The following is a 69,720-nucleotide window of genomic DNA, read 5'->3' on the forward strand; positions in this document are numbered from 1 at the left end:
ACTTCAAAAACTGAGTTCTGTGCTGGGCGCATGACCCACATTTCTTACAGGTGAGACACACACACCCCAGAGCCGTCATCTTGGCTTGGGGTTGCCAGTACTAAATATGGCGACTACACACAGCGACCACAACCCCTGTCAGGTGACAGCGCGCTTGCAGACGCCGGCCTCACCCACTCGGGCGCCTACTTTTAGATTGACCAATGAATTCGGGGCACGCCCTCTTTTCTCTCTCCACCAATAGCCTCCAGATGCCTCCCGTAGAATCCAATCATCGCTTCCGCCTCTTTTGAATGAAAAGCCAGCAGTCCAGTGACCAGAGCCGCAGTCGGACGTCGGAGACAGGAAGCGCGAACCGCTGGAGTCGGGCCGCGCGACCCGTAACCAGAGTCGGGAGACTCCTCGCAGCACGCGGAGGCGAACGAGAAATCAGGTGAGCGGCAGGTCCAGGCGCGGGGTCGTTGTGCGGAGACGTCGGGCCTGCGGGCGGGCGAGCGGGCGAGCGGGCGAGGGGATAACCCAAGGATTGAGGGAAGGAGGAGGAGGAGGGGGCGCGAGACAAGGCGGGGCGGGGCGGTTGGGGGGGGTGTCCGGCGAGCGCGTGGGCGGCCGTTAGGCGTTGGGGCGCATGCGCGAGGGGCGGACCGGCCGTTAGCCCCCAGGAGTGAGGGGCTAGCTTCCGGAAGGTGCAGTCATGGCTGCCCTCAGTCGGAGGCCGACTTGGAGGAGAGTCTAGAGTCTCCCTGTTGGAGGCGACCCGGAGCATTTCGGGGAGGGGGTCAGGGGGCGACGCCCGGGTCTGGGATAGCGGTGGGAGAAGCTGGAGGTTGTAGACGGTCTTCCAAGTCGAGGAGAAATTCCCTTCTCCCCAAATCTACTTTTTTGCTTTCCTTTTAGAGGGCGGCTTCGTGGGTCCAGAGATTTAGGGCAAAAAAGATGTTACAGTTGGGAACAAATTCTCTCCGGGGGCACTTGAGGTTGAAAGGGCACACACGCGAGTCTGAGTTGTTACTTTTCCTGGTGTCAGCTTTCAACTTCTTCAGCTTCTGGGGTCTCAGCTGTCCTAACCGCTCTTTTTGGGCATAACTACACCGCTAAATCTTCTCTTGATCTAATTTACTTTGAGCTTTTAGATCTTGTCTCTCCACCATTAGAAAATCCTGTCTCAGACTCTGTCTCCCCATCAAAACAAAACGGCTTTGAACTCCAAAAAACTGTCTTTTTTGTTGCTGTTGTTGTTGTTTCTTTCTTTCTTTTTTAAATACACCATCTTCTCTTGGTCACTCAGGTTTGAAGCCCAGAGTAGGTGACTCTTGCACATTTCTGTCCTAGGATCTTCTAGGGGCTGGGCCTGCCCACTAGTGTTCCACCCTCTTTTCCCCTGCTTAACAGTGCCCCCACCCCAATTGATCCTCTTTCTTTTGGTGTCAGGTTTTCCCTACTGCTGATCTCGTCATCTTCTCTGGAATAACCTTGCTCTTGAGCAAATCTTGATTCAAGTCAAAACTCAAAAACCTAATCAGCGATTCCCTATTGCTTAGCAAATTAGATGTAAATGCTCTGGGCCTGACCAGCTCTTTCAGCTTTGTCTTCTGCCTCTACTTCAAGCAGCCAGTCTTACTGTCCATTCTCAGAAAGGGTCTGGTGGTTTTTGGACTGGCCTTTCCTGGCTCTTATTCTTTCTGCTACTTGGGGACTGACTCCATCCTATCTCCCACTCCTCAGTGCTGGTGTCAGATTGCTCTTTCATGAATCAGATAAGGATAAATGCTTTAATTTTAGCCCCTAAGTTCTGCCTTGAGGCCTTGGTTCTAGTTCCATTCATTCAACCCTGGGTATTGCTTATCTGATATGTGCCAGGCCCTGTCCTAAGTGCTGGGCTGGGTAGGGGGGTGGTATGACTGGAAGGGGGCCCTTTTTTACTTGGGTCAACAGGAAATGCCTTTTTGGAGCAAAAGAGGTCTGAAGTATGGTTCTGGCCTGTTTTAGGCAGTAGGAACAGCAAGTGCAAAGGTGCTGAAGCATGTTTGAGGCACAGCAGCAAGGCTAGTGCATGAGGGCAGTGGGAGAGAAAAGGTCTGAGTGTAGAGGGAGTCAGATTGTATGGGGCCTGACAGGCTATGGTGAGGACTCTGAATTTTATTTTGAACATAGTGGGAATCTTTGGGGGTTTTGAGCAGAGAAGTGACATTATTTGACTTAGCTTTTATAGGCTTCCTGTAGCTACTGGGAAGGGGCATGAGGGGGTTATGGTGCAGGGGAGTGGGGGAGGGAAATCAGGGAGACCAATGAGAGGCTATTGGCATTATCCAGAGGAGATCATGGTGCCCAAATGCATTCAGCTGACAATGGATAAACAACTGTGGTGTTGCAGTACAAAGGAATATTGCATAGTCCTGAAAAGGAATGGCGTGATGATACATGTAATGATACATGGCTATAAGGTAGATGAACGTCGAAAACACTATGTGAGTGGAAAAAAGTCAAGGGGTCATATAGTATGATTCCATTATATGAAATATCCGAGACAGGCAAATTCATAGGAAAGAAAGATTAATGGTTGCGAGAGGGAGTTGGGAGCATAGGATGGTAGCTAAAGGATATAATCTTTCTGACATGAGGAAAGGTGCTAAAGCTGATTGTGGCAGTGATTTCACCTGTCTCTGACTATAGAAAGCCAGTGAATTATACCTTTTAAATGGTGACTTGTATATCAATATCTCGGTAAAGCCTTTCCAATCTGAAAAGTGATGGCAGCCTGAGACCTGCAAGGTAGCAGGGGTGAGAAGTGGGCAGATCAACCTGGTGGAATCTGTTGGCTAGTTGGATGGGAAGGAGAGAAGAGAGAGATGAATTCCATTTTGGAGAATGGAATTGTCTTTTCTGAGATGGAGGACACAGGCCTGCAGGGAGAAATGCAGGGTTTTGCTCTGGGCATTTTGAGTTCAACTGCAAGGGGAGAGGTGAAAGAAGCAACTAGATATTAGAGTCTGGAGTTGAGAGGAGAGATTGTCCATAGAGAGACAGGTGGTTAAGGCCCTGGGGCTGGATGGTCACACAGAATGAGTGGCAGAAGGGCTAGAAATTGGGCCTGGGACCCCCAACATCCAGCTCAAGAAGAGGGACTTCTTTAGCACTTCTACCCCCTGCACTGGAGGCTAGGCGGCAGCAAGGAGGACAAAAGACAGTATTCCTTTTTTCTATTTTTTTTCCCCTTTTTTTTTTTTTTTAAATGGCCACACTTGTGACATATGGAACTTCCTGGGCTGGGGGACCAGGGGTGGAATCAGAACTGGAGCTGCCAGCCTGTGCCACAGCCATGCCAGATCATAGCCACATCTGCAGCTAAAGCTTAGCACCAGATCCTTCACCCACTGAGCGAGGCCAGGGATAGAACCTTCATCCTCACGACACTATGTTGGGTCCTTAACCCGCCGAGCCACAAGAGGAGCTTCAAAAGACAGGATTCTCATGTTTGGGTCCCTTTTAGGCTGTACCCAGTAGGTGCTCTGTACATACTGGATTAAATGAAGCCAGGAGGTGAGCAAGCTTTGTATTAATTCCGTTTACCATCTCAGCTGTATTCTTATTGGTTGCAGGCCCAAAGGGAGGTCTTTTCATGAGAGCACTTAATTATTCCCCTGTGCAGACAACAAATAGCAGGAGCAGCTGGGCCTGAGCAGATACTGCTCTCTCACAAACTCTTGTCTCTCCAGCATCCTGGCAGCCACATCTCCAGGTCTGGGGGGTTGGGGTGTCCCACCCAATATAGTTCAGGTGAGTGAAGGAGAGGGGGACTCCTTGAGGCTTGGTGGTTTGAGGCTATTCTTCAGAATTGAGACCTTGATTCTGAGAAGGAAGCATTTGTGCAGAGACCTGAAAGCAGTGCAGCAGTGCATTCCTGGTGGTGTGGGTGGGCAACCTGAGCTGGGGTAGGGTCTTGATGAATAAATATCAGCAGCAAAACAAAGGCTGGAGGTGGGTTGAAAGGGGTGGTGTGGAAGTTCCCTTGTGGTGCAGTGGGTTAAGGATCTGGCATTGTCACTGTAGCAGCTAGGATTGCTGCTGTGGTGTGGGTTCAATCCACATGTCTGGGAACTTCCACATGCTACAGGTGAAGCTGAAAAAGGGTGGAGTGGAATGAGGGAGGTGGGTGGGGCCAGTGAGGAGGGTTGAAAGTGAAGAGGAATTGGGATTTCAGTTAGAGCATTGGGAGGCCCTTGGAGGTGACAGATGTGAGAGCCCATGTGGGTGTAGCTGGCAGGGCACTGGGAAATGTGAAGTAGCTTGGCAGAGGGTGGTGGAGATTAGCCACAACAGGCTGAAGCTGGGAGGTGCTACACAGATGGAGTGGTGGGACCTGCTGTTGGAATCGGCGGCGGGAGTGGGAGTCAGAGTCAGTGTCGGGGGTGAGCTAAGGCAGGATTGGAGGATTACGTCCAGTCTTAGCCTCACTTGGCAGGGTGGCTTTCCATGCTAGCTGTAAGACCTGACCCTAGCACCTTACCCCTCTCAGACCTGTGTTGAGGGCCTGCAGCCTCTGTGAGTTTTCCTGCATGCATTTCAGTGTTAGTTGCTTCCTCCAGCTCTTCTTCCTCTGTTCGCAGTGTCATGGCGGAACAGGATGTGGAAAATGAGCTTCTGGATTATGAAGAAGATGAAGAGCCCCAGGCTCCTCCAGAGAATGCTCCAGCTCCCCCCAAGAAAGATGTCAAGGGTTCCTATGTTTCTATCCACAGCTCTGGCTTCCGGGACTTTCTACTGAAGCCAGAGCTCCTGAGGGCCATAGTGGACTGTGGCTTCGAGCATCCATCTGAGGGTACGCCTCCCTGGTCCTCCCCGCCAAGCCGTCCTTTGACCATCCTCACTGTGGTCCCTTCCCCAATCTGGTGAGGGGCCTGTGCAGAGGGAACATCCAATTTCTCATTGCTCATGTGCTCTCTCTTCAGTCCAGCACGAATGTATTCCACAAGCCATCCTGGGCATGGACGTCCTATGCCAGGCCAAGTCAGGCATGGGCAAGACTGCAGTTTTTGTACTGGCCACCCTGCAGCAGATTGAGCCCGTCAATGGACAGGTGGGTGGATACCCTCCCTCCTAGGCCCAAGCTACTGAGGCAGCAGGAATCATGACTCCTCTTATTAAAAATTCCTGTCCCTGAGTTCTTTTTCTGTACCTTTCTTTGTCTTTTTAGGGCTGGACCTAAGGCATATGGAAGTTCCGTGTTCTACCCCAAGATTAAAGACCAGGCTAGGGATCAAATCAGATCTGTAGTACCAGCCTACACCACAGCCACAGCAAAACCACATCCGAGCTGTGTCTTCCACCTACACCACAGCTCATGGCAATGCCGAATCCTTAACCCACTGAGAGTGAGACCATGGACCGAACCTGCATCTTCATGGATATTAGATTTGTTTCTATTGAGCCATGATGGGAGCACCTCTTTGTGGACTTTTCAATTAAGTACAGTACTTAGCTGTAACAAAATCCCCCCCAAAATGATAAGCCAAGAGAAAAAAACTGAAAGGTGCCCACAATTTTACCATCCAGCAAAATGGTTGTCATTTCCGTATGTGCTTTTCTAGATTGTACACACCTATGAAGGTGGGATTGCACTGAACATGGTTGTGTTCCTGCTGTTATTGCTGATGGGCCATAGCTATCCTCTCTCGTCATGATCACTGTAGTCCACTATTTTGGGGGATAATTTAGGTGGATGCTGGTGTTCTATTCTTGACATGCTTGGTTGTGTGTGGGTGTGTGAGTCCTTGTTACTGATCTTAGAGTAGATGGTCAAGGAGAGCAGGGTTTTGAAGGAGGCCAGGGTTGGCATTGTGGGCCAGGAGGCAGGGGCAGCCTTCCCCTTGGTGGTCACAGGTCAACCAGAGGGCAGACTCAGGAAGCTGTTAGCCCAGGACATGTCATTAGCTGGGTTGGGCTAACTTCTTTTATCAAGGTATCAGTGCAGGACCTGGCATGGGGGACAGACCTGAGTAGCTGTGAGAAGGTGTAGGGAGTGAGTGGCAGGTGAAGACTGTGAGAAGATGGAGGCATTTGGACTGGGCCTTACAGTGGCCCGAAGGGTAGGGGCTATGAAGGGACAAGCACTAATGTGGACTCTGGCCAGGTAAGGACTTGAGTGCCTCTCCCCCACCTACCCCACAGGTGACAGTCCTAGTAATGTGCCACACTCGGGAGCTGGCCTTCCAGATTAGCAAGGAGTACGAGCGCTTCTCCAAGTACATGCCTAGTGTCAAGGTGAGTCCCTTCAGGCTGGGTTGGGTGTGGTGTGGTCCTCTGGAGCCTTACTGGCCTCGGCTTTGGCCCAGCCATTGTTAACCAAGCTTGGCTTCAGCGGCTGCCTTTGAGGTTTGTGGTGTTTTATGTTCCTTAAAAGCCTGATGAATTATGTATGGCCCCCAGAGGCCTGTGCCAGTCCCAGCCCTGGGGCTGCTTTTCAGTGGAGCTGGGGCCAGGCTGTCAGGCCTTCTGTCCTCGGGCATCAGGCCTGGGGTGTTGAGGGGCTGCTGAGGCCCGAGGTGGCTGGGCTGTTAGCTGAGTGGCTGTTGGCACCAAGTAGGGGTGAACTTTTGGCCACCAGATGGTTGAAAGCAACTTTCCACCTGCATAGGTGTCTGTGTTCTTTGGGGGCCTTTCTATCAAGAAGGATGAAGAAGTTTTGAAGAAGAATTGTCCCCATGTCGTGGTGGGGACGCCGGGTCGGATCCTGGCACTTGTGCGGAACAGGAGCCTAAACCTGAAGAATGTCAAACACTTCGTGTTGGATGAGTGTGACAAGATGCTGGAGCAGTTGGGTGAGTGTCCTGGCTGCGCCTTGGGGGCTGAAAAGGCCTGCCCAGCCGCTCCTTCCCCACCCTTGCAAGCATCCCCACACTCCAGAGCTAGGTGGGCCCTGACAGGACAGCCTGGAGGTTTCCCCACAGTGGGGTCATGTGGGTGGCTGGCACTCAGGTCTCCTGTAAACAATTTTGGGAAAGTTCTGGTGTTGGCAGAGTGACCTGCTGCTGCTTCTGCCCCTCAAGCTGAGTGGGACCCTGGGGCCCAAAGGAACATGTATAGGCACATGTCAACATTGTCCCCAGAGTGCTATGGTTTCACCACCTGTTGGGTTAGTTCTAGGCCCCTGCCTGCCCTCAGTGAGGCCTGACAGGGCTGTGGGAGATGGGGCTTGTGTCCTGGGAGGCAGCTGCAGCTCTCACCCCAGCGGCTGTCTCTGCCTCAGGCTCCCTTCCCTGAAGTGTGGCTCGAGGCGCGCTGGCACGGCTGCTCCGCTCTGGCAGCGTGTAAGTGGATTGCCGCTCCTCCTGCGCCTGTGCTCACCCCGAGTCCGGGCCCTCAGGCCCCGGGGACTCTCCCCTCCCGCCAGTCCTCGCTCACACCGCCCTCGTCATGGTGCCAACGTCACAGTGCCAACAACTCCCTGGCACAGGTTGGGAGGGGCCTGATCTGGTCTCGGGTGGGGTTTGTGGTCTGGTGGGCGCTCACACCCACCTGTTTCTTGCCTCCCCCTCCCCCAGACATGAGGCGGGATGTGCAGGAGATCTTCCGCCTGACACCGCACGAGAAGCAGTGCATGATGTTCAGTGCTACCCTGAGCAAGGAGATCCGGCCCGTCTGCAGGAAGTTCATGCAAGATGTGAGTAGTGGTCAGGACCTCAGCTTTGGCATTCTTTGGGTCCAAGCTCTTGGCTGCTCTGACAGCTACGCTGTCTTCATGACACAAGAATGCTGGGAGGCCAACAGAGCCCTCCTCTTCTCTTGTCAGAATGGGAGCTGAGAGCTTGGTCTATACCTGAGCCAGACCAGTCCTTAGGTCCAGCTGTTAGAGAAGTATTTACTGGGGTACAGCAGGTCCTCTGGAAGTAGAGCAGAGAGGAGTCTGCTCCTGGAAGCTTCTGGGCAGGCAGGATGCCAAGAAATAAGCCCTGCCTGCCCCTTCCTGCTCCTCTTCCCGCACAGCCCATGGAAGTGTTTGTGGACGACGAAACCAAGCTCACGCTACATGGACTGCAGCAATACTATGTCAAACTGAAGGACAGTGAGAAGAACCGCAAGCTTTTCGACCTCCTGGATGTGTTGGAGTTTAACCAGGTGACACTTCCTGCTTCCTTGGCCTGTCCCGGGGCTCTGGGCCTTTGGGAGGGATTCTGGCTCTGACTGTCACTCCCTCCCTCGCAGGTGGTGATATTTGTGAAGTCTGTGCAGCGCTGCATGGCTCTGGCCCAGCTCCTTGTGGAACAGAACTTCCCAGCCATTGCTATCCACAGGGGCATGGCCCAGGAGGAGCGGTGAGTTCCTGTCGCCTACAAAGCCACAGGCAGGCCCCTAGGAAGGGAGCAGCATCTGGGATCCTTGTATCTGATGGCCAACCCTTGTTCCTCCTGCACCCAGCCTGTCACGCTATCAGCAGTTCAAGGACTTCCAGCGGCGGATCCTGGTAGCCACCAATCTGTTTGGCCGAGGGATGGACATTGAGCGCGTCAACATTGTCTTCAATTATGACATGCCCGAGGACTCAGACACCTACCTCCACCGGGTGAGTGGCCTGACAGAGGTGTCCCCTCCCTAATGCCCCCTTCCCACAGTTGGAGTTGGATGAGGACCTCTCCCTGCTGGTTCTCACATTCCCCAGTTTGTGTCTCTGTGGCCTGACCTCCTGCTCCTGTCTTCCTGCAGGTAGCCCGTGCGGGTCGCTTTGGTACCAAAGGCCTGGCCATTACTTTCGTGTCTGATGAGAATGATGCCAAAATCCTCAATGACGTCCAGGATCGGTTTGAAGTGAATGTGGCAGAGCTTCCAGAAGAAATTGACATCTCCACGTACAGTAAGTGGCTCAGACAGGGCTGGGGGGCCATGGCGGTGGGCCCTCTCTCCCCCCCCCCACCCCCTCCTCACTGGCCTCCTTGTGTGTGTCTTACAGTTGAACAGAGCCGGTAACCACATGCCCTGATGGCCTGGAGCCACCTTGCATCCCACGTGCTGCTTCAAGTTCTCTTTCTAGGCAACAGTGGGCCTTTCTTTTTACTGTTTAAAAACTGTAGATTTGTGTAAGAATAAATTTTTATTATGGAAGCCAGGCTCCCACCGTGTCTGTGTTCTGTCACCTCACAGTATTTCATGGACACCAAGGGCCTGGTTAGCGAGCCCCTAGCCAGCAAGCAGTGCCACCTTCAATATCAGCATGATATTTAATTTTAAGTGTCAACACTGACAGGTTTATACAGATAAAAAAAAAAAAAAAAAACATTATGCAATGTCCACAACCTTCACAACAGTGATAACCCTCTGTCTTGGGGACAGGTGGGCTTCTGTACCGTGAGCCTCAGTGAGGGGCCAGGAAGGGCCTTGCCCTTCTCCCACCCCTGACCTCAGTCTTAGCTTAACTGGGAAGCTGAGTCCCAGCACCCTGACCTCTTGTTCTGTAGCAAAGACACAGGAGGGAAAGGACCAGGCTGGGCACAGGAGCCCTCAGTCTGGGCCTGGTGTACCCAGGGCAAGGGGCTGCGGCCATGGGTCAGCTTCTGCTCCTACCCTGGGTCCTGGCGGGGCTGGAGCAGAGAGGCAGCCAGAAGCAGGCCTAGTAGATCCAGCTTTTCCATCCTTGCCAGCTATTCTGGGGTTTGGCGCCACATGGCAGTTGCCACCCTCCTTTCCACGGTGCATATGGGGACCAAGGCAGGAGAGCAGAGGGAGCAGAACAGTGGGAGAGGAGAGGATGGTCTTCAGCATGTGCAAAAGCTGCTGAGGCCACAGGAGCTGCTGTCCTGGCCAGAACTATGCCTTCACATGCCGGACTGCGACGGCCTGAGTGCCTGGAGAGAAAGGAGCCCTGTGAGAGCTGAGCCCGGGCCCAGGTGCCTTTTGGTCTGCACCTCCACCCCAGGCTCAGCTCTTACCCGAGTCTGACTGTGGCTGGAGCTGGAAGCAGATGTGGTTGTGGCAAACTCTGAATACTTGTTCCTGGTGACCATGCAGGCCCACTTCCGGTACTCCTCTCTCACCTGTGGGGTACAGGTTACCTGTCGGGAGGAGAAGGGCCCCAGGACTAGGGGTCTGGCACTGCCTGTAGCCCTGTCCCATAGCTTACCTTCTTGTTGAGCAGGCAGTATAGCAGGAAGAGGAAGAAGCCCTGCAGGCAGTTGAGGATAGTGAAGATGTAGGACAGGACCCAGCTCCGTGGGTCAAAGAGTAACAGGCCGAAGACCCAGGTGCAGCCCAACACGAAGAGCTGGGCAATGGCTGTGATGGTCAGCACCCTGCGGGGAAGCAGGCAATTGCAGCGTGGGGGCCCTTCCTCACACACCCATTTCTTCTGTCAGCCCCCTTCCCTGCCCCTGCTCTCACCTGGCTTTCTTTAATTTCTTTATGTCTGGGTTGATTTCAGAAAATTTCTGAGTGAGTTTCCAGACAGTAGTCACAAAGATGACAGCATTGCACTGGGCAGGGAGCAGAGAATTCAGGTTAGGGGGCATCCTTGGAACTTGTAGGGAGAAAGCCAGTGTAGGGGGGCTCTGTGGAGCCAAGGGCCTCAGGTTTTGAGGGGGTGTAATGGAGGGTGGGGCCGAAGATGGGTCAGTTACCAAAACGATGAAGGTCACAGGTCCCTGGAAGCTCCAGTGGAAGCCATGCTTGTGGGACAACCAGCAGCTGAGTGAGAAGGGGGGGAGTCTAGTTAGCACCCAGCAAAACCAAAGTGGAGCCAGAGAGGAGCAGGGGCTCAGGGTGTCCCCCCCAAGGCCCTGGCCCTCCTGTTGTTACCCCACCACCTCCGAACTCACTAGAGGGCATTGCCATAGCCTTCCTTGTAGGTGGCTGCAAAAATGGCCGAGATAACCACGATGACCAGGGGCACGCCGTAGCCAATGAGGCAGAGCCAGCGCTTTCTCAGGCCTTGGCCTTGGAACACACGCACCACCAGGAAGTAAAGCTCCATGCCCTCGAGGCTCATCCAGCAGAAGGCAGCCAGGAACCAGTAGTGCAGCAGCCCGGCCACCAGGCTGCAGCGCAGCCCCACCTGCGAGGCGGGGGTGAGGGACAGAGGGTTGTGTGACATCGTCAGTGGGCTGGTCCGTGGCCAAAGGGCAGGCAGAGTCAGGGTGTGGCCGTGTAGGCTGTAATGCCAGCTGATGGACCCAGCAGGGGGTCCTAGCACTCAGGTGAGAGTGGGGCCCTCCACCAGGCGAGTCTCACCTGGCCTCCTTCATTCTCGATGCCCGCCAGGAAGATGGCAGAGCCCACGAAGAGGCAGATGCAGAGGTGCAGGTGCACGGTTGTGCGCGAGCCCTGAATGGGCCGCACCAGCAGGAAGGTGAGAATGCATAGCAGCAGGCAGACCAGCGACAGCGACAGGCCCACCTTAGTGATCAGGGCCAGCTTCGGGTCCTAGATGCAGAACGGGGTGGGCGGGACTTGATCAGCACCCTGAGGCCTCTTACCTCCCTCTTGGGCCACTCTATGTAGACCCACCCAGGACCTAAGTAAACCTGCTGTATGACTCTCATCCTAGATACCACCGTCCCTACACCCACGGGTGCATCAGGGGTCCTCCAGATGGGCCTCCCCACTACATACCCAGACTGCTCACCTGAGAAAGTCCCCAGGGAAGCCTCAATGGCTGCAACCTTCTTTCCCAAGGCCCACCTCTCTGACCCTATTTTTCCTCATCTCATCTCCTGCCCCTCCTACACCCAGCCACACCTATGAGTGCATCAAAACCCCACGTTTTTGTCCGTCCTGGGCCTTTGCCCTGGACCATCAGCTTCCTCTACTCTGCCCTTTCCAGCTATTCACATGGCCCAGTGTATCTATGGATCCCTCTGAGGCCACATACAGAAAGCTGTGCTCCCTCACAAGCTTTCAGCGATATTTAACAACTGGTTAGGGGTGGGCAGTCAGAGGGCCATTGGCCAGAGGAGGGCCTGCAGTGCTAGGCTACTCTATTTAGTTACTTGGTCATGTGGAGGTCTGGGGGTCCAAGGGAAGGGACTGGGAGGTGTGGTGTAGGGCTACCTGGGCTGCCCAATCATAAGTTGGACAGTACTGCCAAGAACAACCTGCCTGTCTTGCCTAACCCAACCATTCCACCAGTAGGTTTTTGCATGTGGCCCCTCGGCTGCTCACCTCCACGTTGTAGTGAGCCACGAGGATGGCAAAGCTGCTCAGGTGATTGCATTGGCAGGTGGTGCTATCATTCCCGTTGCCCAGAATCCTGCAGCCCGAGGTGGCCCAGTGTCCACCATTGCTGCCGTCATGCTTCCAGAAGGCACAGATCCGCTCCTCCCGTGGCCCGTGCTCTTTCTGCTCTTGAGTCCCAGGCTTGAATTGAACACAAAGAAGGATGCTTTTCGTTTGATGGTTGTCTACTGAGCAGTTTCTGTGTGTGCCAGGCCAGGGGACATGGGAGTGAACAGGGCAGACACAAGTCCTGCCCTTCAGGGCTGATAATAGTAGTGGGGGAGACAGATGGAAAACAATGAACCTAATAAATAAGCAAACTAGATAATATGTTAGAAGATGTGAAAGAAGCAAAGAACAAACAAAAGAAAGGAAGAGAGAAAAAGAACAAACAAAGGGGAAATGTGTAGTGTGACTACAGATGGCAACATAATATAAGCAGATCAGGAAAGGCTTAGAAGAGAAGGTGACATTTGAACAAACACTGGAAAGAAGTAAAGGACTGAATCTTGCAGGGGAAAGGTGTCCCAGGCAGAGGGCACAACAAGTGCGAAGGCCCTGAGATACATTTAAGGAAGGAGCAGAGTGGGTGGGGGAATGAAGACCAGCCACAGAGGGACCACAGTGACCTTGAGATAGGTGAGCAGTAGGGCTAATGTCCTCTCCCCACCCTAGGACTCACAAGATGGGAGAAGGCAAAGGTGACGGGGGAGTCGAGTTTATCTGTGTTTGTGTTGCTCAGAAAGACCGAGTTCACAGCGGAGAGAAGCCTGAGCTGGGCGCCGTGGACAGAATTTTCATAGCACTCTTCCAACTTAGCTTTCTTCTCCAAGTCCAGGTCCAAGGAGGAGTTGGACAGCAGTTTCTGCATGTTCGGGATCGAGAGGATCCCTACCACGGTGGGGTCTGGGGGACAGTCACACTGGTTACCTTTTGCTCTGCTTCTTCCAGGGCCCCATCATCTCTTTCAGGCTCACTAGTCCACTGTGATGCAGGAATCCCTCCCCATGGTATCTCACCCCAGCTTCTCCTCCTCTCTCCCTCAGGTGCTTGCTCTGTATCCCCGCCATTACCAGACTTCCCAGCTCCAGCTGCCACAGCCCAGTCCAGCAGCATCCGTGCATGGCTCTGGCCCACGGTGATGTTTCCACTCCCCGGCTCCTGGACCACTAGAGACAGCACTGAGGGGAGAGGGGTGGTGATCAGGGGGTTCAGGGTATGGCAGGGCCAGGAGTGGGGGTGGGGCAGGACGAGGTCTCACCTGTGCCCCCAGGGGAATAGAAGGTGAAGGAGTCATTAGAGAAGGCTTTGCCCAGTGTCCTCAGGATTTCTTCGAGGCCTGTGAGAAGGCTGGTGGCTGTCTGGTGCCTGGAAGACAGGTTCAGGGCCTCCAGATCTCCGGGGGTTTTCAGCAGGTCATCCAGTGACACGATGAGGTCCTGAGAGCGATGGGTGACAGCTGCTGGGTCATGGCACAACAAATTCACCTCCCCCTATCTTGCCCCCACTACTGGGATACACACCGGAAAACCACCTTGGTTCCCTCGGGCACAGACACAGGGCAATCACTCTGATGTTGCAGTAGCCAGAAGACAAGTAAGGGGATTGAGTGGATTGCATCTATGCCTGTGTGCATAATGTAACAGCACTTTACATTTATCAGGCACAGGCTTTACACCAGGCCCTGTTCTAAGTCTATGCTGCCCAGAACAGTTGCCACAAGCCACAGGTAGCACTTGAAATGCGCTCTCTGTTGAAATGGTAATATTTCGGATCTATTGGGTTAAATGCAATTTTCACATGAATTTCACTTCTTTACTTTTACCTTTTAATTTAATTTTTATTTATCTTTTACTTTTATATTTAAAAAAATGTAGGAGTTCCCACTGTGGCACAAAAGGATCAGCAGTGTCTTGGCCCAGCACAGTGGGTTAAGGATCCAGTGTTGCTGCAGCTATAGCTTAGGTTGCAGCTGTAGCTTAGGTCGCAACTGTGGCTGGGATCTGATTCCTGGCCCAGGAACTCTATATGCTGCGGGACAGCCAAAAAAGAAAAAAAAAAATGTAGCTCCTGGAGGAGTTCCCTTGTGGAAGAACTGATTAAGTATCCACCAGAGGGGCTTAGGATGCTGCTGTGGTGCAGGTTCAATCCCTGGTATAGGAAATTCCATGGGGACCGCCAAAAAAACCTGTAGCTACCGGAAAATTTTATGACATAAGAGGCTCATATTTCTTTTTTTCCTTTTGTCTTTTAAGGGCCGCAGCTGTGGCAATGGAGGGTCCCAGGTAGGAGTCAAATTGGAGCTGTAGCTGCCAGACTATACCACAGCCACAGCAATGCAGGATCTGAGCTGCATATGCAACCTACACCATAGCTCACAGCAATGCTGGCTCCTTAACTGGCTGAGCAAGGCCAGGGATCGAACCCTTGTCCTTATGGGTTGGGTCCGTTAACCACTGAGCCACAACGGGAACTCCAGGTCTCATATTTTTGCTTAATTTTTATGCTTAAAATTTTATTATTTTTTAGGAAAAAGAAGAAAAAAAATTATTATTACTTTTAGGGGTTCATGTATTATTTTTTAGGGATTCACCAGGCTAAGCACATATGCCAGAACTTATATATAGCGCTTACACTGTGTGCCAAGCACTGTTCTTTGAGCCTGACTTCTGTTAGTTCATTTAAACCTCTTCACCAACTGTATGAAGTAAGCATTATGTATTTATTTAAAAAATTTTTTTATGGCCACACCTGAGGCATATGGGATTCCCCAGGATAGAGGTCGAATCAGAGCTGCAGCTGAGGTCTATGCCACAGCCATGGCAACATCAGATTCAAGACACATCTGTGACCTATGCTGGCAGCCTGGGGTAATGCCAGATCTTTAACCCACTGAGCGAAGCAAGGAATCAAACCCACATCCTCCTGGACACTATGTTGGAGTCTTAACCCAATGAGGCACAATGGGAAATCCAGCAGGCACTCTTTACGAGGTGAGGCGACTGAGGCCCAAAGAGGGAGAGTCACTCACCTGAGGTCACACAGCAGGAAGTGGCAGCAGGCCGGGTGGGGCGTATTTGAACACTGTGGCCTGGGTCTACAGTGAAATTCTCATCTGCTCCAGTCTGTTGCCATTTTATCCCTCTCAAATGAGTGTGTGTATGTGTATGTACATTCTGGGGTATGGATGTATGTCTGTGTTTGTGTAATGTATGGTGTGTGTATATTTTGCACACAGACACATTGTTTCTCTGACGAGAGCCCCACGCTTGGCTGTCTCCGCTCACACTGAAGCATCCCCAAAGCACCCCACCTGCCCTTACCTTCATGGTTTTCTGGGTCAAGTCTGCCTTGAAGTCTCTGCGCATATTCTGGACTCTTTCAAAGAAAAGGGAGAGACTCTGGAGAAAGAAGCAAGGAGGTAGGGGGTCAGAGAGCCTCATCCTGGTGGGAGCACTTGGGGACAGGGTGGGCTGGGTGGAGGGATTTCCTGCCTCCTGGTCTCTGCTGGGGGCCACTCACCTGGCTCTTGATTCCAGGGGGTGGCGTCCAGGTGGGGAAGGAGACCTCTGCGGGGGACAGGACAGCAATTCATTAGGTGTGGGAGTGTCGCGTTTGTTGTGGGCAGGGTCTGGGGTCAGGTCAGGACAAGTACCTTCACAAACGGTGGTATTTTTCTTATTCTGGAATCCGGGTTTGGGCACCCAGCCTCGGCGGCAGTGGCACGCATATGAACCCACAGTGTTGGTGCAGATGGTGGAGTTGTGACACTTATGCTCCCCGGAGCTGCACTCGTCCTTATCTGGAGACACAAAGAAGGGAGTCAGCCCTGACGAGGCCCCTCTCTTGGCCCTGCCCCCTTTTCCCTATATTAGCACCCCTCCCCGCTCCAGGAGGTGATGCCAGCTGGTAACTCCATATCCTTGAGTGACAGATGCTGAAGTGAATTATGGGAAGTGTGCAGAGTGCTGACACACAGCAGGTGAGCCCCATACAGATATACAGGTTGTGAAAAGGTTGAACTATCTTCATCCCGGTTTGTAATTAGCTGCTGCCTTGGAACCTTCTTCTTTAGTACCCCAGCTCCTTCCCCGAGAACCCCCAATTCTGTCCATGTTTAGCCTCAAAAGAATTAATGCCAGGCACAGCAGGACTCCCACAGTGTTCATTCTGCCTGGTTGGTGTGGGTGCCACTGAATATGTGATGAGATGTCTTGAGTGTGGGTCTCCAGAAGTAGGGTATCGAGCTCTGAACCTTCGCAGATGGTGTTGTTTGGGCCGTTGGGGGACCCAGGAATCGGTTTCCAGCCAGGGCGACAGCGGCATTCATATCTGCCCACGAGGTTGAAGCAGTGGGTGGAGTTGTGACATGGGTTTGACCCCGGGGTACATTCATTCACATCTGAGGACAAAGCCAGAGGGTCAGGCCTCCCTTCCACTTCTCATGTTACCCACTTCTCACTGCCTAGTGTCAAGGACCCCACTGTGATGGCAGGCGCCATCACCTGGTGACCTTCAACTTCACCCTCAAGGCACCTTATGGTGGCCTCCCTGGAAGATGGGTGAGACAGGGACCAGAGTCCCCAGCTTATGTGGGGGAGACCAGGAGGGAAACTGAGTCCTGGGGGCTGGCCTTCCCCACCAAGGACCCTTGCCTGCTCCCTCCTGGGCCCTGGATGGAGGTTCCCTTTCTGGGAACAGGAAGTGACAGCTTCCTCTGCGAGAATGTGACAGATGAGGAAGAAGTGAGGTCTAAAGTGTGCTCATGACCCAAAAGAAAACAAAAATACAACTTACAGAATGGGAGAAAATAGTTTCAAATGATGCAATGGACAAGGGCTTAATCTCTAGAATATATAAGCTACTTATACAACTCAACAGCAAAAAAGCCAATCGACCAATGGAAAAATGGGCAAAAGACCTGAATAGACTGTTCTCCAAGGAAGATATACAGATGGCCAGCAAACACATGAAAAAATGCTCAACATCGCTGATTATAAGAGAAATGCAAATCAAAACTACCATGAGATATCACCTCACACCAGTCAGAATGGCCATCATTAATAAATCCACAAACAACAAGTGCTGGAGGGGCTGTGGAGAAAAGGGAACCCTCCTGCACTGTTGGTGGGAATGTAAACTGGTACAGCCACTATGGAGACCAGTTTGGAGATACCTTAGAAATCTATACATAGAACTTCCATATGACCCCGCAATCCCACTCTTGGGCATATATCCAGACAAAATTCTACTTAAAAGAGACACATGCACCTGCATGTTCATTGCAGCACTATTCACAATAGCCAGGACACGGAAACAACCCAAATGTCCATCGACAGATGATTGGATTCGGAAGAAGTGGTATATATACACAATGGAATACTACTCAGCCATAAAAAAGAATGACATAATGCCATTTGCAGCAACATGGATGGAACCAGAGACTCTCATACTGAGTGAAATGAGTCAGAAAGACAAAGACAAATACTATATGATATCACTTATAACTGGAATCTAATATCCAGCACAAATGAACATCTCCTCAGAAAAGAAAATCATGGACTTGGAAAATAGACCTGTGGCTGCCTGATGGGAGAGGGAGGGAGTGGGAGGGATCGGGAGCTTGGGGTTATCAGACACAACTTAGAATAGATTTACAAGGAGATCCTGCTGAGTAGCATTGAGAACTATGTCTAGATACTCATATTGCAACAGAACAAAGGGTGGGGGAAAATGTATATGTGTAAGGATAACTTGATCCCCTTGCTGTACAGTGGGAAAAAAAATAAATAAATAAAAATAAAGTGTGCTCATGAGGATTCCACAAAGGAACTCCAGGCTCAGAAGCCTCCACCACCTCCCCGGCCTGTGGCAGGACCTTTCCGGGAGGCGAATCCTTGGGCAGGACCTCAGCAGGCTCTTGGCCTTGCGGGAACCTGAGGTAATTCTCCCTCCTCCTCTGGCTCCAGGAACGGCCTTGGCTCCTTCCCCAGTTCCAGTCTGGCCTCACTGGCTTCCTGGGGCCTCTACCTGTGCACAGCTTCGGGTCCCTTGGGTTGAGCTTGAAGCCGGGTGGGCACTGGCAGGTGTAGCTGCCCTGGGTGTTGATGCAGATGCCGCGACTTTTACAGATTTTTGGTTTCTGCTGACATTCGTCCACGTCTGTAAGGGGAAGGAGAAGGTAATGGATGCCTGCTGCTGTGGACAGCCTTCCAACTGGGGGTCGGCCATGTTTCCTGGCATAGAAGCATTCAGAAGGCCCCATTTTCTCTCCCCTGGTGAGTGGGTGCCTTTTCTAAATCACACGGGTGAGCACAGTGGCCCAGATGTTCTGTTGTCCAGAAGTGGCCCAAGTCCTCCCTGTCTGCCAGCTCTAGGGCAGCTCCCAGCTCGGGTGGGGACATCACGGCTGTCTGTATCCCAGCCTGAGGATTTGGACAAAGGCGAGGGTATGCCTTTCTGCGAGTCAAGTGCAGGGGAAATGCTGTGGACCCTGAGCAGGGCCCATCTTGGACCCCAGTGATGGATCTTGTCCTGACTCCAGCAGGGCCAGGTCTGCCAGCTGACTTCTCCTTGGAGTCCTGGTGATCCTGGTGACAGCACTCTCCCATCCATGCTAATGAAACTCCAGCTCCATGAAGATGGAACAAGACCCACCCTGAGCCAAGCCACTCAAGGATGAGATTTTTGGGCACTGGCATGGAAAATGAGGATGAAAGGCCAGGGCTGCCAGATAGCGGGCACCAAGCCATGCTGGACGGTGGGGTTGATGTGACCAGGCAGCCTTAGGGCTGTGAAGGTGCCTTTTCCTTTTCTTTTCTTTTCTTTTTTTTTTTTTAGGGCCATAACTGTGCCATATGGAAGTTCGCAGGCTAGGGATCAAATTGGAGCTACAGGTGCCAGTCTCTGCCATAGCCACAGCAATGCCAGATCGGAGCTGCATCTGTGACCCACACCACAGCTCATGACAACGCCGGATCTTAACTCACTGAGCGAGGCCAGGGATCAAACCCACATCCTCATGGATCCTAGTCAGGTTTGTAACCTGCTGAGCCACGATGGGAGCTCCAAGGTGTCTTTTCCTGATTCCCATGAAGGCATCGCCTGGACTGGCAGGAAGTGGTGAGAATCTACATCCGAGCAAGGCGTGCGGTGGGTGAGGGCTGAGTAGCTGGAACAGGGAGCAGGTACTCATGGGTGATAGGTGGCAGGAGTTTTTGTCATCTCTGCTTCCACCAGGGATGTAGACCTGTGGACACTGCCAAGTGGTCTCAGCCTCCATCTTCAGTCCCCAGGTGGTCTGAGTCATCGTGGGGCCTGGGTTGATCTCCTCAGCAGAGGGTCGGGCCAGGAGCAGTGGTCCCCAGTGACAGCCTCTCTAGTCCAGATGGAAGCCTCTTAATTCACCTGATTCTTCCAATAGGTTGAGGGGTCGATGTTATGTTTGTTACTGCCTCCACCTCTGATACAGCGTCCTCCCAGGCTCCAGTCATCAGAGCTGCCTCAGACCCATGAACTGAAATTACTGGGGAGGGTCAGGGCAGAGCTTTGCATAGGGAAACTATATGGAAAGCTGAACAGCTGAGAAGTGGGGTTGGGATGCCAGGAGGCATCTTCTTCAGGCAGATTGCTGGTCCCTTGAACCTCCCTCATCCCACGTTTCAGGATAGTGTCCCAGAGTCCACCATGGCCCAGGGGCTCTGAGATACTCTCTTTTATTTCTTCTGTCTTTTTAGGGCCGTACCCATGGCATATGGAAGTTCCCAGGCTAAGTTCCTGTGCCAGAGCCACAACAATGCAGGACCCAAGCTGCGTCTGCGACCTACACCACAGCTCATTGCAATGTGGAATCCTTTAACCCACTGAGCAAGGCCAGGGATGGAACCTGCACCCTCATGGATACCCTCTTTTGTTTTATACAAATAAATGCCAAGTGGCGGTGGAAGTGTTCTAAACATTTGGAAGTGACCCTCTGTAGAGGGTTCTGAGCCTTGGGGTTCAGAGAGGGTTGGGAAACTAGGTAGGTAGCCAGAACACTCCTCTGATGCCTGAGAAAGTGGGAAACCAGCAGGCTACTCTCTCCCTGTAACGCACCCTGAGATGCGGGGAGGTTCCTCTCCCACCTCCCTATTGTTCATCCATGTCTCTGCAGGGGCACACAACAGTGGATGGGCAGCACCCCCAGTCCAGGCACACTGCATGGGATCTATGACCACCATGTGCGGTTGTGCAGGTTGCTCACTGCACAAGGGTGTCTGGCCAAGGGGGCAAGTGGGGGAGGAAAAGCAGCTCACCCCCCATTCCCCAGACATACAATGTTCACCTGGAGATGAGGGACCTTTTTCCAATTCAGGGGAAAGCTCTGCCCAGGCTGCAAGTTTCAAGTACAACAATCACCCACAGAGGCCCCCATGGACCAGCAGTGCCTCACACAGATCCAGGTCCCCTCTGGACTCCCACCAGGAGGCTCTGCTGCCTTCCCTCCACAGAGCAGGAGGGAAGGGGCTGGGACCAAGGTTTCAGGCTCATCTCTCTGCAGCAGGATCGGCTTGTGGGCCCTCCTCAGAGTCTTCTGGACCCTGGGCTCAGCCTCCTCCTCAGCTCTCACCTTCACTCTCCTCCCATCCCCATCCTCAGTATTCAGCTCTACACCCCCCCTCTGGACCCCTTACTGGAGTTGTGGCTCCTATTTGCCCCACTGCTGGAAAGAGGCTCCATCTGCCTCTTTCCCTGCCCATCTACTCCCCCCAGAAAGTGGGCAAAGCCTGGTGATGTGTGGAGGCATTGCTCCTCCTGGGTCACTGTTGAGAGACTGGACCAGGACAGCTGCTCACTAAGCTTCCCCCAGGGATGCCCATCCTGGAGAAGGTACATTAGATCATAATGATTATAATTTAAAAACCCAACTACCATCACTGTTTTGTGCTTTGTGATCTCATATGCTTTCCAAGCAGCTCTGTGGGGTAAGCACCATTGGTCGCCCCCTTTTTACGGATGGGTAAACTGAGGCACAGAGAGGTGAAGTGACTTGTCCAAGGTCACACAGTTAATAAGAGGCAAAGCTCCTTTTGTTTTTTTATTTGTAAAAGATAGGGATTCTTTTTTAAAAAAACAGAAAATCACAATAATATCACATCTCACATGTTAACAGTGACTTCTGAACAAGTATCCTGGCCAGTGTCACACACACACACACAGTGGCAAAGTCAGGATTTGTGTTCTTGGCTTATGTCACCCTCTCTCTCTGTGCAGGTGGGACAGGCACAGGTACATCTGTCCCAACTCAGACCTGGGCGTGACACCCTCTGGATGCTGTAGCAATGATTCTGGTGACCCTGAACCTCATGCATGGAGAGGTGGAAGATGCAGGGTCATTCTTACCTTGACAGGTGTTCTCATTCTCATTTCTGAATATTGGTGCCCCAGAAGCAAGCTCGTATCCTGGAACGCATGTGCAGTGGTAGCCCCCTTCTGTGTTCTGGCAATCTGCATTTTTTCCACAGGACACGGTTGTGGGTGGTGCACACTCATTGATATCTGAAACAGAGCAGGGAAAGGGTCACCTCCCAAAGGCATGAGTTCCTTCGAGGGAGAGATCCTCATCTCCTACCTGACTCCCCAACATCTGTCCTGATGCTTAATCAGTGTCTTTTTAGAAACAATTTCTCTCAGGCAATACTGCTGAGGCTGAACTGCAGCTGGAGCAAGCCATTCCTGAAGCTTGTACAATCAGCTCTGCTCTTTTTGGCTCTTTGGCTGACACCCCAGATTTGGACACAGTGGAAAGTGCCAAAGTGGGAGGTGGGTAGAAGCTCTGCATCCCCTTCCCCAGTCCTGGAAACACAAACTGAGGCACAGACTCCAGACTCCTGGACACCCAGCTCTTCTCTCTCCAGGAAGCCATGCTTACTCACTTCTTATCTCTCCATCTTCGTATCTTTTCCTTTCTCTTTTATTTTCCTGTCCTTGATGATGGTCCTGAGGACAAAAGCTGAATGCTCCCAACCAACACCCATATCCCCCATGGGCACTGGGCTGTACCCCATAATCTCTGCTTGTCCCTCCACCACCACTAGGTCACTGTACCATCACAACTGTCCGAGGGGCTGGTGAAGACCTCCCCAGATGAAGCACTGAATCCCAGATTGCAGCGGCAGGCAGTGCTGTTGACACATGAGGAGTTTAGAGGGCACCACCGAGCACAGGCTGTGGGGACAGATGTAGAGATAGAAACCATGGTCAGAACATGATGGCTGGGAACTCCCATCATGGCTTTTCAGTAATAAACTCAGCTAGTACCCATGAGGATATGGGTTTGATCCCTGGCCTTGCCCAGTGGGTTAAGGATCCAGCGTTGTTGTGAGCTGCAGTGCACATTGCAGACTTGGCTCAGATCCCACGTTGCTGTGGCTGTGGCATAGGCTTGCAGCTGCAGCTTTGACTGAACCCCTAGCCTGGGAACTTCCATACACTGCAGGTATGGCCCTAAAAAGACAAAATAAAATAAAACAAAATAAAAAGAAAAGAACATGAGGGCTGAGCTAGGAGCTGGAGAGGGAGACAGGGTCATGTCTAGAGAAGTGGGTGATGGGAGGCACGATCCTGGCCTTCCCCGTTTGGGGGCCTCTTTCCCGCTTGGACTGAGGGTTGGGTGTGAGGGTCTAGGGATCCTTCCCCAAGCTCTGGCTGTGGATCTAGTGGTTCCCAGCAGACTCACCCTTGGTGCTCTGGGCTCCAACTTCCGACAGAGTCAGTGAGACACACAGCACTGGAATAGAGAGAGGGAGAGAGTGAAGCAACTGAGAGAAGGGGGCTATTGGCCCCTCCCAGGCTTGGGCTCTGTCCGTGGCTCAAGGATATAGTGATTAGGTGGCATCTCCCTGGAATCCAATACCCACAGCCAGGGTGTCTGCCACCTGTCACCTGGGGGTGGGTTTCAGAAACTGAGGGATGGGGAAGGGGCCCAGGCGCCAAAGGGATCCTGGTTCCCACTGGCCTGTGGGCTGTGGAGGCAGCATTTCAGTAAACAGACTGGAGCCAGGTGGCGCCTGTTCAAATCCTGGACTGTGATCTGGTTACCTCACCTCTCAGAGCCTCAATTTCCCCTTCTGTAGAATGGGGATGATGGCGGGACCCATTTCCTAGAGCAGTGTGAGAATTAATATCGCCTCGTGTGTCAATGTGTTTACTGTCATCATCATTTCTTTAGGTGAGAATGAGGTGGTTAGACCAGGTAGTTTTCTCAGATTCACCTCTGAATCTAAGCTCCTCCAGCCCCCACAACCTTCCTCGGGGATACAGATACATGCACACCACATCTACAACATGTCAGCCTTTATGGCTGTCTTGGCACCCAGTAGTGACATTTCACTCTGGGCCCTTTGCACACAGGAAGACACTCCTCTTGGGGGTGCTTCTGGATGGGTTTCTCCTCCCCAGCTGTTCCTGCAGCTCAGGGGCACCCCACTCTTAGGATCTGTCTTGGGAGTCCTCCTCAAGTCATCAAAGGGTTTAGAGATGGAGATCTTATCACAGTTCACCAGAGAGAGACAGACAAGAGGACAAGAGATGGAGGGAGTTCGCTGGTGGCTCAGTGGGTTAAGGATATGGCATTGTCACTGGAGTGGTTAGGGTCACTGCTGTGGCTTGGGTTTGACCCCTGGCCCAGGAACTTCCATGTGTCGCAGGCATGGCCAAAAAAAAAAAAAAGACAAGAAATAGAGAGAAAATAGAGATGAAGAGAGGAAGAAAGAGAATCAGAGATAGACAAGGAGAGATAAATGGAGAGAGAGAAACAAAGAGAGAGGCAGAGGTTAAGACAGTGGTGCAGCGAGGTGGACAGAGAAATAGGGAACTCAGAAAGAGAGAGACAGAAGTGGCAAAGATTGGACAGAGACACAGAGATATGGAGACTGAGAGCTTGATAAAGAAAAACAGTGGGGGCGGGGAGATGGAAACAGAGGGGAAGGGAGGGAGGGAGGAGGGCAGCCCAGCAGGTGGAGAGGGGAGGCATCCAGTCCCTGCCCATGTGGGAATGTGGGGAAGCAGCACTGACCCCAATAATCCAGGGATACCCAAAAGGGGGCAGTGGGTGGAGGGATGGGGGCCAGGAGGAAGGGCAGGAATGAGTCACTTCCTGGGCCAAGGGAAGGGATGACTCATGCTCTGTTGCCCCTGATGGTATCTCCCAGGGGAATTCTGGGGTCTGTCATTGTGAGCATGGCTTGAGGGGCTGTGGGGGTATAGAATGGAGGGTCCTCTGCCCACTCGGCCCCTAGGTCCAAACTTGATACCCTTCAAACTGGCAGAGAGCAGAGAGCCACTCCCAGAAGCCCTCCCAGCCAGGGTAAACTGAGGCTGGCATGCCCTCCTCTCCCTCCCATAAGGATTTCTCTCTTCCTCTTCCTCTTCATAGGGCTTGGTTCATATCCCTTTCAGCCAGGGCCTGGTTCCTCTTTGCAGGAATGACCTTTCCTGCCTGATAGGAGAGGACCTGGGCTGATTCGTCCCCAGCTCCCTAAAATCCCCAGTAGCAACTTTTATGCTCGCAACTACCCTAGGAGGTTGGCTGTGTTTGTGCCCATCCTGCAGCTGGACAGATTGTGGCCTGGAGCCCAGAAAAGGCTCAGGAAGAATCTAGTGAACAGAGTTAGCCTGAAGAAGGTGGAATGGAGCAGGTCAAGGTCCCCAGACCCTGCGGGGGGGGTGGGGGGGTGGGAGAGCTCTTTTGTGCCTTGTGCACTTTGCCCTCTGCCAGAGCTAGGCTGGGCTCTGCTCTCCAACCACGGAGGCTTCCTAGACCAGGAGTTCTTCATCTGGGTCCTTGGAATTCTCCCAAACAGGAGCCGAGAGAGGAGCTGCTGGTCTTCTCCCAGTTCCATCTGGTTTGCATTCCCCCTGCCCAGCCCCAAGCAGTAAGATTCCTGGGGTGGGGGGCGGGGCAGTCATCCTCTCTTTGCTCCTCCAGCTAAGGACCCCTCAGACCCACCAGTGAAGTAATAATAACAATAATAGTGTTTACTTAATTCTTCCTGCAAACCAGGAATAGTTCCTGTATACGCACTCACTTAACCCTTAACACAACCTTATAAAGTAAAGAGCGGTTTTGCCTCATTTTGCTGAGGTGGAAAGTGAGACTCAGGGGCTCCCAGATTTGGCTCCAGTAACACACCGCCTTCCCCCCCTTCCCCCGCCCCAGCTGCTCAGTGTGCCCCACATAGACACCAATTCCTTGCTTAGAGCCCGCCCAGGGCCACTGAGTTCACGCCTGCTGCCCACAGGGTCATCACAGGGAACCCCCGCCCTTGTGGCCTGGGGAAACTCTGGATGGTACCCCAAATGCCATTTCTTCATTCTCTTTGTTGTTTGGTTGCTCAGGCAACGAGCTGCCCAGATAACCGTTAGAGCCACCCTGGGTGGGGCGGGAAGGGAGGCCCAGGGGAAGTCATAGTAAAAGTCAGGTTCAAACCTTCAGAGGGCAAAAACTCCTTTCAACCCACAGCTGGCTCCCAGCTGGGTCTCCAGAGCAAGAATGAGGGTCTTCTCTGGGGCTGCCCCTGCCACTGAGACAGTGTGGGAGGTGATGGGGGTACCTCCGCTGTGGAGAAGTCCCGCCTCCCGGCCTCCAAGCCCCCCAGCATCCCCTTATGCCCGATGTTAAGAGCAGCTGTCCGCGGGGCTCCCGCATTTAGTTTTTGCCCCTCTCCTTTCCCCAAACCTCAGTTTTCCCACTTCAGGGGCAACCCCGCAAAGTGGCTCCAGTAAAGAGGTCAGAGATTTCTCTGGGAGAGAGGGAAGGCTCTTAGAGCAGTCTGGGGAATCCTGCCACTGGGTGCAGGTGCCCGGCACTGCCAGCCCCTCTCCCCACGTGCCCTCAGTGCCCGCCTGGCCATGCGGCTTCCTCCGAGGCTGGCCCCAGAGCGACCTGGGGCGCATTTCTCCACGGGGAAGAGGACGCCTGGACACCGAGAGCTGCTGCCAGGGGCTCCCTCGCTGCCTGTCCCGCCCCACAACAGGGCCCCGAAATTCTCACCATGAAAGAGGAGAAAGACGCCGTGGTGGGGGCCTCCCATGATCTGAGCTGCCAGTGGGGGGAGCAGGTGACAAGGCAGGGCTGCTCTGTGTCCCCAGGCTGGGCAGCTGTGCGGGCTTTCTCGAGGGCCGCCGGGCCTTTATAAGAGGGGGTGGGGAGGCAGCCGCTGGCCCAGGGCCCTCCCCGGAACTGGCGGGGCAGCTGGAAGCCAACAGGAAAGTGCAGTAAAAACACAGACCCAGGGACGCTGCGCGCGCGAGCGCGCGCGCACACACACACACACACACACACACACACACACGAGTCATATGCAGTATTGAGGTGCAGCCTGCCCTTGCAGCATCTGACAAGCTCTCTGGCCCCTGTGTTCAACAGCTGGCTGATCCCAGGGGCAAAAGGGGGAGTCTGGCCCAGGACCCGCTTGGCTTTTCTGGGCAGGAGGCATTTGGACTGCGGAGGGTGGAGTCACTGCTGACATAGCTTGGGGCACCCAAGTTGGGGACTATTCTGTGCTTGCTCTCCATGGCCAGCTCTGGAGCTAACAGGACCTTCCTCCTCTTTTTCTTGATGAGGAAACTGAGGCACAGAGAGGCCAGAGTCCAGACAGGAGCTAGGGGAGCACAAAGGGGCCCTTCATGGATGCCAGGCAGGCACCTAGAAAACTGCAGGACCCCAGGGCCACTGTGCTCCTGGAGCTGGTCATTCTGGGCCAGACTTTTGCCTGGTGGGAAACTCATATTTTGGCAGTTCATGGGTACTGCATTAATCAACAGTGAATCACATGACAGGAGAGTTGTTTCCTTTTCAAATAAGTCATGTGACCAGCTTATCTCCGAAGCTATTTAATAATTCTTTTTTTAAAAAACTCTATTATTTACAAAGCACTTATTATCTGAGCCAGGCCTGATTCTCCTAAAGTTCTCTATTTTTAACTCATTTACGCCTGGAAATACCTTCGAGGCAGGTGTTGCTATGATTCCCATTTTGCAGAAGGGGAAGTTGAGGCACAGCTAACAAGTGGCTGAGCAGAGATCTAAAAGGCAGGCAGCTCAGTCCCCAGGCCCCTGCTGATGAGCCCAGGACCCAGGACAAAGTCTCTATTGGGGGCGAATGTGTCTTTAACACCTTGGTGGCGCTGGGGTATATCCAGTTAGAATCCGTGGTTTTATGTTCCTGGCGTTATTATTTATTTTTAAGTTTACAGACTATTTCGGGCAATGAGAAGGGTTTTCCAATTAGGACATACATATAACTGTTCTCTCTCTCTCGGTTTTTTTTTGTCTTTTTAGGGCTGCACCCATGGCATATGGAGGTTCCCAGGCTAGGGGTTGAATAGGAGCTGTAGCCGCTGGCTTATACCACAGCCACAGCAATGCCATATCTGACCCATGTCTCTCACCTATACTACAGCTCATGGCAATGCTGGTTCCTTAACCCACTGAGTGAGGCCAGGGATTGAACCTGCATCCTCATGGATACTAGTCAGATTTGTTTCTGCTGCACCACTATGGGACCTTCTAAAGGTTCTTTTTATTTATTTATTTATTTATTTATTTATTTATTTATTTATTTATTTATGTCTTTTGTCTTTTTAGGGCCGCACCCGTGGCATATGGAAGTTCCCAGGCTAGGGATCAAATTGGAACTACAGCTGCCGGCCTACACCACAGCCACGGCAACGTGGGATCCAAGCCACATCTTCGACCTACACCACAGTTCACGACAACGCCAGATCCTTGACCCACTGAGCGAGGCCAGGATTCAAACCTGCAACCTCATGGTTACTAGTCAGGTTCGTTAACCACTGAGCCATGATGGAAACTCCCCTAAAGGTTCTTTTTTAAATGAATAGATTCAAGGAGGCAACAGCATAGAAAATTAACTGAATGCATGGTAGTTTAAAAGGGGACGATTGAGGCCATGGAGAAAAAAGGTCACCCATGGCCAAAGACAGAGGAGCATTATTGCAGGCCTGATAGAGCACCCCCACTCCTAAAATTAACCCCTTGCTGTCTTTGCTGTCCCTTTGACCTAGACAGGGCATGGGAAGGGGTCCTGCCAGGGTGCCTGAGGGGCCTGGGGGAAGGGAGTGGACACGGGAGGAGACTGGAAGGGGAGGGGGCCAGTCCAGGTCCAGGGTGGAGTTTGGGTTTCCCTCCCACCTCCCTCAGAAAGCTGGAACCTGCAGGGCAAGACAACCCCTCCCTGCAAGTCCACAGGTCTGAGCTGGTGCTTGGAAAAGCTGGGGGTTGGGGGTTCCAGCCTGGGCAAGCCACTGCCCCAGGGTTGCCATCATGCGTTTTCCTCCCTGGGTATGTGTCTTGGGCCCTTGGAGCTAGTCTGACCTCCCTGGGAATCAGTTTTCCTTTCTGGTGAGATGATAAGGCCATGCCTTCTGGCCACACAGAGCTGGGTAAGGAAGGAAGCAGTGATACAGGAGAGAAAGCTTGGGGAAGGCGCAAAGAGGGACATCCCAGCCCCCCACACCCACCCCCAGATTCTGGCCTGTCAGCAAGTCCTACACAGCTTTGACTTCAGATAGACCCAGAATCAAGTTACTTCTCCTCCTCAGGGGCCCCCACCCAGGTCCAGCCCCATTATCTCCTGCCTTTGTGCTCTGGCTCCTCCCCCTTTTACTCCTTTTGCTCCAAGTGGTCCAAGGGTGCCTGGAAATGAACACATGACTCGGGTCCCCAGCTCTCCTCTGCTCAAGAACCCTCCATGGCTCCCGCCTCACCTAGAATAAAACCCCAAGTCCTCCTTCGGCCCTGAAAACCCTGCCTGCTGACTTGTCCCCTCCCTGCTCTCACCCCTCCATCACTTGGCTACAATGTTCCATGTGGAAAACACCAGGCATGCTCTAACCTCAGGGCCTTTGCACAGGCTGCTGCCTCTGCCTAGATCACTCTTCCTCCCAGATAACTTCATGTTTCTCTCCCTCCTGCTCTTCAGGTTTTTGCCCAAACATTCCCTGACCTACCCTTCAACCCCCACATTGTAAATGTAACCCTCACACACACACATCCTCAGCACTCCCGCACAGTCCCTACTTGCTAGTTCTCTGTAGCCCTTCACCCTCACCCCCATCATGGAATTTACCCCTACTTACCACTTACCTTGTTTCCTGTTAGCCGCTGCCCCCACTAGACTGTCAGCGAGGAGGGGAGGATTTCAGTCTGTTTTTGTTTCTGCAGAACTAGCACAGAGCCTGCACCCAGTAGGGCTCCATAATTAGTAATACCAACTTCCACTGACGCTCCTCCTACAAGCTTCATGATCCAGCCCTATTTGTCCAGACGGGAAACCAGCACGGGGTGGTTGGGCCACTGGCCTGAGATTCCTCAGCTGGGAAGTAGCTGATTCAGGACTAGTCGACCAATAATAATGACAGTAGTATTTAGTATATATTTTAAAAAATAATTTTTTATGGAGTTCCATCGTGGCTCAGTGGAAATGAATCTGACTAGCATCCACGAGGATGCAGGTTAGATCCCTGGCCTCACTCAGCGGGTTGAGGATCCGGCATTGCTGTCAGCTGTGGCGTAGGTCGCAGAAGTGGCTCAGATCCTGTGTTGCTATGGCTGTGGCGTAGGCCAGCAGCTGTAGTTCAGATTTGACCCCTAGCCTGGGAACCTCCATATGCCATGGGTGCAGCCCTAAGAAGACAAAAATAAATAAAATTTTAAAATTATAGTTGAGGGAGTTCCTGTCGTAGCTCAGTGGTTAATGAATCCAACTAGGAACCATGAGGTTGTGGGTTCAATTGCTGGCCTCGCTCAGTGGATTACGGATCCAGTGTTGCTGTGAGCTGTGGGGTAGGTTGCAGATGTGGCTTGGATCCTGATTTGCTGTGGCTGTGGCGTAGGCCAGTGGCTATAGCTCCAATTAGACGCCTAGCCTGGGAACCTCCATTTGCTGCAGGTGCAGCCCTGGAAAAGACAAAAAAAAAAAAAAAAAAAAAAGATTGTAGTTGATTTACAGTGTTGTGCCAATTTCTGCTGTACAGCAAAGTGATGGAGTCATACATAGATATACAATTCCTTTCTTATATTTTCTTCCATCATGGTCTATCCCAAGAGAATGGATATAGTTCCCGTTCCCTTCGCTCTACAGCAGGACCTCATTGCTTATCCATTGCATTTTTTTTATTTGTATTTTTTTGTCTTTTTAGGACCGCACTCTCAGCATTTGGAGGTTCCCAGGGTAGGGGCTGAATCGGAGCTGTAGCTGCTGGCCTACGCCACAGTCACAGCAATGCCAGATCTGAGCCACATCTGTGACCTACACCATAGCTCTTGGCAACGCTGGATCCTTAACCATCTGAGCAAGGCCAGGGATCAAACCCAAGTCCTCATGGACACTAGTCGGGTTTGTTAACTGCAGAGCTACGACAGGAACTCCTTATCCATTACCTTTTTATTTTTATTAATATAGCTGCCATGGTAACACATCATCACAGTGAAGGAACAGTATTCATCCAGCACCTACTGTACTCCTACCCTCCTTCTAAGGACTTCACAGGGATTAAACTCACTTATCTTCCCAGGAACCCTAGGAAGGCAGGTGCCATGATTTCCATTTGGCAGATAGGAAAACTAAGGCATCGTGTAGTGAAATGATGTGCCCAGTCACAGGGCACTCCCATCTCAAATCCAAGATCCTAGGCAAACCCAGAGGTGATGTGGCCTCTCTTGGCCTCAGTTTCCCCATCTGTGAAATGGTCAGAACCTTGGCGGTGCGGGGGCCATGGGGGTCATAAGGGAATGAATGAACTTCAGGGATGTAGCTAAGAGTAGATACTTGGTGAATGGCAGGGATGGCTGTTAGGCTGATCCACTTCTCTTTATTGCCCTCTGCAGTGGGGAGGGAGATGAGACGCCCCCCAGTGTCCTGGCCCCTGGCTTTTTGTGCCATCAGTCCATTCCCAGCACCCTCTCAAGCCAGGGCTGAGGTGGGGGGTCAGATGGGGTCTTGGGCAGGAGGGGCATAACAGGAAGTCCCCTGGTTGGGAGACAATGGCAGAGGAAGGGGCTGGGCCAGCCCCCACACAGATGAGCCCAGCTGCCGGCTCCAGGAGGGCGGCACAGCTATTGTGAGGCCAGACAGCTGTCCCTGCGCCAGGAAGCCCTGGGGAGTGAGGGAAGGGGGTGGGAGGCTGAAGGCTGGTGGCCAGCTCTGACCCTCCACCTTGGGACAGGCCCAACAATGGGCCCATTGTCTCCTCCTGCATGCTGGACACCTGGGTTCCCTTGAGGCCAGGCCTCCAGAATCCACCTGAGCAGGGGCTCCTGGCAGACACTGCCCAGCCCCAGCTGGCATCCTCCCTAACCCCTGCAACCTCTCCCCGCCACCCCTGGGGCCCAGCCCAGCCTGAGGAGTTGGGAGGCAGCAGCTGAACTGGGCCGTATTTTTAGTTCCCTGGCACTGCTGAGAAAACCCCTAAATATAGAAGCTGAGCTATTTGGGGCCTTGGCCCTAGGGCAGAGTTAGGGGGGGCACTGCACGTGTGCCTTTTAAGCCCAGGCCCCCAACACTGCCCAGGCCTCTTAGTCTCCCAGGGCTGGGCTGTTGAGGGGGAGGTCTCAGGGGCAAGCTGTACTCTGTCTGAATGGGGGTACAGAGAGGGATGCAGCCAGTGAGAGGCTGGGATGCCTCAGAGGGGCACAGTTAGGGCCAAGGAAGGGGCCCGGGTCCCGGTGCTTTTGTTCCACCTCCTCCCTCAGCCCACAACCCACTGAGGTTAAGAAAAGTGGGTTGAGTTTTCACCTCAGTGTTCTCAGCTTCTAGGAAATGAAAACCTTCAGGAAGCTGCAGAGGCACCCCTAAACCCCAAACAAACCCCAGCACCTAGCAACCCACTTCTCCTTTCTCATCAGCATTGAGCTCACTGGTGGCCCCAGCAGGGGGTGGTGACCATGGGCTGGGGGGTGGGGCTATAAATAGCCCATTTATAAGCAGCTGCAGGGACACCAGGGGTTGGCCCCAGAGAGGATAGGGTTCCACAGAGGTAGCTAGACCCCGAACTGTCCCCAGCTTCATCTCCCGGCAGTCCCCAAGATTTGGGGAAGTAAGGGAGACCAGAGGGGCAAGTCACTTAAAAGGAAGAACAAGGATTCTTTAAGGCAGCTCATGGCTGTTAAGACTTTAATGGAACGTTGATGCTTCCTCAGCAGCAACTGGATAAGGGGAGCGGACTATCACACGGCCGAGAAAAAGAACCCAGGGAGATAGGCTGCCAAACGGCTGGGTCCTGGCAACACATTCCTTTCTTAATTTAAAAAATTGAGTGCAGTGCAAAAATCTTAATTTGCAGCTGGATTGATTTCATAGTAGAATCTTTATCCCCTCCAGCTTTATTGAGGTATAACTGACAAAACTGTAATCTATTTAAAGTCTATAATGTCACGATTTTTTTTTTTCTGCTTTTTTCTAGGGCCACACCCATGGTATATGGAAGTTCCCAGGCTAGAGATCAAATTGGAGCTATAGCTGCTGGCCACCGCCCCAGCCACAGCCCCAGCAATGCCATATCCAAGCCATTTCTGCGACCTACACCACGGCTAAAAGCAACGCTGGATCCTTAACCCACTGAGTCAGGTCAGGGATTGAACTGGCACCCTTATGGATACTAGTCGGGCTTACAACCTACTGAGCCACAACAGAAACACCATGATTTTTTGTTATTAAAAAAATTATTGGAGTACAGTTGATTTACAATGTTATGTTAGTTTCAGGAATGCCGCAAAGTGATTCATTTGTACATACACATATCCATTCTTTTTCAGATTCTTTTCCCCTGTAGGTTATTACAGAATATTGAGTAGAGTTCCCTGTATTATACAGTAGGTCCTTGTTGACTATCTTTTTTTTTTTTTCCCTTTTTTGACTGCCCCACGGCATATGGAATTTCCCCCGGCCAGGGATCAGATCCGAGGCACAGTTGCGATCTACACCACAGCCGTGGCAATGCCAGATCCTTTAACCACTGGGTAGGGCTGGGCATCAAACTTGCGTCCCGGCACTGCAGAGACACCTCAATCCCATTGCAGAATCTCCAGATTATATTTTATACATAGTAACAACGTCCTGGTTTGGTCATAGTCAATCTTGAGTAAAAAAGTCCCCCAAAAACTCATATGAAAGCCATGAAGCTAGTTATGAACTCCTAGTCATGAAGCTCAGACACAGGAAAATGAAAGCAAGATAAGGTTTCAGCATACCAACATGTATAAGAAAACTTAAAAAAAAAAATGAGCTAGAAAATAAGAAACAGAATTCAGGATGGTAGAGGAAGGGAGCAGAGTCATCTCCCAGTTCTTATGTGTGTGTGCGTGTGTTTGTGCGCGCGTGCGCATCTAGGTGCTTGTGGGTATACCTTACAGAATTTTATTTTTAAAAATTCAATGAATTTCATTATATTTATAGTTGTACAACCCTCACCATAGCCTAATTTTAGAACTTTTCCATCCTAAATCCCGAGTCTATCTCCCCTCCACACTCCAACTTTTCTCCTTTGGTAACCATATGTTTTTCAAAGTCGACCTTACAGAAATTTTAAAAATTAATGAACGAAATAGTGAAGCAGGTTACGGACAGACCCATGGTCATGAGAATTACGTTTCATCCATTCTGTAAACCAGGCCCTGGGCAAAATTTCTGCGAAATTTAAAAACGTTTAAAGGCTTTAATGAGAAGCGGTTAGAGGAAGTGAGGGAAAGAGAGATGGCCAGAGTTGGCCAAGGGGGTTAGGCCCTGCTGGGGAAGGGGAAAAGCTGGGGGTGACGGTGGGCAGGGAGGGGGAACTGGCTGCTGCCAACAGGAAGCTCTGCAGTCCGGAGCGACTCTCTCGAAGGCGTTTCCGCCGCTGTCTCACAGCTCTCTGCTTCTTCCCCATTCTGCAAGGGCTTCTGGGAGCCGGAGGCTGGGGGCTGACAACGCCCAGTGAGGGTGGGCTCTGGCCTCCCAGGGGCACTGAGGGGGTGTCCCAGAATGTGGGGTAGGGAGTGGGCGTGAGAAGGAAGGGGCTTTAGGCTCATCAACCTCGCCCAGAGCCTCAGTTTCCCCATCTGGGCCCCCGTGTCACGGGTTTCCAGGGTGGTGGGCAATGAGGTCGCGGATGTCACTGATGGTCAAGACCAGTCTCAGAATGGAGTCCCCGCTGTACTACAGTGGGTTAATGATCCGGTTCCTTTTTGCGGAGGCATCCAATGGATTTCTAGCCCAGTGAAGTGGGTTAAGGGTCTGGTATGGGCACAACTGTGGCATAGGTCACAGCTCCTGGCTAGAATTATTTTTTTCTTTTCAGGGCCACACTCGGAGCATATGGAAGTTTCCAGGCTAGGGATCAAATCGGAGCTGCAGCCGAAGACTATGCCACATCCACAGCAACACTGGATCCGAGCTGTCTCTGCGATCTGTGCTGCAGCTTTCGGCAACGCCAGATCCTTAACCCACTGAGCGAGGCCATGGATCAAACCCAAATCCTCACAGACACAATGTCTGGCTCTAGAACCGCTGAGCCACAAAGGGAACTCCTCAGCTAGGATTTGGTCCCTGGAACTTCCATATGCCTCGAAGGTGGCAGAAGAAGACAAAAACAACAACAACAAAAATGGAACAGTCCTGGAAAGAAGTGATATATTCTGGGGCTTTGGGAGGTATAAACCCATCTCTAGGACTCTATCAGCAAGGGGTCAACAGCCTGGTGGCTCCTCAAAACGTTAAACAAGAGTTACCGGAGTTCCTGTCGTGGCTCAGCGGTTAACGAATCTGACTAGCATCCATGAGGACGCAGGTTTGATCCCTGGCCTTGCTCAGTGGGTTAAGGATCCGGTGTTGCCGTGAGCTGTAGTGTAGGTCGAAGACGTGGCTGGGATTCTGCGTTGCTGTGGCTGTGGTGTAGGCCAGCAGCTACAGCTCTTCTTCAGTCCTATTCAGTCCTATTCAGAACCTCCATATGCTGTGGGTGCAGCCCTAAAAAGCAGAAAAAAAAAAAAAGCAAAAAGAAAAGAGTTACCTTATGACCTAGCAATTCCACACTTAGGTCATTGATACCTGAAAGAATTGAAAGCATGGACTCAAACACACACTTGTACATGCATGTTCACAGTGTGATTAGAAATTGCTAAAAGATGGAAACAACCCAGTGTCCATGGACAGATAAACAAAATGTGAACCAGCCACACCATGGAATATTATTCAGCCTTAAAAAGGAATGAAGTTCTGATACATGCCACAACATGGATAGAAGTGGTGTTTGCACAACATTGTTGAATGTACTAAATGCCACTGGGTTGTTCACTTTCTGATGGTGAATTTTACGTCATATGAATCAGACCCCAATTTAAAAAAAATCCTGAGCGGGTCATGGTAGTGTCCTCCCAACCCCACCGTGAACATCTCTCTTGTCACAACCTCATTTCATCTTTTCACTGCCCTGAGATGAATTAGGCATTACTTTCCTTCTTTTTACAGATCTGATAGTCATGTATTCACTCAACAAACAGAATGCCAGGCACTATTCTGGGAACTGGGGGGAGGGGAGCAAGTGTGAATAAGCCAGACCCAAACCTCTGCCCTGTGGGGCTGACATTTCATCACAGGATAAGACTGAGAATGTGACAAAAAGAACATTATGGAGAATGGTAGGAATGAGAAAATTAAGCAGGTTAATGAAGGAGGAGGGATTCTGGGGATGGCTGAACCAAATAAGGTGGTAAGGGAAAGACTCACAGAGAAGTTGACGCTTGTAGAAAGACCTGAAGGAGGGGAGGAGGGAGGAACCATGAAGAGATCTGGGGAAGAGCCTTCCAGGCAGAGGGAACAGCTTGTGCAAAGGGCCTGAGACAGGAGCATGCCTGGTGTGAAACAGCAAGGAGGCCTGTGTGGCTGAAGCTGAATGAGCAGCGGGGAGAGAAGTAGGAGAGAAGACCAGAGAGATCACGGGGTGATATTGTGTGCAGCAGCTAAAAAGTCAGAAATGACATTCAAAATATTTTTAACACCCAGTAAGGTGTGGAGGCTGACCAGCTAGAACAGTGTTGGCCCCACATGGATTCTCTCCTGTTCCCCTAATCTCTGATGGTCTCCTCTGAGTGCCTGGGGTTAGGGGACTGGGGTCCTCTGCTTGTTGTACTATTGTTCATTGTCTGCATCCCTCCAGTGCACCTGCTGAGGTCAAAGCTGTGTCCTCTGTACCTTCAACAATATCTAGTCCACAGCTGTGCTCAGTGATGGTTGCATGGATAAAGGTCAAAGTCTGAGTTTATTGTGGTTATATCTTTGACACCTTCCTTCCCCCCCTTTCTTTTTCTTTTTTAAAATTGAAATATAGTTGATGTACAATGTTGTGTTAGTTTCAGATGAACAGCAAAGTGATTCAGTTATACACACACATGCATTCTTTTTCAGATTCTTTTCTCTTATAGGTTATAACAAAATATTGAGTATAGTTCCCTGTGTTACACAGTAGGTCCTTGTCGGTAATCTCTTTTATATGTAAGAGTGTGTATATGTTTATCCCAAACTCCTAATTTATTCCTCTTCCTCCCTTTCCCCTTTGTAACTGTAAGTTTGTTTTCTATATCTGTAGGTCTATTTCTGTTTTGTACATAAGTTCTTTGGAACCATTTAATTTGATTTTTGAATTTTTAATTAATTAATTTTACAGCCACACCTGCAGTACAAAGAAGTTCCCAGGCTAGGGATATCAGAGCTGCAGTTCCAGCCCTACACCACAGCCCCACAGCAACAATGGATCCAATCACATCTGTGATCTGTGGCAATACTAGATCCTTAACCCACCGAGTGAGGCCAGGGATTGAACCCGCACCCTCAGGGAGACTACATCAGGTCCTTGGCCCATTGAGCCACAATGGGAACTCATGTATCATTTTTTTTCAAGGGTCTACATGCAAGCAATATTATATGATATTTGTCTTTGGTTTACTTACTAGATGATAATCTCTAGGTCCGTCTATGTTGCTGAAAATGGCATTATTTAGTCCCCTTTTATGGCTGAGTAATATTCCATTGTATATATGTCCCACATCTTCTTTATCCATTCTTCTGTTGATGGACATTTAGGTTGTTTCCATGCCTTGGCTATTGTGAATAGTGCTGCAATGAACATAGGGGTGCATGTAACTTTTTGAATTAGAGTTTTGTTCAGATAAACGCCCAGGAGTGGGATTGCAGGTCATATGGTAGTTCTACTCTTAGTTTTTTAAGGAAGCTCCACAGTGTCTCCATAGGGATTATAGCAATTTATATTCCCACCAGCAGTGTAGGAGTATTCCCTTTTCTTCACACCCTCTCCAGCATTTATTATTTGTAGGCCTTTTGATGATGACCATTTGAACCAATGTTAGGTGATTATAGTTTTGGTTCGGATTTCTCTAATAATTAGCAATGATGAGCATTTTTCTTATGCCGATTGGCCATCTTCTTTGGAGAAATGTCTATTTAGGTCTTTTGTCCATTTTTTGACTGATTTTTTTTTTTAGCTGTGTGAACTATTTTTGACACCTTTTCAACACCTCAGTAATCTCTTTCCATTTTCTTCTTGTCTTTTTTTTTTTTTTTAAACAAAAGAAACAGTCCATGGCTGGACTAGATGGTGAGGTTGTGGCTTTCAGGGCCCTGGGAGTGTAGGCATTGCTCTGAAAGCAAGACACCCCCTAAATTCTGCTGCTGAATGCCTCACTCTCCTCACCCTAATCCCAGCTCTGAGTCTAACAATGACAATGGCATGAACTGACTTTCATATCACCTACTTTCTGCTCCTCCCAATGGAGTTCTTTTTTCTGATCCTCTTGCCTGGCCCTGATTTCCTTTTGTGGTAGTGGCATAAAGGTTCCTTTCTTTTCTATTTTTCTTTTTATTTTTTATTTTTTTGCTTTTTATGGCCTCACCCACAGCATATGGAGGTTCCCAGACTAGAGGTCCAATTGGAGCTGTAACCGCTGGCCTACACCACAGCCACAATGATGGCAGATCTGAGCCACCTCTGCGACCTACACCACAGCTCATGGCAATGCCATATCCTCAACCCACTGAGCTAGGCTAGGGATTGAACCCACATCCTCATCGATACTAGTCAGGTTCTCAACCTTGATGAGCCTTAACAGGAAATCCCAAAGGTTCCTTTCAGAATAAATTCATTTATGAATTTTTTTTAATGGCCACACCCTTGGCATATGAAAGTTCCCAGGCCAGGGACTGAACTGAGCTGCAGTTGCGACTTAGCTCACAACTGACGCAATGTCAGATCCTTTAACCCACTGCATCCTGCCAGGGATTGAACCTGTACCTCCGCAGTGACTTGAGCCACAGCAGTTGGATTCTTAACCCACTGACCCACAGCAGGAACTTCTCGTTTAAGAATTTTAAGTTGGAGTTCCTATTTATGGCTCAGTGGAAAGGCATTTGACTAGTATTCATGAGGACATAGGTTCCATGCCTGGCCTTGCTCAGTGGGTTAAGGATCAGATATTGCCTTGAACTGTGGTGTAGGTTGCAGACGTGGCTCGGATCTGGCGTTGCTGTGGCTGTGGCAGTGAACAGAGGCTATGGCTTCTATTTGACCCCTAGCCTGGGAACCTCCATGTGCCTTGGGTGCAGCCATGAAAAAAAAAAAAAGACCAAAAAAAAAAAAAAAAAAGAATTTGACTAGTATCCATGAGGACTCGGGTTTGATCCCTGACCTTGCTCAGTGCGTTAAGCCATGAGCTGTGTTGCAGGCGTGGCTGGGATCCCCTGTTGCTGTGGCTGTGGTGTAGGCCAGCAGCTGCAGCTCCGATTCAGACACTAGCCTGGGAACTTCCATATGTCATGGGTGCGGCTCTAAAAAGATAAAATAAAACAAGATAAAATAAAAGCTTTCAATGACTTAAAAAAAAGAATTTTAAGAAGGAAGGGTTCCTGTTGTGGCTCAGTGGGTTAAGAACCTGACTAGTATTCATGAGGATGCAGGTTTGGTCCCTGGCTTAGCTCAGTGGGTTAAGGATTCGGCATTGCCACAAGCTGCGGTGTAGGTTTGCAGATGTGGCTCAGATCCAGTGTTGCTGTGGCTGTGCTGTAGGCCTCAGCTGCAGCTCCAATTCAGACCCTAGCCTGGGAACGTCCATATGCCCCAGGAAAGAAAAAAATCAATATATTAATTTAAAGGAATATTTACTTGAAAAAAGAACAACCTGTGGTCGATGGAGGGAGGAATGAATGATGTTTGTGAGCTGTCAATCAATTCCACACTGCAGGAGGCAGAGATGGGGCTGTGGACCTGTGTGCTGTGTGCAGGACTGACATCATCTGGGCCAAAAGTGTCTTGTAGGTGATGCCACTGGGAAGCAGGGTGAGGGAGGGTGAGAGGGCCCCTCTGGGCAGACAGTATTGTCTTTTCTGAGTGGTTGAAGGAATAACTTCTCTGAAACCATTTCCTGTCAGCACCCCCCTATTTGGAGGCAAGAATGTCACTGGGATTTTCTGTGGCCCTTGGCGTGGGTCTTGGTGCCAAGTGATGAAGCCCTTTGTGAATATGCCACCACCAAGCTTGCCTCTTATGCCTAGCTTCTGCCTGGCTCACAGGAGGCCAGGAGGCCCTGGCAATGACAAGAAGACTGGTACCCATGTCCTGAACTTTCTTTGAAACCGAGTTGTTAAAATCCCTGGAGAGATAAACAGCCGATAAGCATATGAAATGATGCTCAACTTCACTAAGTCATCAGGGAAATGTCAATCAAAATTACCATGAGAGGCCCCTTCCCACTCTTTAGGAGGGCTACTACCAAGAAAACAGAAAATAACATGTGTTGGCAAGAATGGGGGGATATTGGTACCCTTGTGCACCATTAGCGGGAACGTAAAATGGTGTAGATGCTGTGGAAAATAGTATGGCAGGTCCTTAAAAAATTAGCATCTGATCCAGGAATCCCACTACTGGGTAAGTACTAACTAAATATGGAAAGCAAGGTCTCAAAGAGATATTTGCATGCCCATGCTCATAAAAGTACTATTTACTATAGCCCCAAAGTGGAAGTAACCCAAGTTTCCATCAGGGGACGAATGAATAAACAAATGTGGCAGATCCATGCAATGGAATATTATTCAGCCCTTAAAAGGAAGGAAATTATGACACACAGTACAGCATGCGTCAACTTTGAGGACATTATGCTAAATGAAATAAGCCAGTCACAAAAGGACGAATATTGCATGATTCTACTCATGTGAGGTAACTAAAGTACCAAATTCACAGAAAAAAAAAGTCGTGGTTGCCAGGGACTGAGGGGAGTGGGGGAGGGAAGTTGTTTACTGGGTACAGAGTTTCAGTTTTGCAAAATAAAAAAGTTCTAGATGTTGGTTGCACCACAGTGTGAATATACTTAACACTACTGAACTGTGCCTGAAAATGGTGACGATTGTAAAATTTATGTTACGTGTTTTTTGTAACCACTTAAAAATTTTAAAAAGGGAAGGAAATTGACACACAGTACAACTTGGATGAAACTTGAGGAGGCTGAGTGAAATAAGCCTGTCGCAAAAAGGCAAATACTGTATGATTCCATTTATGTGAGGCACAGAGAACAGTCAGAATTATAGAGACAGAAAAAAGAATGGTGGTTGCCAGGGGCTGGGGAAGGGAAGAAGTTAGTATTTTTTTTTTTTTTTGTCTTTTTGCCATTTCTTGAGCTGCTCCCACGGCATATGGAGGTTCCCAGGCTAGGGGTCGAATCGGAGCTGTAGCTGCTGGCCTACACCACAGCAACGCGGGATCCGAGCCGCATCTGCGACCTACACCACAGCTCACAGCAACGCTGGATCCTTAACCCACTGAGCAAGGCCAGGGATTGAACCCACAAACTTATGGTTCCTAGTGGGATTCGTTAACCACTGAGCCACGACAGGAACTCCAGAAATTAGTATCAAAAGGAGACAGAATCAGTTTGGAAAGATTAAAAGAGTTCTGGAGATGGATGGTGGTGATGGTTGCACAACAATGCGAATGTAATTAATGCCACCAAATGGGACCTCTAAAATGGTATAGATGTCAATTTTCTTTTGTGTGTTTCACCACAGTAAAATGAAAAATCCAGGGTGGAAGGTTAAGACAGAGTTGAGGCTGAACCCACCAGCCCCATGGGTCTGTCAAGTGAGAGAGTCTAGGTAGGACAGCCTCTCTAGGGAGTTAATACCAATTATACCCTGAAGCCTCCCTCATATGCTTCCATCCCCACCTGGACCTTCCCATCTAGTTTCAGACACCCGGCCCCACTCAACCTCGCCTGGGGCTGCTCAGTGGTCACTGGGGTCAGTTACTATCATTCCTTCCAGGCAAAAGGTAAGAAGGCAGTGCCCCACACATTTGTATGGCTACATGACTTGCTTTGGCCAATGAGAAGCGAGTTGTTATGACATGTGCCACTTCTGGGTGGAAGCTTTAAGAGCTAGTGGTGGCCCAACTGTGTTTCCTTTTCTTTCTGCAACAGGCCACCTGCAATGTGCCAGACAGTGGCCGAATGAGCAAGTACAATCTCTAATAGTTTAAACCCCTGCGATTTGAGGCTCACATTAGTGCAAAGTGAGGTTGCACTGACTCTTATAATGGCGACGGGTGCCTGAGTCTTCTCCTGTGCGTGCTGATGACCTTGGAATGTGAACCCCAAGGGCAGGAACTAGGGTGAGAACCAGGCATTCATCACAGAGAGCAAAATGTAAGGGGGCATCAAAGAACTCAATTGTCAGGATGAATATTATTCTAGTGCAATGTTTAAAATAATCACAATGAATGCAAAACATTCATGGTGAATAAAAAAGAAAAATTTTAAATGAAGACGAGATCTGTTACAGTGATGTGCCAAGAAAAATCAATCTGTGCGTTTCACTCTAGTCCCAGCCCTGGTAAACACTCGAGATGCTGTGCCTGGGGGCTTTCTATGGACCACGTGGGCGCAGGTCCAAACAGAGGGGGTGTTAACATCCCTGGGAATAACTGCCCATCACTTTTGGTGAATCAGTACCCCAGCTCCCTCACCCTTCATGTGGGATAACTGAGGTGTGAGTCCTACCCACTCTTTCGGAGATGCCCCATGGGGCTGAGTCCCAAATGTTCACAGCAGAAATGTGCCCATTCAAATTCTAGGTATTGGCTACCCACCCCTCCCTATTTCACTTCCCTTCTTCTCTACTCATGCCTTCCAGGTTCCCCTTCTAATGAAGCACCTGAACTCAAATCCTTGTCTCAGGCTCTCCGACTGGGGGAAGTGAAGTCAAGGCAGAGGCTTATGACAACTTTTTTTTTCTTTTTTCTGTCTTTTCTAGGGCCGCTCCTGCAGCATATGGAAGTTCCCAGGCTAGGGGTTGAATCAGAGCCACAGCAACACGGGATCAGAGCCGAGTCTGCAACCCACATCACAGCACACAGCAACACCAGATCCTCAACCCACTGAGCAAGGCCAGGAATCTGAACTCGCAACCTCATGGTTCCTAGTCAGATTTGTTAACCACTGCGCCATGACGGGAACTCCTAAAGCTTTTTCTTTCTTTCTTTTTTTTTTTTTTTGTCTTTTTGCCATTTCTAGGGCTGCTCCCATGGCATGTGGAGGTTCCCAAGCTAGGGGTCTAATCCGAGCTGTAGCCACCAGCCTATGCCAGAGCCACAGCAACATGGGATCCAAGCCTCGTCTGTGACTCCACCACAGCTCATGGCAATGCCAGATCCTTAACCCACTGAGCAATGCCAGGGATCAAACCCACAACCTCATGGTTCCTAGTCAGATTCGTTAACCGCTGAGCCAGGATGGGAACCCCCTACAACTTTTTTTTTTTTTGCATGGCCAACACTGTAACTCCTGATTCCCCTCTTGACTTCTGACAAAACTTATGCATTAGTGATCCATTGCTGTGTCACAAGCTACCCCAAATGTAGGGGCTTAAAAGAAGAGCAAACAGTTCTCACAGTTTTGTGGGTCAGGAATTAGACGTGGCTTCACCAGGTTCTCTGCTTCAGAGTCTTCCATGGGCTGCCATCCACACGTCAGCTGAGGCTGCAGTGTCATCTGAAGGCTAGATAAGAAACAGATTCACTCCTAAGCTCACTCACGTGTTTTTGGCAGAATTCAGTTCCTCACAGGCTGTGGAGGAGGTGGCTTTCAGCTCCTTGCTATGTGTTATAACATGACTGAGAGAGAGAGGTGGAGATCTCAATCTTTTGCAATCAAATTTTGGAAATGACATCCCATTGTTTTTTTTTTGGGGGGGGGGGCTGCATGTGCAGCATATAGAATTTCCTAGGCTAGGGGTCATATCAGAGCTGCAGCTGTCAGCTTATGCCACAGCCACAGCAATGCCAGATCTGAGCCACGCCTCCAACCTACACAGCAGCTCATGGCATCACCAGTTCCTTTAACCCATTCAGTGAGGCCAGGGATTGAACCCACATCTTCATGCATACTGTCAGGTTCTTAACCCATTGATCCACAAAAGGTAAGGACCCCCCCTCTTTTAAATGGCAGCACTTGTAGCATATGGAAATTCCTGGCATAGGGGTCAAATGGGAGGTGCACTTGGGCCCATGCCACAGCCACAGCGACTCCAGATCTGAGCTGCATCTGCAACATACACTACAGCTTGTGGCAAACACCGGATCTTCAACCCACTGAGCTAGGCCAGAGCTCGAAACTACATCCTCACAGAGACAATGTGGTGTCCTTAACCTTCTGAGCCATGATGGGAAGTCCTGTTTTATTCTATTGTTAGAAGCAAGTTACAAAGTCCTGTCCATACTCAAGGAGAAGGGATTACACAGGGTGTGGATACCAGGACGTGAGGACTATAGGAGCCATCTTGGAGTTTGTCCACTGATCTTCCCCTTCTGAGTGTATGGCTCCACTCCAGCTCAGTTGTTCAAGCCCCAAATGGGGGTGTCCTTCTGGACTCCCCTCTTCCTGTCATTCTGTCCATGAGGCCCTCTAACTTGGCTCCAGTTGGCCCCTCTGTCCTCACCTCCTTCCCATCCTTGGGATGGCCATGTTGACCTTCCTTCCTTCTCTTCTTGTAAGCTCAGTCCCACCTCAGGGCCTTTGCAGCTGCTATTCCCTCTGCCTGGAATTCTCTGCCTGGAGGTATTGGCATGTCTCCTCCTTCAGGGTCTCTCACCAGCCTGCCATCCAAGTAAGAGCTAGGGTGGTGGCATCACCTGAAGGCTCAATCAGGTAAGGACCCACTTCCTTCTGGCCTTACCTTTAACATGAACTCCTTCAAGATGCATTTTTGGTCCACCGTAACCTTTAGCCCTGCACAGGAAGGAGTTAATTCAGCAGGTTTGAGGTGCTCCAATTCTGCACATTTCAAAGAAAGACCTGTCTGCAGCACTGGCCTGCCCTGCTCCTGGGATGTCATCTTTAAGCTCCTGGAATGTTCTGCCTGCTAAGGCTGTCTGTATACCTAGGACCGTAGCCACTGCAGGTAGCCAATGCTCCCAATGTGATTTATTTATTTATTTATTATCTTTTTGTCTCTTTCTAGGGCTGCACCCATGGCACATGGAGGCTCCCAGGCTAGGGGCTCAATCGGAGCTGTATCCACCGGCCTATGCCACAGCCACAGTAACTTGAGATCCGTGCCATGTCTGTGACCTACACCACAGCCCATGGCAACGCTGAATCCCTAACCCACTGAACGAGGCCAGGGATTGAACTCCCACCTCATGGTTCCTAGTTGGACTCGTTAAACAGTGAGCCACGACAGGAACTCCTATTTATCTTTTTAAAGGCCACACCCATGGCATATGTAAGTTCCCAGGCTAGGGGTCAAATTGGAGCTTCAGCTGCCAGCCTACCCCACAGACACAGAAATACAGGATCTGAGCACAGTCTGCGACCAACACTACAGCTCATAGTAAAGCTGGATCCTTAACCCACTGAGCGGAGCCAAGGATCGAACCCACATCCTCATGGCTACTAGTTGGGTGAGCTGCAATGGGAACTCCCCCATTGTGATTTATGTCAGGTGCCTTGGGCCACCATGCAGTGTCAGCTGGGCCTCTGGAGGGACTGGGGCCTGAGATCAGACACTGGTTGTCAGCAGTACCTATGTGATTGGCTCTCACTAAAACCCTGGACTCCCAGGCTGGGGTAAGTTTCTCTGATTGGGAATACTCCCTGTGCATTGTCACACATGGTCATTGGGAGAATTCAGAGCTGTGTTCGTGACTGGGAGGGGACCACTGGAAGCCTGTGCCTGGCTCCAGGGACTCTCACTCATGTGCCGTTGTCCTTCGGTTTGATTTTAATCTGTATCCTTTTCCTGTAATAAACCACAACTGTGAGTAGAACAGCCTTTTCTGAGTCCTGTGAGTCCTAGTGAATCACTTACCCAGAGGGGAAAGTCTTGGGGGTCCTCAACTCAAAACCCCATCCCCTCCAGCCACCCTCTAAGAGATTTTCATCAGCCTTGTCCCTGAATGATAGCCTTGCTCGCTATTTCCTTTTTTTTTTTTCTTTTTGTTTCTGCTTTTTAGGGCCTCACCCGTGGCATATGGAGGTTCTCAGGCTAGGGATTGAACTGGAGTTACCACAGCCACAGCAATGCGGGATCCAAGCCTCGTCTTCAACCTACACCACAGCTCATGGCAACGCCGGATCCTTAACCCACTGAGTGAGGCCATGGATCCAACCTGCGTCCTCATGGATACTAGTAGGGTTCATTACCACTGAGCTACAGTGGGAACTTGAGGTCTCTTATGAGTACTAGCTTCTAAGCATTGGTCACTCTGTCTCCCCAACAGCAAGAGCAGGGTCTGGAGGGTCAGTGCTCAGCAAAGAGCAAATGAATTAATGAGACCCCTCTGAGGCCTTTGACCTGGAGGGGCAGGAGGGGGCTGGATGATGGGGAGGAGGATGGAGCACAGAGGCCAGAGGATGGGAGAGTTGCCAAGGAGGGTCTGATGCCTTCCTTGTGGCTCTGGCCACACACAAGCTATCTATAGCTGGCTGGGGAGCCAGGCCACTGTGGCCACGAGGGAGGTGACCTGAGGGAGTGGCCAAGCTACGTAGAGAAGGAGAGGGTGGTGGAAACCAAATCCCACAGTCGTAGCTCCTAGGAGGAAATGCGTGGGAGGCCTTTCGGGGGGGTCAGAGCAGCTGGAGCCCTGTCTGTGGGCGGATGCCGGCCAGGCCCCAAAGAAAGCCTGTGTGGGACGGCAGCCCGTCTGGCCTGGCCTGGGAAGATGCCTGTCTTGTTGCTGGCTGTCCTGGACGTGCTACTGGGCTGCTGGACACAATCCTGGCCTCCCCAGGGGAGGAATGTGGCCCCCTCCCCTTCCCCTGCCTCTGCACGCTTCCACATAAGGCTTTTGGGGGGTGCTTGTGCCTTATGAGTTCAGGACAAAGGAATCAGAAGCACATGGGCTGGATTCCCGAGGGAGGAGAAATTCTGGAAAGAAGACTAAATCGAAGAGAACAGAGCCAGAGGGGCTACTGGAATGCCGTCTGGGGAGGCAGAGGGGAGGAGGTGCCAGGCTCTGAACACCCTCTGCCCCTTGCAATACCCACGCCCCAGAGCTCTTGAATCAGGATCATGCCTCAGCTGGGGATGGGGGCCACCATGGACCCACGTGCAACCTGACACCTCTGCCTACCTCCCTGAGCCTCAGTTTCCTTCCTGGTGGCTGAGATGCTCAGCTCAGGTCAAAATACTTGGAGTCAGTGCCTCTCCTGGCTGTTCTCTCTCGCTAACTCTCTCCTCTTCTTTCTCTCTCTCCCTACCTCCCTCTCTCTCCCTCTCCCTCCCTCCCCCTCTGTCTCTCTCTCTCCTCTCTCCCCCTTCCCTCCTCCTGCATCAGCAAACCCTGAGGACTCTACTTTCAGAATCTATCCAGAGTCCAACCACTTGTCATCTCCTTCCCAGCCCCACCCTGGACCAGCCCCTCATCTCCCACCTGGACCCATGCTCCTGACCTTCCAGCTCCTGTTCCTCACCCCTCTACAGACTGCTTCCCCCTACAGTAACCAGAGGACACCCCTGAATGCCCTGCTCTGCTCAAGAACCCTCCTTGGCTCCCACCTCACTCAGAGCAAAAGTCAAAGTCCCCCCCCACCCCATGACCACAAGGCCACACTCTGCCCTCACCTCCTCCCACTCTCCCCTTCACTCTTCCCTCTGCCCGCTGGCTTCCTCAGTGATCCTGGCATGCTCCCACCCCAGGGCCTTTGCACTTGCTGTTCCTTCTGTCTGGGACCCTCTTCCTCTACTCTCTTCACCTCCTTCTGGTCTTTCCTCAAATATCACCTCCTCAGAGAGCCTTCCCTGACCCCTGACTTAAAATCGCACTCTCCCCATCCCTGCTTAATTTTTCAAAACATATCACCATGTGACAACTCTGTAGATTTAGTTTCTTTTCTTTTCCTTTTTTTTTTTTTTTTTTTTTGTCTTTTGTCTTTTTTAGGGCCACACCCATGGCATGCGGAGGTTCCCAGGCCAGGGGTCTAATCAGAGCTACAGCCGCCGGCTTACACCACAGCCACAGCAACACCAGACCTGTGCCTCATCTGAGACCTACACCACAGCCCACGGCAATGCCGGATCATTAACTCTCTGAGCAAGTCTAGGGATTGAACCCGCAACCTCATTGTTCCTAGTCGGATTCGTTTCCACAGCGCCAAGATGGGAACTCACCTTTTTTTTTTTTTTTTGTCTTTTTAGGCCCTACACCACAGCCGCAGCATTGCCAGATCTGAGCCTCATCTGCAACATGCACCACAGCTCATGGCAATCCCAGATCCTTAACCCACTGAGTGAGGCCAGGAATGGAACCTGCGTCCTCATGGATGCTAGTTGGATTCGTTCCCACTGAGCCATGATGGGAATTCCTAGATTTTAGTTTCTGAGCTTGCCTCCTGTCTGTCTCCTCATGAGGATATCTATCCCATGGGCAGGGCTTTTTGTCTGTTTTATTCCTGTGTTCCCAGGGCTCAGGGAACATGTATTTGTTGACTTAATTGACTGGATGTGGACAACCCCATCTGAAGATTGTTGGGGCACCTTTTTTCTTAGCTTTATTGAGGTGTTAATTTACACATTGTTTAATTCACCTGGTGTGTGTGCACAATCAGGTGAGTAAATTCACCAAGCTGTGCAACCATCACCACAATCTGGTGTTTGGGGACACTTTCAAAACCTCAAAATTTCCCATGTTCCCCTTTGTAGCCCATATCCCCTGCCTCCTTGCTCAGGTCTGCCCTCGGTCTCTCCAACTTTGCCTTTTCTTTTTCCTTTTTCTTTTTCTTTTTTTTTTTCTTTTTTCTTTTTTTTTTTTTTTTGGTCTTTTGTCTTTTTAGGGCTGTGCCCATGGCACATGGAGGTTCCCAGGCTAAGGGTCTAATCAGAGCTATAGCTGCTGGCCTACACCATAGCCACAGCAACGCAGGATCCTTAACCCACTGAATAAGGCCAGGGATGAACCCGAGGCCTCATGGATGCTAGTCAGGTTCATTAACCACTGAGACACAACGACAGGAACTTCCAATTTTGCCCTTTCTAAAAATATCACATAAATAGAATCCTATAAAATGTAGTATTTTGTATCTGGCTTCTTTCACTGAGTATTAATCTTGCTGTGTTGATCAGTTCTTTGCTCTTTTTTCACTGATGAGTAGTATTCCATGGTATGGATCCACCATATTCGTTTATTCATTCATCCACTGGCAGACATTTGAGTCGTTGCCACCTTTTGGCTATTACAAATAAGGCTGCTGTGAACACTCACATACAAGTTTTTGTGTAGAGGAGGCTTCACTTCTGTATCGTATAGTACCTATAAGTTTAACTTTTGTTTGTTTGTTTGTTTGTTTTTTAAGGCCACACCCAATGCATGTGGAAGTTCCATAGGGGTTGAATCAGAGCTGCAGCTGCTGGCCTATGCCACAGCCAATATAATGCCAGACCCAAGCTTCGCCTATGACCTGCAACACAGCTCATGGCAATGCCAGATCCTTAACCCACTGAGCAAGGCCTGGGATTGAACCTACATTCTCATGGATGCTAGTTGGGTTTGTTACCACTGAGCAATGACAGGAACTCCAGTTCTATCAGTTTAGCAGTAGATTTAATTATATATTCTAGTACATAATAGTGTCACTCACTAATAGCAAAGGTTTTAGTTATTGCATTTCATGTGGGTTTTTTTTTTTTTAATTTGTTTTTCATTTTTTGGCCTGGCTTGCAGTAAGTGGAAGTTACAGGCTAGGGATGGAAACTGCGCCACAGCAGTGACCTGAGCCACAGCAGTGACAATGCTGGAACTTTAACTGCCAAGCCACTACAGAACTCCTGGTTATTGCATTTCAATCTTTAAATCTTCTATTATCTTTTTTTTTTTTCTTTTTAGGGCCATACCCATGGCATATGGAGGTTCCCAGGCTAGGGGTCTAATCGGAGCTACAGCTGCCAGCCTACACCACAGCCACAGCAACACCAGATCTGAGCCGCGTCTGCAACCCACACCACAGCTCATGGCAATGCTGGATCCTTAACCCACCGAGCATGGCCAGGGACCGAACCCACAACCTCATGGTTCCTAGTCGGATTCGTTAACCACTGAGCCACAACGGGAACTCCAAGTTAAGCTTTATTTTATTTTGTATTTATTTGTTTATTTTATGACTGCACCCACGGCATATGGAAGTTCCGAAGCTGGGGATTGAACCTGCATCTCCACAGCAACCTCGCCTGCTGTCGTTGGATTCTTAACCTATTGTGCCACAGAGGGAACTCCTCTTTCATTTTCCTAAAGTCTTTTGAAGAGCAAAAGTGTTCATTTTGATGAAGTCCAAATTAATCATGTTTTCTTTTACAGATCACACTTCTAGTGACATATCTAAGACATCTTTGCCTAAGCCAAGGTCATGATGATTGCCTTGTATGTTTTCTCCCAAAAGTTTTATAGTTTTAGGTTTTACATGTAGGTCTACTGTCTATTTGGAGTTACTTTATTTTTTTTTTTCTTGAACCTGTGGTATATGGAAGTTCCTGGGCCAAGGACTGAATCTGAGACACAGCTGAGACATATGCCACAGCTGTGGCAATGCTGGATCCTTAACCCACAGTGCTGGGCTGGGGGATAGAACCTGTGCTGGATCCCCAGCCTGCAGCGCAACAGGGAACTCCTAGAGTCACTATTTGTTTTGGGGTTTGTTTGCTTTTTTTTTTTTTTTTTTTTGCTTTATAGGGCGGCACCCTCGGCCTATGGAGATTTCCAGGCTAGGGGTTGAATTGGAGTTGCAGCGACTGGCGTACACCACGGCCACAGCCACACCAGATATGAGTTGCGTCTGAGACCCATACCACAGCTCATGGCAATCCCAGATACTTAACCCACTGAGCGAGGCCAAGGATCAAACGCGCAACCTCATAGTTCCTAGTCCGATTTGCTTCCGCTGAGCCACAACAGGAACTCCTAGAGTTACTATTTGTGTAGCACGTGAAATAGGGTCTAAGTTCTTCCCCCTCCTCTCCTTCTTCTTCTCCTTCCTCTTCCATTTGCATGTGTGTATTCTATTCTTAGGAAATTTGAAGGGGGGTTATTTCTGTTCTGGTCGAGTTGGTGCTTGGCTCCTGTTCCCTTGCCTGTAATTCTCCCACCAAGGCCTGGGCAGGGCTTCAGGAGAGAAAACCATAGGAGCCTGCCCAAACAGGATGTTGCTCAACCCTCTCAGGGCTGAAATCCAACCTCAAGGGTCCTTATCGCCACTGCCATCGACAGCTCGACCACAGGGCCTGCCATCCCACCCCGGCCCCTTCCTACGGTCCCTGGCTTGAGCAAGAGCCTCGAGATCCAAGCAGATCAAGATGCGAGGCTGATCTCCAGATCCCTGCGCCTTCTCCGAGGGGGGCAACCCTGGTCTCCACAGGGCTTTTGGGGTTGGGTTGGCCTCTCAGTGACCCAGCTTCCTTCCCCACAGCCCTTCCCCAGCCAAGCTAGGTCATGCCTCCCCGTGCCCCTAGCCACGCCTGTTCCCACCAAGCTGGAGAAGGCAAAAAAACAAACATTCCCCAGCAGCCTTGCCCAAGCGCAAGTCCTGGATCAGGGTGGGGCTGGGGGCTCCTGGGAGGGGGAACCTCGAGGTACCCTGTCCTCCGAGCCCTTCACCCCACCTGTCCTTCTCCTCACTGGTTATGGGAAACAATAACAAACAGAACCTCAGGGAGATGTGGGGAGAGTGGCGGAGCTCATGGTAGGTAGAGACCCAGCTTCTCTCTCTGTATCTATGGCAGCTGCCTTGTTGGTCTAACCAGCTGCTCTTCCTGGGGACACCTGAGTCCAGTCAGGTCCCATCCCTCCTCTGCTCTGAACTCTCTGAGGCTCCCACCTCACTCAGGGTAAACTCTTCATGGCCTACAACGCCCTGAACAATTTGCCTCATCACCTTCCACCCTCCCCTGAGCCACGCAGGCCTGCTCGCTGTCTCTCAAACACGCCACACACAGTCTGGCCTCAGAGCCTTTGCACGGGCTTGTCCCTATACCTGGAATACTCTTTCCCAGATATTTCCACTCTTTCTGCCTCAAGTCCTTGCTCAGATATCACCTCCTATTTAAAAATTGCAGCTCCCTTCCCCCAGCTGTCTCTACCCTTTCCCCCTGTTTTAATTTTCTCTATAGCACCTTCTGATATTGTAATCCTCGTCTTTACCTACATTATCAACCCCACAAGGGCAGGGATGTCTCTGCTGTATTTCCAGCAACTAGACCAGAAGGGGGAACACAATAGGGGCTCAATAAATGTTTATTGAATGAGTTATCCCCTTTTGTTTCACCCTTTGTCCAGCCCCACCCCCATCACCAGAAGTGATCACATGACCAGACCTGGCCAAGAAACACATTTCAGCCAGCCTATTTTCTGGCTACGGTGATTGGTACCTAAATGGCATGGATCCCAGTCTGTCCTGGGAGAGGTAGGCACAGGATTTTTGCCAGAGCTATTGGCAAAATGGCCATTTCCCCTGAAGTTTCTGGGCTGATAAGATATAAGCCAGGGATTTGTAAGGCCATTTAATTCCCATGGGAAATGGCTGCCTGAGCAAGAAGCTCCCTAGAGGAGAGCTCAGTTGAGAGGAGATTACTTTGTTTGAGCCCCTGGATCCAGCTGTACCTGAAGTCAACTCATGTTAGACTTTTCAGTTACATGAACTGATAAATTATTACTATTATTATTTCTTCTTAAAACAGTTTGACTTTGGATTTTTACTTGCAACTGAACTAGTCCTGACCAATTCTTCCTTTCTCCCTCCCTCCCTCTTTCCTTTCCTCTCCTCTTTCTTCTTCCTTCCTCTCTCTCTTCTCTCTTCCTTCCTTTCTTTCCTTCCTCCTTTTTCCCTCCTCCCTCTCTTTCCCTCCTTCCATCCTTCCTTCTCTCTTTCTCTCTTCCTCCTCCCTTCTTCCCTCCCTTCCTTCTTCCTATCTTTAATGTAATCCTTACCCTATCCTGGCTTGCGCCAGCATTCCTCCCACCCCTAGCCGAGTCAAAACGTCACTTTTCACCTTCCCTGAAAACAACCCTCCTCCCATTGATGCCTCCCAAGACTATCCCTTCCACACTCTGCCTAAGGGACTCCACCAAATGGGGGTGAATCCCACATCTCCCACTTTGTGCCCTAAGTGACTTCACCTCTCTGATCCCCAGTTTCCCCATCTGTCAGGCAAAAGAAGCCTGACCGCAGTTCCCAGGTTGGCATTCTGTCTAACCTGTTCTGATGAACTGCTCATCTGAACTTCACTCTTGCCTGCCCTCTGGCTCATGGCCCTTGAACTTTGCTCAGCATCTTCAAGTCCATCCCACAGGACCCTGCAGAAGAAGGTCCCAACTCACCCTGAACCCTGGGATCACCACAATCAGGGCCCAGGATTCTAATGGGACTGTTGACAGCACCCCTACTTTACAGATGAGGAAATGGAACCCCAGGTCACCTAACCAGGGTAGAAACCAGGCAATTTCTCGGAGGAGTAAAAGCATGACAGGCCGGAGAACTCCCAGGAAGGGAGTGGTGTCTGGGGAAACAGTGGTTAGGGAGGGCTCCCTGGAAGAGATGACACTTTAGAGCCAAAGCTTCCCAGACGGGGAGAACTTGGTGGGACCTTTGCAAGAGCAGAGGGCCTGAGGTAGGAAGCACCTGCGAGAGGTGGGTGGGCATTTCCTGACACTCACATGGCCAGGAGCCCAGGCAGAGGGCTCTGGGAGGAACTGTGTGGTCCCAGGTGCGAGTGAGCTTCTGCTGAGCGAGCCACTTCTGGGTCCACCCGGGTCTCCTCTCTGCCCACAAAGTGGATTTTCTGCTGGCAGACGGGTGGTTTCAGATGCCCCCAGCCCCTGACTCTGCCCAGCCCACCGCACACCTCCACGCAGGGAACTCGAGGAGATCCAAAGCAGGGGGTGCTTCCGGGAGGGGAAATATTTTGGTTCTCAGAAGACACTGAGAATTGCCTGATTCCCAACCGATTAGGGGTAATTAACCCTTCGCAAGGCAGTAATTAAGTCTCTGCCTCTGAAACCGTAATTAGAAGCTCCAGGAGGCTCCGCCCCCTCCCCAAGAGGCAGGCAGTCCCCAAAGCTGAGGCCAGCTGGGACTGGGGACAGGGATCTGTTCCCTCCACAGGGCTGAGGGTGACCCACAGCCTCCCTTAGCCCCCTCCTCCCCCCACCAAGGGAGGGACTCAGGGAACAGGGTTCATGGAACCCAAGCATTTCCCTGAAAGTCCTTTTTGGGACTGTCAGGTGACACAGGGGACTTTGCTTTTTTTTTGGAGGGAGGGACCAAAGATAGGGAGATAGAGCTGGGGGGGGGTGGCGACAACCCTTAAGGGCTTCTCTCTCTGGCCAAGGGCAGCTGAAGCAGAGACTCCAGCCTCAAAGGGGTGAGGACATTAGGGACGCAGGCTGGCCATAGGGAAATGGGGGCAGTCCTGCGGGCACTCAGAGAGGACAGGGGGTGGGGGTGTTCACCACAGCCAGAGCAGATGGCACACAAGGAAGCCTGGGACATGCAGCTCCACATGCCACCCCCCTCCCCCGCTTTGCCTCTGCCCCGTCAATCTAGCCCCTGGTACCCCCAGGGAGCCTTCTAAGGCCAACTCTAGGTCCCCCCAGCCCTTGGACAGTCACAGAGGTCCATTCTTCACTTCTGCAAATGCCCCTTGGCCAAATAATTGGAGTCAATATCGTCATCGGCAAAGCCCCAGGGAGGGAGGCAGGGCACATGATCTGGGGCTTTTCTCTGTGGGGGACACTTGGTCCCAGGTCTTCATGGCAGGTGGGGAGGGTGTGACAGGAGGGTATCTGGATGATGCTAAGTGGTGACAGAATGCTTTGGGCTCAGTCTGAGGTTTACTCTTTTCCTCTCAGGCTCTTAGGAGATGACTCCTCAGCAGGGAGTGACGATTGGATTTGCCCCCAAAAGGGACCTTGACATCCCCCCCTCCACCTCTCCCTCCATCCCTCAGCTTTGGCCATCCTGATCCTTTTTTTGTGGTTGAACACCCCAAGCTCCTTTCTGCCCCAGGGCCTTTGCACTTGTTATGTCCTCCACAGGATACCTTGCCCTGGTCTCAGCATGGCTGCCTTATCCCGCTGAGGCCTCAGTGCAAACGTTGCCTCCTCAGAGAGTCCTCCCTACTCACCTTATCCAAAGCGGAGTGTCCTTGTCCTATTACATCCTTCTGTTTACTTTCTCCTTCACAACACTTATCTCACCCAGCAGTGGCCTCCTGGGTTGTTGTCCCTTTTCTCTTCTGTCTTCCCCCGGATTGTATGCTCCAGAATAGCAGAGAGCTTTATCTGTTATATTTCTTCTGTGTCCCTTGAGCCCAGAACAGAGCCGGGTACACAGTAGGTGCTCAATAACTGTTGGTGGGGGGAATAAATGGATGACAAGATTATAGCGCAGAAACAGCAGCTAGGAAAAGCGGAACATGGAGGAAACTTGTGTAGGTGGGGACTGCATCTCAAACTGCTTAGCCCCCCTCCCCGCCTTCCGGTGTGTGTGGGGGGGTGCCCTGGGTGGGGAGAACCGAGAAGGGCGACCCACTTTCCGGGAGTCTCACCGCAGCTCCCTCCGGCGACCGACAGGTGGCGCTCGCTCCGCGCGCTGCAGCTTCGGGAAGCAGAAGTGGGAAAACTGGAGCGTTTGGTGGCTGGGGAGGCACCGGATTTAACCCACTCTTCTGTCTGCCTCCTGGGGCCAGCCCCTGGCCTCAATTTGGACTGCACTTGGGGTCATAACTTTTGTGGATCCGAGAGTTGACGGGCTAAGGGCTGGGAGGAGCTGGGGGCTCCGCCCCTCTGCCGCCTTACCTCTTGTACCCGCCACCCTGCACCTCTCTAACCAAGTCCGTTTGCTCCCGCTCTGCACACAAAACTAGCTAAGCAGCCCCATGCCTGGGGGAGGGGGACGTGGTGCGGGAAAGCGCTTAATATGCACGTGTTCTGCCTTAATCCTTCATGGACTAGAGCTGGCACGGCACTTGCTCTTGGTGGGCTCTCAGCACACTTGTGAAGTAGTGAATGGAGGAACCCCCACTTTACGGATTGGGAAACCGAGGCTCAGGGAGGCTACAAGGCTCATCCAGGTTCACAGAGCTGTTAATAGTGTTGGAGCTCTAGATATGCTCAACTCCAGAACTGTTTTAAAGAACATTCAACCTGGATTTTGGGAGTTCCTGTTGCAGTGCAGTGGAAACAAATCCAACTAGGAACCATGAGGTTGCAGGTTTGATCCCTGGCCTTGCTCAGTGGGTTAAGGATTCGGTGTTGCCGTGAGCTGTGGTGTAGGTCGCAGACGTGGCTCGGAGCCCACGTTGCTGTGGCTGTGGCGTAGGCTGGCAGCTGTAGCTCCGATTCTACCCCTAGCCTGGGAACCTCCATATTCAGTGAGTGCTGCCCTAAAAAGCAGGAAAAAAAAAATAAGCAAACCAAAAAACCCCAGCTGGATGTTGGAGTTCCCTGGTGATTCAGCAGGTTAAGGATCTGGCAATGTGACAGCTGTGCCTCAGATCCCTACTGTGGCGTTGGTTGGATCCCTTGCCTGGGAACTTCCATATGCCATGGATGTGACCAACCCCCCTCTCCAAACAAACAAAAACTCCAAATGACACCCCCCCATTTCTTAGCACCCAAAGTGATAGAGAAATCCCTTTGGAAAGTCAAAGTTAGCCCTGATCCTCCTCATCTCAGCCCCTGGAGGGTGGTGGGGAGGGTCCCAATCCGGGCTGCTTTTTTCTGCCTTCACTATCATCTACACATGCTACTGGGGGCTCCTGGATTTCTAGCTGGGTCACTGGACGTAAACGCCTCTCTCTGGGCCTCAGTTTTCTCATCTGTAAAATGGGCTTAATGGTCATTGAATCATTTCCCCAGATGGCTGTGAGGATCCAAAGGATTATTCCCATGAAAAGCTCTCAGAGCAGAGCTTGGCTGCACCCAGACCATGCAGGCCTCCTCCATCAGTCTGCCTATCCTGGTGAGAAATACACCACTCTTGAACATTCCTGCTTTTTCCCTAGTATGATGGACTGGTCATCTCTGGGGTCTCAGGCTGCCGTGAACCCCACTGCCTATCTGCACTTGATGTGTACGTACTCAGCTGTTTCTACGGAGGGGTCAGTTCGGGTGCCTGCGTGTATGAGACAGAGGGGTTCCTGTAGACCAGCATTTCTCAACCTCAGCACCCTTTACATTGGGGGCCAGATCATTCTTTGCTGTGAGGAGCTGTTCCATGCACTGTAAGGTGTTCAGCAGCCTCACTTGCCTTGACTCACTAGATCCCAATAGCACAATCCTCAATTGTGACAACCAAAAGTGTCTGCAGACCTTGCCAAACATCCCCTGAGGGGCAAAGTCACCCTCACTGAGAACTGCAGGTGTAGAACCTTCTGATAGGTACACATGTGGTAGGTGTACACTTATGCGTTTCTGCTTCTCTATGGGTACCGTGGTTTGGTTTCCCCCTAGAAGCAGACTGTGACACAAGGATGGCAGGCACATGGCTTATTCAGGAGATAAAATGCATGTTTATTCTCTCCCCCAATGTCTTATGTTGAAATCCTAACCCTCAATGTGATGGTGTTAGGAGAGGGGGCCTTTGGGAGGTCACTAGGTCATGAGGGTAGAGCTGTCGTGAATGGGATCTGTGGCTTATAAGAGGAAGCCCAGAAGAGTTCCCACTGTGGCACAGTGGGTTAAGAATCTGACTGAAGCAGTTGGGTTGCTTCGGAGGTGCGTGTTTGATCCCCAGCCAGGTGCAGTGGGTTAAAGAATCTGGTGTTGGAGTTCCCGTCATGGCTCAGTGGTTAACGAATCCCACTAGGAACCATGAGGTTGCGGGTTCAATCCCTGGCCTTACTCAGTGGGTTAAGGATCCAGCGTTGCCGTGAGCTGTGGTGTAGGTTGCAGACACGGCTCAGGTCCCGTGTTGCTGTAGCTCTGGCATAGGCTGGCGGCTACAGCTCTGATTCGACCCCTAGCCTGGGAACCTCCATATGCCGCGGGAGCGGCCCTAGAAAAGGCAAAAAGACAAAAAAGAAAAAAAAATCTGGTGTTGCCACAGCTGCTGCGTATGTTGCAGCTTTGGCTTAGATTCAATCCCTGGACTGGAAAGTTTCATATGCCTCAGGTGTGGCCATTAAAAAAATGGGGAGTGGAACCCCAGAGAAGTCCCTCACCCTCTTCCTGCCATGTGAGGACACAGTGAGAAGGTGGCCTTCTATGAACCTGGAAGAGCGCTCTCAGTAGAACCCTACGTCAGACTTCCAATCTCCCAAACTGTGAGAAATAAATTTCTGTTGTTTAGAAACCACCCCAATCTACAGTATTTTTTTTTTTCTTTTTAGGGCCACAACTGTGGCATAAGGAAGTTCCCAGGATAGGGGTTGAATCAGAGCTGCAGATGCTGGTCTACACCACAGCCACAGCAAGGCCAGAGATCTAATCCACATCCTCATAGACACTATGTCAGTCCTTAGCCCTCTGAGATGCAACGGGAACTCCTATAATATATTTGTTACAGCAGCCAAAACAGACTAAAACAGGAGATGATGGGAAAAACATGGGGGGTATGAGGGGAGCAGGAAGGGGAGGCAGGGCTTGCAGACCCTCCAGGAGCCCTTGGATGACTCATGGACGGTTCATCTGCCTGGAGAGGGAGCAGTGGTACTTATCCATCACGTCCCTTCCACCTTTCACCAAGAACTGCTCCTGGGGACATTCCATCCTGCAAGTCTGGCTCCTGGCCACATGCACGGCAGTGGTCAGGGCCCGGATGTGGTCCAGGCTTGGCAGCATCTGTGCAGCGGTGGGGGTGGGAATGGGGCATGGGTTTCCTTACCTTCTGTGTGGCCATTCTGGGGGTCTCTGGGCTGCCTGAGTCAGGCTGTGCCAGCCCACTCCGAATTCTGCAGCCGGCTGTGTGTATATTTGCTGTGCCAGTGTGTGTTTATCTGCTGTGCATGTGTTTGCGTCTGTATTTATCTGGCGCGAGTGTGCGCGTCTTTGTTTTCCCTTCTGCTCCGTCTCCTCGAACGTGGGGGAACTTCTGTTTTTAATCAGGGGCCAGGGAACTGTCTCGTCGCCACATTAGCGATGGCGATGTGAATTTAAGGCCGATCAGTAATGATCTTTCAGAGCCTTCTGTGAAGTCTGGCCTGGCCCTGGGATGCTTCCAAAGGGGGGAACATGGCGGGGTGGGGGTGGGGTGTCCTGCCTGCTCCTTGGGTTTGTAAGAGGGAAACTGAGGCCTGTAGCTACAGAAGAGCTCTCTGCAGGCAGCCAGGGAAAGAGTTTGATATGCAAAGCATTTGACATGCATAAAAACTTGATGGGTTTCCCCACTCATGGAAGAAAAAGAATTATCGGCCCATTTACAGATGAAGAAACTGAGGCTCATGAGTGAGACCCAGAGCTGATGTGAAGCCAGAGGCGCTTGGGTCTTGTGCTTTCAAATGGCAAATGCTTTTGAAGTTGCCCAGGGCTGCTTTGTCCTCACCTGTGCCTGTCTCTCCCCGCCACCCTGGGCTACCTGGAGCCCTTCTCGGCTAGCCAGTGCACAAGAGTCTGACCAATCCCTGTTTGGCAGGGTGCCGGTTTTCTCATACTTTCCTTCCTCAGTGCTCCAGGCCTAGCTGGCTCCGTGAACACAGATATTAATTAGCATTAAGTAATAACCCCCTGTGGGGTGAGGGTGGTACCTATGGATCCCCAAACGTTGGGAGACTGAGAAGCTGACTTGGGGCCCCTGGGCGTGGCAGTCAGAGTCTGGAGTGGACAAGGGCTACCAGTCCCAGGATGCTCTGAGAGCAGGACCCACAGATGGCACCACTGTTTGGCCTCAATCAGTCCAGCTGCTCCTCAGCCCAAATCTGGGAGGCCAAGACCCAGGCCTTGGGACTTCCTGTATCTGCATTTGGGCTGGAGGTGACCCTTACCCCATTAACCAGGGGGGGAGCTTTTGGTCCCCCTAAAGTTCACATGTTCGGCTGGCATCCCCTCTCTAGCACCTGCTGCATGACCCTAGGGAAGTTGCTTTCTCTCTCCTTGTCTCGTTTCCTCATTTATGACATGAGGATAATTTCTGCCTTGCAGAGTTGCTGAAAAAAACAAAAACAAAAACAAAACGACCCTGTGTGTTTCGTGGAAGGTACACACTGTCACCAGAAAAGTCTGTAACGAAGAGTCACAGTGGTGACAGAAGACTGCTAGGGCCAGCTCCACCACTCACTAGTTGAGGAACCTGGAAATTGGGATTCATTATGCCGGGGTATCCGTTTCCCCAACTGTAAAATGGGGCCAACACAATATAGGCTTTATAGGATTGTTGCAAAAAATTAAATAAAAAGATGCTCTTAACATATTTAAGACAGTGCGGAACATGTTATAAGTGCGTGATGAATATTGGCTAAACTAAGGGTGGAAAGAAACAGCTGGGATTGGGCTAAGGCTTGGGGGGACGGGTGTCAAGAGGAGAATATTAACCTCGTGATAAAGGTCAACTGTGATCACATAAAGTGAATTGGGCCATGCTGAGGTTGGTCCCTCAGGCACTGTTGTGGCTTGAGTTGTGTCCCTTCAAAAGATATCCTTAAGGTGGAGTTCCCTGTTGTGGCTCACTGGTAACCAACCTGACTAGTATCCATGAGGATGCAGGTTTGATCCCTGGCCCCGTTCAGTGGGTTAAGGATCCGGTGTTGCCATGAGCTGTAGTGTAGGTCACAGATGCAGCTCAGATCTGGCATTGCTGTGGTTGTGGTGTAGGTCGGCAACTAAAGCTCCAATTTGAACCCTAGCTTAGGAACTTCTATATACCGTGGGTGCAGCCCTAAAAAAAGACAAAAAAAAAAAAGATATCTTTAAGGAATTCCCTGGTGAGTCAGTGGGTTAAGGATTTGGCATTGCTGTTGCTATGGTGCAGGTTCGATCCCTGGCCCTGGAATTTCTGCATGCCATGGGTGTGGCAAAAAAAAATATATGTATATTCTTAAGTCCCAACACCCTGTACCTATGAATGTGACCTTATGTGGAAACAGGGTCTTTGTAGATGTAATTAGTTAAGTTCAAATAGTGTCATATCCGATCAGGGTGAGCCCTAAGTTCAGTACGACTGGTGTCCAGTTAGAAGAGGAGAGAACACAAAGACACAAACACAGAGAGGCCACGTGAAGACTGAAGCAGAGAAGGAGTGATGTGGCCACAAGCCAAGTACTCCAAGTATTGCCAGGAGCCACCCTCGGAGCTTCCAGGAGGAACCAACCCTGCCTACACCTTGAATTTGGATTTCTGGCTTCCATAACCATGGAAGAAGAAATTCTTATTTTTCCAGCCACCTGCTTTGCTGTACTTTGTCAGCCTCAGGTCAGTAACACAGGCAACCAGCTCCTTTTTCGAAGTTTTATGTTATTCCACAGTGTCATTTCTCCATCCTTTATGCATGGGCTCATGGATTATTTCCTGTTTCGCATGGTCACAAAGAGGCCTGCCCCAAACCTCCTGGCTCCTGTTTCCATGCTCCAGACCAGTTACTCCCCGCTACCCAGAAAAGAATTTGTGCAGTTTACATTTAAATTTTTTTTTTTTTTAGGGCCACAGGTGAGGCATATGGAAGTTCCCAGGCTAGGAATCTGTGGGAGCTGTAGCTGCTGGCCTATGCCACAGCCATAGCAACACCATACCCCAGCCACATCTGTGATTTACGGTGCAGCTTGTGGCAACGCCGAATCCTGAATCCACTGAGCAAGGCCAGGGTTAGAAAACACATCCTCATGAATACTAATCAGATTTTTTTTTTTTTTTGGTTTTTAGGGTCGCACTCCCTGCATATGGAGATTCCCAGGCTAGGGGTCCAATTGGAGCCACAGCCACAACCACAGCAACGCAGGATCCAAGCCGCGTCTGCGACCTGCATACACCACAGCTCATGGCAATGCCAGATCCTTAACCCACTGGATGAGGCCAGGGATCGAACCCACCACCTCATGGTTCCTAGTCGGATTCATTAACCACTGCGCCACGACGGGAACTCCTCCACTAATCAGATTCTTAACCTGCTAAGCTACAACGGGAACTCCTGTTCACTTTACATTTTAATATATACTGTCAGGGTGCTCTCCAAAAGTGCTGGGCAGTTTACCCCCACTTCAGACAGAAGCTTCTGGAGAGTTTAATTCTCACGTGGGACAGAGCTGCCCAGTGATGCTCCATTCTGATTGAAATGGAGCCTCTGTTTCAGACAGAGCTCCAGAAGCTTTCTTAACCTATCCCCCCGGGTGCTGAGTACTGAAGTGACCCTCTCAGAGATCGGGTTTCTCAGGACTCCAAGGAGGCTTGGCGATCCAGGATGTGGTTGACCTGGAAGATGACCCCAGGAAGCATGGGTTGGGGAGAGGGAGGGGAAGGAAGGCGGTGGAGGAAATCGTGTTCATGAGTGAGTCTCCACTGCAGGCAGAAATGCTGAGGTTCTAAGTAGAACACACCCCCTCAGAGTTTTCCCACCAAGGGGCGAGGGAGCTGGGGTATTTAGCCCCTCCTCTCTGCTCCACCCCAGTCATTGGACAAAGACTGCTCCATTGGTGTGTTTGCTCTCTAGCCCTTCCTGCCTGCCCTGGGAATGGTCCAGCAGCCGGGGTCCGGTTGTCAGAAGCTGTGTGGTCAGGGTTCCCAGGAATGGAGTGCCTTGGGAATAAAAGTAGGCGCTGACATTCTGGGGGAAGAGAGACTGACAATAACCAGAAGAAATAAATCACAAGGCATGTTCATGCGGGTACGTGCTAGAGAAAAAAGGGGAGTGACAGAAGGGCAAAGCTAAGGTAAAAGATGCTATGGGCTAGGGTTCCTAACACTGAGCCTGGCATCCTATAAGCGACTGATAAATGTTCTGCGCTACTCTTGAGTCCGTGGAGGGATGGGGAGAGAGACCAGCGGTGTGAAATAGGCACCTGGGCAGAGTGGCGAGGGAGAGAGGGAGGGAGGGAGAGGCTGGTAATGATGTGAAAAGTAATCGGCCCTTCTCTCTGGGAGGCGGTGAAACTCTAATTAGAATGAAAATGTGGTTTAATGAGGATGAAAACGGTAATTGTGCTGGGCAGCGCTGCGGTCCCCACGGTGCCACTTTCCCAGGGGCCCCTTCTGGGTCTCTGAGGGGGTGGGACAGGGACATGGATGAGGAGGACTTGGAAGCTGGGGAGGGGTGTTGTCAGGGCCTCAGTTTCCCCCGAAGTTCCTCCCCCATTGGCATCAAGTAACAATGCCGTGCAGAACCTCACTTCCCTGGGGCTGGTTCTAGGTGCCAGAGACCCTGCTTTTCCATCCCATACCTACCATATCCTCAATAATAATAAAGCAAACAGTGGAACTGAGACAGTGGTATTGTTTATTGAAGAACTACTCTATGCTAGGCACTGTTCCAACCCCTGTACAGAGGCTAACTAATGGAATCCTTAAAATGATCTCCATTTTACAGATGGCAAAACTGAGGCACAGAAAAACCATGGGCCCCGAGAGGAATATATTAAAGAGTGGGTTAGAAAAAATTTAATTAAAGAGTAGGTTAAAAAGGTCACTTCATGTAGCCAGGGGCCGGCTTCTTTCCTTAACGAGGTGGGTTCTGGGGGCACCAAGGGGCTGCCAGCCATCAAGGCCAAGAGGCACCCCCTGCCTGCCTCCTCTTTACCCAGTTTCCCTGACTTTCTTTGAGGAGCCAACATTCCTCTCTAACTGCTGCTTCTGCTCTACTAGAGGAGATGGGCATGGCCGAATAGGGAGACTCTATGGGCAGTGGGTGTGGACTGGTGGCAAGGTGGGTGTGGCTGAGTGGGAGATGTTATGGGCAGTGAGCGGGGCTAGATAGGCCATGACGTGGTCAGATTTACCAATCTCTCTGAATCTGGAGGAAGCTGAAGCATTGCAATAGGCTGCAGAACTGGAACACAAAGCTTGACTCCCAGGCCTGAACTTTCTTGCTGTTTGGAAAGCTGAGGAATTCTTCAAAATGTTGGTTGGATAAGACTGAGATTTATAAGACCTCACAGTCTTCACTTTTGCTTCCGGAGGCACCACCAATATAGGGCAGGCTGCAGTGAAGTCTTGTCAGAACAGAAATTTTCATTGAGGCCAGAAGTGGAATAAAAGCAGGCTTGTCTGGCCTTTCAAAATGTTCCCTACTCAAGAGAGATTAGTTTGTTGACCACATATATGGCAGACAAAGCATTAAGAGCCTTCATATACAAAGAGCCCATATGAATCAATAAGAAAAAGACAAACATCCCAAGTGTGAAATTGGCACAGGGATCACAAAGAAATGATAAAAAATTTAAAAAACCTCTGTAAAGATGTGCCATCTGATGATACATCAGCTAAAGAATCCCTTTTACTTGTCAAACTAACCAGCATGTGTGAAATTTTGGGAATACCTACTCATGTACTTTCATGGGTGTGTAAACTGATACACTGGAGGGCAGTGCAGATATTTGTATTAAACATTTAGTTAGGTTTGTCAACTCTCTGACCCAAGATGTCCATTTCTAGAGTTATGCAAAGATCTATAAAGAGTACTGCAGAGTGGTTAAGTGCCCCAGAGCCAGATAATCCTGGTTCAAATCCTGGCTCCACCACCTGCAAGGCACATGGTTTGATGCCATAGAGCCTCCATTTTCTTATCTGTACAATGGGTGTATCATGAAGACTCCATGAGTTAATGTGTGTAAGATTCAGAGTCTCTTGCCAAGCACATAGTAGGGGCTTGCTATTATTATCATCATTGTGAAAGCCTTTAAGAAAGCTGGGTAACAATGGAAGTGTCTGTAATTAACAGGTTGCCCAAATGCACAATAGAGAATGAAAATGAGCAAACCTGTATTTACTGGCGGCACGTGACCTCTGCAATCTATTCAGTGAGAAACAAAAGGAAAACAGGTTTCGAACATTGTGTGTAACCACAGATTTCAAGCATTTTGGTCAAGAATCAAGGAATTAATTTTTCACACTGCAGTGGAGTCTTCTTGGTTCAGAACTGAAACAAAAGTTTTATCAAGTGACATTTATCCTTTCTCTGTGCAGTGGGTTCTGATATTTTCTATTCTCCTTTGTTCCATTTGAAAGGAGGCCTTTCTCATAAGTTCAATGTTTTCCTCTCCAAGGTTCTGGTTGATGTCGCCAGACCCCACCCCACCCCCGCCCCCAGTAAAAGGTGGTGTCTAAATAGTGACTGATAAAATGGTGGATGGGACAGTGGAAAGTGATGGTTCCAATGCACTCATTTGATTTCACCTCCTCTACTGGGTTGTAGTGCATATGGGTGACCAGATATATACCTGTGTGTTCATGTACATATGTGGACTTGTATGTGCATGCATGTGGATGTGCACGTGTGTGTGTGTGTGTGTGTGTGCGTGTGCTGGGACTGGGATGAAGTGAGGCGAGTGAGGCAACGACCTCAAGAATAAAATTTAAGGGAGTGTCAAGAAACATGGTCATCAGGATAAATATTTTAATGCCATATATACATATATATATATATATGGCGTTATATATATATATATTTTTTTTTTGGTCTTTTGTCTTTTTGCCTTTTTCTAGGGCCACTCCCATGGCATATGGAGATTCCCAGGCTAGGGGTCTAATCAGAGCCATAGCCACTGGCCTAAGCCAGAGCCACAGCAACTCAGGATCCAAGCCGAGTCTGCAACCTACACCACAGCTCATGGCAACGCCGGATCCTCAACCCACTGAGCGAGGCCAGGGATCGAACCCGCAACCTCATGGTTCCTAGTTGGATTCGTCAACCACTGCGCCACGACGGGAACTCAGGCATTATATATATTTTTAATTATATATTTAATTGGAGTATAGTGACTTACAATAGTATATTATTTTCAGGTGTACAATATAGTGATTTGATATTCTTATAGATTACACTCTGTTTAATGCCATTTTTTTTTTGGCTGTGCCTGTGGCATGTGGAAATTCCTGGGGCCAGGGATTGAACCCACACCTCAGTAGTAACCAGAGCCATGGCAGTGACAGGATCCTTAACCTGCTAAGCCACCAGGGAACTCCAACACAATATTTTAAAAAATCAAAATCATTAAAAAATTCCATATGATCAAAGAACCACATTTTAATTTTATTTATTTATTTATTTATTTATTTTGCTTTTTAGGGCATATGGAGGTTCCTAGGCTAGGGGTCTAACTGGAGCTACAGCTGCCGGCCTATGCCAGAGCCACAGCAATGCCAGATCCGAGCCATGTCTGTGACATACACCACAGCTTACGGCAATGCTGCATCCTTAACCCACTGAGCAGGGCCAGGGATTGAACCCACAACCTCATTGTTCCTAGTCCGATTCGTTTCTGCTGTGCCATGACAGGAACTCCTATCTCCTTTTTAAATTTTTTGGCTGCACTTGCAGAAGGCAGAAATTCCAGACAGGCATGATGGAAATAGTGTTTCTGTTTACTGAGCACCTACTCTTTGACACTGAGAGGGGCTTGGAGAGGCTGCGTCTTGTGTGCCAGGGGAGCAAAACATGGGACATGGCCCATGTTGCGAGTTGAATTGTGCTCCCCAAAAGACATGTCCAAGTCCTGCCCCTTGGACCTCGTGAACGTGACTTTATTTGGAAATAGGGTCTTTGCAGCTATCATTAAGTTAAGGGTTCAAAGGCAAGAGCATCCTGGATTGCATAGGTGGGTCTCAAGTCCACTGACAGCACTGCATCTACCACATCTGTGAACTATGCAACTTACAGCAATGTCAGATCCTTAACCAGCTGAGCAAGGCCAGGGATCAAACCTGCATCCTCATGGATTCTAGTCAGGTTCTTCACCCGCTAAACCACAGTGGGAACTCCCTGACAAGTGTCTTTATAAATGACAGAAGAGGAGAGACACAAGAAGAGGAGAAGCCCACGTGATGATGGAGGCAGATTGTGGCGATGTGGCCACAAGCCAAGCAATGCCTGGAGCCTCCAGAAGCTGGGAGAAGCAAGGATGGACCCTCCCCTAGAGCCTTCGGAGGGAGCACAGCCCTGCCCCTACCTCGATTTCAGACTTCTGGACTCTAGAACTATGAGACAATACATTCCTGTTGATTAAGTCACCCAGTTTGTGGTCATTTGTCACAGCAGCCGCAGGAAACAAATACAGTCTATTTTCCCATATTTTAGCATAAATGTTGTCAAATGCACAGACGAATTGAAAGAATTGTCCAGTGAATACTCACTCATACACCCACCACCTAGAGGCTGCCGCTAATGTTTGGCTCTATTTGTCATCATCTGTCCTTCTATGCATCTATACAACTACCTCTTTATTTTAATTTTTTTCTTTTCCATTATGGTTTATTACAGGATATTGAATATAGAGCTCTGTGCAATATTGGACTTTGTTGTTTACCCATTCTATGTATCATTGTGTGTATCTGTTAATCCCTATCTCTTAATTTATCCCTCCCCTACCCCCTTTCCCTTTGGGAACCATTGTTTTGTTTTCTGTGTCTGTGAGTCTGTTTTGTAAAATAGCTTATTTGTGTCATGATTTAGATTCTACATATAAGTGATTTTGGTATTTGTCTTTCTCTGTCTGATTTACTTCAACTGCCTCTTTAAAATTGTTTTTCTTTTTTTTTTTTTTGTTTTGTTTTTGTTTGTTTGTTTGTTTTGTCTTTTGTCGTTGTTGCTATTTCTTGGGCCGCTCCCGCAGCATATGGAGGTTCCCAGGCTAGGGGTCCAATCGGAGCTGTAGCCACTGGCCTATGCCAGAGCCACAGCAACGCGGGATCCGAGCCGCGTCTGCAACCTACACCACAGCTCGCGGCAACGCCGGATCGTTAACCCACTGAGCAAGGGCAGGGACCGAACCCGCAACCTCATGGTTCCTAGTCGGATTCGTTAACCACTGCGCCACGACGGGAACTCCTAAAATTGTTTTTCTAAATAAGAATTTATTTTTGGGGAGTTCCCCTTGTGGCTCAGTGGGTTAAGACCTCGACATCGCATCCATGAGGATGCAGGTTTGATCCCTGGCCTCGCTCAATGGGTTAAGGATCCAGCGTTGCCAAAAGCTGTGGCCTAGGACACAGATGCAGCTCAGATATGGCATTGCTATGGCTGTAGCTGTGGTGTAGACCTACAGCTGCAGCTCCAAATATACCCCTAGCCTGGGAATCTCTATATGCCGCAGGTGCAGCCATTAAAAAAAAAAAAAAGAATTTATTTTTTGGTGTTCCTTTGTGCCGCAGTGGGTTAAGGATCCAGTGTTGTCATTTCAGCGGCTTGGGTCACTGCTGTGGCACGGGTTCAATCCGTGGCACGAGTTCAATCCCTGGCCCAGGAACTTTCACGTGTCATGGGTGTGGCTGGAGAAAATTTATTTTTTTTAGAACATTTTAAGCTTCACAACAAAATCATAGGAAAGGTACAGAGATTTCTCTTGTACTTCCTCCACCCACACACCCAGAGTCTCCGCTACTATCAACATCCCCACAAGAGTGTACAATTGTTACAGTTTATGAAACTACTTCATTCCCCGAGGTCCACAGTTTACATTAGGGCTCAGTCTTGGTGTTGCACATTCTATGGGTTTAGACAAACGTATAATAACGTTAATCTGCCATTCTAGTCTCAGAAAGAGTCCATTCGCTGCCTTAAAAATCTTCTGTTCCACTCGCTCATCCCTTCCTCTACCCTAACCCCTGGCAACCACTGATATTTCTACTGTCTTCATGGTTCTGCCTTTTCCAGATTCTCTTATGGTTGGAACCATACAGTACACAGCCTATTTAGATTGGCTTTTTGTAATTAGCAGTATGCGTTTAACTTTCCTCTATGTCTCTTTATGCCTTAATTGTTCATTTCCTTTTTTTTTTTTTTTTTTTTTTTTTTTTTTTTTTTTTTTGGGCCACACGCATGGCCTATGGAAATTCCCAGGCTAGGAGTCAAATCAGAGTTACAGCTGCCAGCCACATTCCACAGCCACAGCCACAGTAACAGTGGGATCTGAGTCATGTCTGCAACCTATACCACAGTTCACAGCAATACTGGATCCATGACCCGCTGAGCGAGGCCAGGGATTGGACCTTCATCCTCATGGCTTCTAGTCGGATCCATTTCTGCTGCGCCACAAAGGGAACTCCCATGATAGTTCATTTCTTTTTAGTAGCGAATGATATCCCATTGTCTGGATGCACCACAGTTTATTTATCCATTTACTTACTGAAAGATATCCACCTCACTCTTTTTGGCGGGGAGCCCATGCCCTTGGCATGTAGAGGTTCCTGGGCCAGGGATCAAACCTGCGTCACTGCAATAACCAGAGCCACAGTAGTGACAACGCCAGATCCTTCACCTGATGAGCCAGCAGGGAACTCTACTACCTCGCTTTTTAATGCACTTCAAGGTAAGACCCTGCCCCCCCCCCCCTGTTTATTTTAACACAGCTGCCAAAGCCATCTTGCGACAGATCAAGTGTCTGCCCTGCTCAAAGCCTTTCCAGGGTCCCCATCTCACTTGAGTGAAACCCAAATGACTCACAGCACATGCAGGGCCCCCTTATATTTCTCACCTGTCCCTTACCATCCTCTCCACCTACATCAGCCTACATGGTCACACCACTGGCCACGTGTGCTTCCCGAGCCCTTGGAAATGACTGGTCCTGCCTAAGTGTTCATCAACAGATGAATGGATAAAGGAGATATGGTCTATATCTACAATGGAACACTACTCAGCCACAAAAAGAATGAAAATTTGCCATTGGCAACTATATGAATGGACTTGGAGGGTATTATACTAAGTGAAATAAGTCAGACAGAGAAAGACAAATTCTGTATGATATCATGTATAGGTGGAATTTAGATAGACAACAAACTAGTGAATATAACAAAAAAGAAACAGACTCACAGGTAGAGAGAACAAACTAGTGGTTACCAGTGGGGAGAGCAGCAGCACAGGGGTAGGAGGTTAGGA

At 50.3% G+C, this 69,720-nt stretch overlaps 2 protein-coding genes and 1 long non-coding RNA gene across 23 annotated transcripts; 1 reads left to right on the forward strand and 2 right to left on the reverse strand.

Moving 5' to 3' along the window:
* Positions 1-324: 324 nt before the first annotated feature.
* On the forward strand, positions 325-9,096 carry DDX39A (DExD-box helicase 39A). 18 transcript variants are annotated; one of them, XM_085012648.1, is made up of 13 exons: positions 325-433; positions 3,600-3,777; positions 4,608-4,819; positions 4,950-5,077; positions 6,169-6,261; positions 6,635-6,818; positions 7,247-7,453; positions 7,542-7,660; positions 7,984-8,115; positions 8,203-8,312; positions 8,416-8,560; positions 8,701-8,848; positions 8,945-9,096. In XM_085012648.1, exons 7-13 carry the CDS (start codon positions 7,414-7,416, stop codon positions 8,959-8,961), a joined length of 711 nt encoding a protein of 236 aa, XP_084868774.1. In that variant the 5' UTR covers positions 325-433; positions 3,600-3,777; positions 4,608-4,819; positions 4,950-5,077; positions 6,169-6,261; positions 6,635-6,818; positions 7,247-7,413; the 3' UTR covers positions 8,962-9,096. The 18 variants fall into 18 exon arrangements, with proteins under 18 accessions (XP_084868774.1, XP_084868769.1, XP_084868765.1 ...); XM_085012643.1 differs by having other exon boundaries at positions 7,247-7,307; XM_085012652.1 differs by lacking the exons at positions 325-433; positions 3,600-3,777 and adding exons at positions 661-2,468; positions 3,491-3,540.
* ADGRE5 (adhesion G protein-coupled receptor E5) lies at positions 9,067-26,372 on the reverse strand. 4 transcript variants are annotated; one of them, XM_021080714.2, is made up of 20 exons: positions 26,231-26,344; positions 22,916-22,966; positions 22,285-22,404; positions 21,580-21,735; positions 18,229-18,360; positions 16,454-16,600; positions 15,854-16,000; positions 15,721-15,767; positions 15,522-15,599; positions 13,460-13,637; positions 13,272-13,379; positions 12,881-13,104; positions 12,145-12,339; positions 11,215-11,406; positions 10,803-11,038; positions 10,605-10,671; positions 10,369-10,460; positions 10,112-10,280; positions 9,921-10,025; positions 9,194-9,836 (listed from the first exon to the last, which is right to left on the reverse strand). In XM_021080714.2, the coding sequence occupies exons 1-20, from the start codon at positions 26,268-26,270 to the stop codon at positions 9,807-9,809; spliced, it is 2,514 nt and encodes an 837-aa protein (XP_020936373.2). In that variant the 5' UTR covers positions 26,271-26,344; the 3' UTR covers positions 9,194-9,806.
* A 7,650-nt stretch (positions 26,373-34,022) lies between these two features.
* LOC110259334 (uncharacterized) lies at positions 34,023-55,221 on the reverse strand. Its single transcript, XR_014837514.1, has 3 exons — positions 54,896-55,221; positions 43,182-43,288; positions 34,023-34,158 (listed from the first exon to the last, which is right to left on the reverse strand). It is a non-coding gene; the product is annotated as an uncharacterized LOC110259334 (long non-coding RNA).
* Between the last annotated feature and the right edge of the window lie 14,499 nt (positions 55,222-69,720).

This window comes from Sus scrofa, chromosome 2 (genome assembly GCF_054392235.1).
Source record: "Sus scrofa isolate SSC_HxYL_T2T_F1_AM1 chromosome 2, Sscrofa_HxYL_maternal_Yorkshire_Landrace_v2.0, whole genome shotgun sequence".
Taxonomy (NCBI): Eukaryota; Metazoa; Chordata; class Mammalia; order Artiodactyla; family Suidae; genus Sus; species Sus scrofa.

Bases quoted from the DNA above. Each gene is read 5' to 3' on its own strand.
- DDX39A (XM_085012637.1), top strand. From the start codon at position 2,250: ATGGTGCAGGGGAGTGGGGGAGGGAAATCAGGGAGACCAATGAGAGGC. The intron at 6,819-7,541 runs GTGAGTGTCCTG...CCCCTCCCCCAG, and splicing joins CAAGATGCTGGAGCAGTTGG to ACATGAGGCGGGATGTGCAG. The intron at 8,561-8,700 runs GTGAGTGGCCTG...GTCTTCCTGCAG, and splicing joins CAGACACCTACCTCCACCGG to GTAGCCCGTGCGGGTCGCTT.
- ADGRE5 (XM_021080714.2), bottom strand. From the start codon at position 26,270: ATGGGAGGCCCCCACCACGGCGTCTTTCTCCTCTTTCATG. The intron at 16,001-16,453 runs GTTCAGAGCTCG...TTGTGTCTCCAG, and splicing joins AAACAACACCATCTGCGAAG to ATAAGGACGAGTGCAGCTCC. The intron at 11,407-12,144 runs GTGAGCAGCCGA...TTCTGCATCTAG, and splicing joins TGGCTCACTACAACGTGGAG to GACCCGAAGCTGGCCCTGAT.